Here is a 60,300-nt window from a genome sequence, read left to right as displayed (position 1 = left end):
TCCACTCACAGTAAGACAGTGAATCTTCAGTGCCTTTTGGATGAAAATAGTGAACACACACACATCTCTTCCTAGCCTGGCTGCTCGTAAACTAGTGCAAGGGAAGGGCCGTGCTACTCAGGAATGAGATTTTTGCCCCTGAGTGTAAATGCCAACTGATAACTGCCTGACACTAAAGGGTTTGTAGGGGACAGGGTGAGCAAAAGCTGTCTGGTTGGTGTACAGTCAGGCATGGTTTCCCAGGAGTGAGAGAGTGCTGGGCGCATGGCTGTCCTGCAGCCCAGGTAGGTGGTTGGGGGTTACTAACGAATCTCCATCATCTCTCCGTTGTCTGGATGTTAAATCTGGTTTGTTCTACACAATGTCAAATGCGACACCAGGATCAGTCCTGGAGACCAGCAGGTTCAGATGCTGAGCCCTGGAGCTGGTTGATGGCTGCAGAGGAGGACGTGGCGGCCTCTGTGGACTTTGGTGACTCCTCTTGCATGTATTGCTGTCATGTGCATGCGTGATGCAGCTGTGACACTGCTCTGTGATTGTTGGTGTTTCTGTTGTAAATTCAGAAAGAGCTTGTTGACCCTTTTTAACCTGTTGTTTTCAGAGTATCTATTTTGAATTAAAATTTGTTACATCACTGAAAATAGGACTGTTTAAATTCTTTTAACATTACAGCAATATGCTAACTCAGGAGGAATCTGAACAAAATCAGTATATCATGTGTCTGCAGGCACAGCCTAGAGGGGCTGATGATGGGGTCACAGGGAAGTGTGCTGGAGATTGCTGATGTGTCTATTAGTGGCCCCCCCAAGTGCCAGGAGGGAGGTGCCCAGGACAAGAATGATATGGGGGCCTTCACTGTGACTGCGCCCGACCACGTGGGGAGTCTTGGGTCTGTTGTGGTCTAAGCCTCAACCTCTGTGCTGGGTGGCCCAGCCACTGGGCCTCAGGGCAACAGTTCCCGTGTCTGCCCGAGTAGCCCAGAGTCCTGCTGAACTTGTGCTAATGAAGGGATGAACCTTTGAGGAAAACTGGGGGGCTTGGTTTACTTATTTTTGTTTTCAGAGCTTGAATTACAATCTCTTGCTGGTTGTTACACTACTAATTTTCTCAGACTAATATGAACCTTCTCTGCTAATTATGAAGGATGACTATGCAGCATATCTGCTAATTTAGGCTTCTGATTAGGTTTTCAGATATTTGGAGAGTAGATCACAGCTTTAGAATCATTTTAGTTTTTAATAATTTGAATTGTTAGTTGTCAGTTCAAAAGTCATTTTAGGTATGTGGAGGCCGAAGGATCCCAGTTGAAAGGAAAGCAAATTCCGTGTTGAACAGCTGAGTTCTGAGAGCGCTCTGCTTGTCTGACGGCAGAACCAGTGGGTCCTGGAGCTGCTGGGTGAACGATGCGGCCATAGGCCTGGCAGCTGAGCCATGTGCTGCCTCGGAGGTCCTCTAGGCACAGTGTGTGGGTGGTCAAGCTCAGTGACCCCCAGTTGTCTATGCAGTTGACTTAGTACTTGCAGTAAGAGAGCTCCCAAGTGCCCATCACAGCCAGGGTGGAGCCAACCCAAAGCCAGAACCAGACCTCAGTCTGGGTGTTCCTGGTGGGTGACCGGATCCCAACAGCTTGAGGCCCAGCACGATCTCCCACTGTGCGCATGAGTAGGATGAAGAAAATAACCTTGCCAGGGGGTAATGGAGATGAATTTTCCACAGGCTTTTTTTTTTTTTTTTAAAGATTTTATTATTACTGAAAAGCCGGATATACAGAGAGGAGGAGAGACAGAGAGGAAGATCTTCCATCCGATGTTTCACTCCCCAAGTGAGCCGCAACGGGCCGGTACGTGCCAAACCGATGCCGGGACCAGGAACCTCTTCCAGGTCTCCCACGCGGGTGCAGGGTCCCAAAGCTTTGGGCCGTCCTCTCCTGCTTTCCCAGGCCACAAGCAGGGAGCTGGATGGGAAGTGGAGCTGCCGGGATTAGAACCGGCGCCCATATGGGATCCCGGGGCTTTCAAGGCGAGGACTTTAGCCGCTAGACCACGCCGCTGGGCCCATTTTCCACAGGCTTTTACAGCTCTTGAGCCTCCTTGGTCCCACATGGGATTAGGGCAGCACTCAGAGAAGGAAGCAGTCCTTTCTGGAAGGAAAGCTCCAACAAGAACTGGAAATCAGGCATCAGAAGATTATAGGCCAGCAGCGAGAGACAAGGAGAGGACAGAGGGTTCATGGCAGGGAGTTGGGGAACACATCGTTGAAGCCAGGTGGATGGGCAGCCACAGAGAAACACATGGACTGAGGTTGTAAGGTCACACATTTGAGTACTAACCAGTTTGCACTGAGTGTTTTCCAGTTTGCTGTTGTTACAACCCATGATATGAAAAGCAATATAAAGTTAAGTAATTTACCATTTTCCTGAGCGTGAGACAGGGAAGCAAACAAGGCTAGTCCTGACTCTTCAGGTTTTAGTGGTTGGGCCCAGGGCAATGGTTCAACTGGCTAATCCTTTCCTTGCAAGTGCTGGGATCCCATGTTGGTGCCAGTTCATGTCCTGGCTGTTCCCTTCCAATCCAGCTCCCTGCTTATGGCCTGGGAAAGCAGTGGAATTGGATGGCCCAAAGCTTTGGGACCCTGTACTTGTGTGGGAGAGAAGCTCCTGGTTCCTGGCTTTGGACCAGCTCTGCCCTGGCCATTGTGGCCATTTGGGGAGTGAAGCAGCAAATGGAAGATCTTTCTGTATTTGCTTTCCTATCTGTAAATCTGCCTTTCCAAAAAAAAAAAAAAAGATAAATCTTAAAAAATAGAGAATCAAGATGGCGGAATAGGGTAAGGACATGTTTAAACAGATGGAGAAACATTAGCCTGTGTGAAGGAGAGAGGGCACATTCCAGGAAATAGGAGAGGACAGAACAACAGCAGAGGGGCACCTGGAGACTGACAGACATGGGAAAGCAGCAGACACAACGATGTGGTGCTGCAGTGACCAATATCCCAGTGGTGACGCACCATCAGCTGGAAATAAGAGTCCTATTTCTGGTGGGAAGGGATGCTTACCAGGAGCTCAGGAGGTGAACCCAGACAAAGATCTGCCCATTCTGCTGGTCTTTTTGATTTGACCAGGAACAGAGACAGAGTAGCAGATTCCAGATGGGCAGTGAGGGAACAGGGTGGATTTCACAGCCCAGTCCACCCCCTAGAGCCAGATCGGGCACCATTTTGTCTAGAGAGACAAAGGCTATGGGACAGGACTGAGCATGCACTGAGTTGGGAGTGAACTCATCTCTGGCTTGATGAACTGCAACAATGTGGCATCCTATAGCTTTCACCCAAGATAGGTCCAGGTAGTCCTCAGACCTGATGGCCAGCAGATCAAGAACTTTAGTAGTGGCACATTAGGCGCCCTAACTCTAACCAAGAAAAGACAGAAGACAGAACAGGTCAATCATTCATCTCAGCTATATGTTGGCAGCAAAATATGGGGCAAACGGAGACTTTATGATGGACCATATCAACCAGTGGACGACCTCATCGAGCAAAACTGGCAGCGATTCATAACTGGAGAACTATTAAAACCACTTGAGCAAATATCTCAGAGCATGTCCCACATCCGGGACTTGGGGTGGGTGGGAAACCGGGTGGGGCTTCTCCCTCAATATCCCCCTTTACCTCAGATACATGATGGAAAGAATATGGACATAATAGTCTTACCCACTTCCCTATACCCCCTGAACCTTTTTTTTTTTTTAACTGCAATTAACTAAAGATTGTCAACAATACAATAAAATAAAAAAAAAAAACTCTAGTAGTGGCACGTTAGGCATCATTTTGTACAGTGTGGCAAAGGCTTTGATACTGCAGGGATAACAGCTGCACATGTGCTGAGCTGGGAGTGAACACACTGAGATCAATGCATTGGACTGGTCCCACAGGGGAAAATAATACTGAATTTGGCATCATATGGGTCAAAATAGGTCCATGTGGTCCTCAGACCGAATAGCTAACAGGTTCTGGCAAGATAAGTACCACCAACAAACTTAGCTCTATAGGACAGCTGGTATCTCCCTAATCCTGGGACCTGCTCCAACCGAGAGTGGGAGAAAGGTTGCAGAGACAACGGTGCAGCCTCAGCACAGTATCACAGGAGTTGGAGAGTGGTGAGCCAGGAGCTGGGGCTATGGAGACCATGGTGGAATGCACAAGAACTCAGAGCTGGAACTTGCTGGAGGGAGTGGCACAAGTGACTGCAAACAAAGAACTCTATACCAATCACAATAAGTAAAATGGAATTGTTGATCTGTGAATGACACAGCTTAGAAACCTGCTCCAAGGAGAAGAATCTGCTAACCAGAAGCACAATGACCAAGAGTAAAAGAAGAGACAAAGGCACAATAAATATTACTGAAGACTCCTCTGCAAAGGAGCACAAGCCTTTGCCAACCTCAGAGTTCACTGAGGAATACATTGAGAAAATGGGCCATACAGAATTCAAAACATTGGTTATAAAGCTTCTTAACAATGAGAAGCATGTAATACAGGAGCTTAAGGAATTTAAGGAGTATGTCACACAGGAAATGAATCAAATGAAAGCTGATATATCAGAAAATAAGAATACAGTGGAGCAAACTAAAAGTACAGTGGAGAGTCTCCAGAATAGAATGAAGCAAGCAGAAGAAAGAATCTCAGAATTGGAAGATATTTCCTGTCACCAGGGGGAAACAAACAAAAAGCTGGAAGCAGAGTTGCGTCAAGCTAAAAAAAAGTATTCAAGGGCCCGGCGGCGTGGCCTAGCGGCTAAAGTCCTTGCCTTGAACGTGCTGGGATCCCATATGGGCGCTGTTTCTATTCCCGGCAGCTCCACTTCCCATCCAGCTCCCTGCTTGTGGCCTGGGAAAACAGTTGAGGACGGCCCAATGCATTGGGACCCTGCACCCGCGTGGGAGACCCGGAAGAGGTTCCAGGTTCCTGGCTTTGGATTGGCGCAACACCGGCCATTGCTGCTCACTTCGGGAGTGAATCATCAGACGGAAGATCTTCCTCTCTGTCTCTCCTCCTCTCTGTATATCTGACTTTGTAATAAAATAAATAAATCTTTAAAAAAAAAGGATTCAAGAATTGAAATAATTAAAAGGCCAAATATAAGTGTGATGGGAGTCCCAGAAGTGCAGAAAGAGAAGCTGGGTTAACAAATGTATTTAATGAAATAATAAGGAAAATTTTCCCTAATCTAGAGAAAGAATTGGGAAACAACATCCAGGAGGTCACAGGAATCCTAACAGTGTTGATCAAAAGCCATCTTCACCACGATACATGATAATCAAGCTTTCTTCAGTCAAACATAAGGCAAAGATCCTTCAGTGTGCCCACGAAAAAGATCAATTGACATATAAAGGAATGCCAATTAAATTCAAAGGAGACCTCTCACCGGAAACTATAGGCCAGGAAAGAATGGAGAGACATATTCCAGATTCTAAAAGCAAAAAACAGTCGGTCCAGGACATCATACCCAGCAAAGCTTTCCTTTGTCTTTGAAAATGAAATAAAATTCTTCCACAGGAAAACACAAACAAAAAAAGTTAAAAGTAGTTGCTTCTTCCAAACCTGCCCTACAAAGGATATTTAAAGATGTTTTCTTGACAGAGAAAAGGAATAGCACCCACCAAACCAAAGGCAAATGTGAAGAACATCCCAATAAAATAACAAGAGAAGACTAAGTCAATGAACAACCCATTGCTAAAATGACAGGACCAAATTACCACCTATTTATATTAACCCTGAATGTAAATGGCTTAAACCCATCTATTTGTTGCCTACAGGAGGCATGTCTTACTAACAAAGATCAGCGGAAACTATATAATGGATTTTTATTTTTTTAAATTTTCATCTCTTCAAAATACTTTCTCATTAAATTCTTCATTGACTCATAGATCATAAAGTAGCGTCATTTTCTTCAAGAAGATTTTTAATTTTCTTTTTCATTTCTTCAGTGACACATTAGTCATTCAGTAGCATGTTTTATAACTTTGTTATTTTTAATTCCTTTTTTTCCTTCCTGTTAGTGATTTTGTTTTGTGGCTTTTCATTTAAGGGGATGTACAGTAACTGTGTAATGGAGACTATCATATCCAGATGTGAGGATACAATGCAGTATGCATCTCTACTTCCAGATCAGAGTTGAGCTCCTAATGAAACTGTTAACTGTATCTTGACAATAGGATGCTGGACTCTCTGCCCACAATGATGGACATATGAGTGTTTATGAAGAACTATAATATAATAATAATAAAGGGGAACTCAGTGGGAGCAGGAGGGGGTCTTTGGGAGGGGGTAAGGGAAATCTCAGGGCCTATGGAACTGTATCATAAAATGATGATAATAATAAAAGTACAAATTAAATAATCATGGGATTATTTAAAAAACGATCTTAACAAAATAATGCAAGGCTTTAGAGGTCTTGTTGTTCTCTGAGGTAGTGTGTCTGGAGGTATCAGGTGCACAAAGGCAGTCCCGCAGTTCATGGGATCCTCAACTCATTCTTCACTTCCTGGCCTCCTGCCAAGGGATGAGAAGTAGAAGACATGGAAAATCTCGCTGCTCACGATAACAAAGAGAAAGGTGGCTGAGGATAATAAATGCAACCCACCCACACTCCCACCATCACACAGACATGTCTTAGTAGGATGCTAGCCCCGGTCACAAGCTGCAGAACAGCTTGGAAGCACTGCCAGGCAGCCCAGGCAGGCTTCATTACCACAAAGGATGTGTTTGGTCCTTGGAGGGATGGGCACTCCTGCTTACTGTCACTTTGGGAAAATGCAATCTTTAATTCTAGATAAAGTTCTGATTGTCAGCGTGGTCATGGGAAGAGCAAGTGTTTACATAGGAGACTAATGTGTTCAAGTGACAGTAAAACCAGCCACTGATTAATTCAGTGGGGATTATTTTTCTCACTGTGTTCCTTGCAAAACTGGACAGGACTTGTCTCACATCTGACTCCACTCAGTGTGTGATGTGGGCTTACCAGGTAGCTGCTCATTCTGACAGCATGGTTCAGAAAGCAGGGGAGGCCATGCCTGGCAGCTGGTACCACCACAACTTGAGCCCCACACCTCTACACCATGCGATGGAAGAGCCTCATCCTATGTGTGTCAGGTCTCTAAGGTGAGTTGAGGCTTGTCCGTGGGGAATGAGTGTGTTTGTGCTACAACATGGGGTGGTCCTGGAGGTATGTGTTTCGCGTGTATGAGATGGCATTCGTGCTCGTGTTTGATTGTGCTGTGCGCCTCTGAGAGGCGGGTTGGGGATGACTTTCCTCTGGTCGTAGCTTTTGGCTGTTCTTGACTGTTATCCCAGGCCACAAGCAGGGAGCTGGATGGGAAGTGGGGCTGCTGGGATTAGAACCGGTGCCCATATGGGATCCTGGTGCATTCAAGACGAGGCCTTTAGTCGCTCACTACCATGCCAGCCCCCACCTCCTCACTTTGTGGAGCTGCTCAACTTCTTTGCACAGGTTCCTCTTAAGAACGTGCCTCAGCATGGGCCCGGTGGCGTGGCCTAGCAGCTAAATCCTCACCTTGAACGCCCTGGGATCCCATATGGGCACCGGTTATAATTCCGGCAGCTCTACTTCCCATCCAGCTCCCTGCTTGTGGCCTGGGAAAGCAGTCGAGGACAGCCCAATGTATTGGGACCCTGCACCCGCATGGGAGACCCAGAAGCAGTTCCTGGCTCCTGGCTTCAGATCGGCATGCACTGGCCGTTGTGGCTCACTTGGGGAGTGAATCATCGGATGGAAGATCTTCCTCTCTGTCTCTCCTCCTCTCTGTATATCTGACTTTGTAATAAAATAAAGAAATCTTTAAAAAAAAAAAAGTGCCTCAGCTATGTGATTAGAAAACTGCACCAGAGAGCCAGAGGGTGCTGAAGCCCATGGGTGCTGCAGGCCAGGGGCTGACAGCGTTGCCCACTGTCTCACCACATACTCCTGGCCCGGTGATATGATTCAGGATAGCAACAGTGCATCTCAGTCTGAGCAGGTGGGGAGCACCCATCAACAAGAGGCAAGGAGAGGATAGAGTCATTTTGTGGGGGACACAGTCTTGAAGCCGTGTGAATGACCAGCCCATGGGTATGCATGGGGTTCAGGAGCCCACTTGTAACTGCCTCTTAAAGCTGAAGAGTTGGCCCTGCTTGTGGCCTGGGAAAGCATTCAAGGACGACCCAAAGCCTTGGGACTCTACACCTATGTTGGAGACCCAGAGGAAGCTCCTGGCTCTTGGCTCCTGGCTTTGGATCGGCACAGCTCCAGCCATTGCGGCTGCTTGGGGAGTGAACCAGCAGACGGAAGATCTTTCTGTCTGTATCTCCTTCTCTCTGTATATCTGCATTTCCAATTAAAAAAAAAAAATCTTACAATCTTACAAAAAAATCTTAGAAACAAAGCAAAAAAAAAAAAAAAAAGAAAGAAAAAGAAAAAGCTGAGGAGTTGGAAGTGAGTTCCATACAGGAGAATGTTGGGGGTCCTGTGGCTACCCTGGACCTCTGGCACACAGGGCAGAGGCCAGCTGCTGCTGGCTTGAACAGATTGGGGGCCAAGGGAGCAGCTGATGCCAGTAGAGACCAGTGAGGGTCGCCGTGGATCCTAGGGTCCAGCTCAGCTGAACTTCTGTTTGGAGTATCTTGGGTACCTTGGAAATGCCATACTCTGGCTCCTGCTTGACCCCTCCCCTCCACTTCCACACTTTCCTGGGTTGTTGCAATTTTTGGCCTTGTGCTGTCTGCAGCCAGGAACTGTCCGGTGTCTTAGGGTGAATGGGGGCAGCAGCCGTGGCCTGATGCATTTGAGGTTGTCGGACGTGGTCTGAGTGCTGGCTCTAAGGCGGGGAGGGGGTGTCTTAAACCACTGAGGAAGGGGCTGCAGTGGGCAGGGTGTGGTCCACACACTGTCCCTGCATTCTCACTACCTGCGCAGGCCAGGGCTTTCAACAAACATCCTCAATGTACTTGGGATGGCCACCACTGCCTCCTCTACTTTTCTGTATTTTGCATTTTCTGGAGTGTTCGTTTACTTAAATGTTGGTGCAAGGGGTTGCTGCTGGGCTGTGGGGTTTTAAATCAAGCACACACGGGCCTGGGAGACACTGCAGGCTGGTGCCAAGGCTCCCACCACAAGGCTGTGGCATGACCTGTCCTTGCAGCTTGGGATAAAACATGGATGTATGATTGTAAGCCCTGCTTGAGCATTAGGAAGGGGTGGGGTGAAGACGCACATATGCCACCAGGCCAGGGCAGGCACAGCCAGTGTGAGGAGTGCCGGGAGGTTCTGTGCAGAGAGGCCGGGCGAGTTTCAGGGCCCAGGGTCAGGTCTGCTAGGCCGAAAAGTGAATGAAGCTTCCCCTCTCTCCCTTTCAAACCTCAGCAGGCTCTAGCCAGCAGGGAGGAGCCTGAGCAAAGCCTGGAAGGGACGGGTGGTTGTTGTCAGCATGTCTGAAGCCAAGGACCTAGAGGAGTCCAGCAAGGGTGCTGCATGGGCAGGGAACAGGAGGTGCAGGACTGGCGAAGAGTGTGGAGGATTGGGTTAGGGTGGAGGGCACTGGTGTGTGTACACACAGGAGACTAAGAGGGCCAGGGAGGCTCCTGTCCCTGGTGCTGGAGTGGAAGTTGCATGCCAGTGTCCATGAGGGGCAGGGCCTAGGGAAGCCAGGTGCCAGGTCCCACCTGTGGTCAAGGGAGGGGAGAGCAGCAGGTGACCTGAAGGTGAGAATGCACTCCAGGACAATGGACACAGGCTGCCTGGGGTCCCCACATATGTGGTGGTGGGTGGAACCACAATAATTAAGCACTTGGCACTGAATGTGCTACTTCCATCATCTCAAAAACACCTCCCTGTGGGAGCAGCAGCCAGGAGATGCCACCTTTGTGAGGTCTGTGTGAACAGGCATGGTGGGCAGATGGAGTGGGTACAATGTGGCTTCCGATGACTGACAGGTCAGTGACAGCAGGGTGTGGCAAGATGAGGCCAACTGATGGCACACCGCAGACAGCTGGTGGCAACAGCGCAGTTGGGGCAGGGTCCGAGCCATGCCTGAGGTGAAGTGGTGGCCATCGGCCCACACCCTGGTCTGCAAATGGGTCAGGCAGTTACCAATTTCCACTTCTTCCAAAGCTGTCCAGGACCAACGGGAAACAAAATTACTTTTTCATGAGGTTATGAGGTTTCCCCAGTACAGGTTCGTCTGGAACAGGGGCCTGGCACATAGTTCAACGGCTAAATCCTCCCTGCTTGTGGCCTGGGAAAGCAGTGGAGCATGGCCCAAAGTCTTGGTATTGAGGTTTATTAACTGTAGAGATCTGTCCCCCCAAAACCAGATTACAGTGTCTGACTCCAAATCTCAAACATTGTCAGCAGCCTGAGAATGCTGCAGGTTGCAGACTCCCTGCTGGGATTAAAGACAAGCCTTGCCGGCCAAGTGTCTGGGGAGGTGCGAGGCGTCTTCATTATCTCCCTCTTCCTTTAGTGATTGAGGCCTAAACATACCTAAGTACAAACAAAGTTCTGTTGGATTCCTTTCCTAGTTAGATCTGTGTATTCACCACTTGATTCCTGTAACTCATGTTTACCTATCCGGCTGCTCGGAGCCTCTGATTGTTTCCCCTATTCCCTTGTGATCTATTGTTGTAGTTTGTGTACCATTGATCAGTAAACCTGTAACTTTTACCAACCTGCTTGTCCTGCAAAAAAACTGGTATAAGAAGCCCAGAAAAAGTCAATAAAGTGTGCACTGGTTCATCTCGCCTGGCACCCCCCATGTCCCAAAGGTCTTTTTGGCATACCCATCACACCTCGAGTCCCAGTCCCCACTAGAGGGATCACCAAGACTTGGGACCCTGTGCTCACGTGAGACACCCAGAAGGAGCTCCTGGCTTTGGATTGGTTCAGCTCTTGCCATTATGGCCATTTGGGAGTGAACCAGCAGATAGAAGATCTTTCTTTCCGTCTCTCCTCCTCTCTGTAAATCTGATCTGCCTTTCCAGTAAAAATAATGAAAAAAACAAACCAACAAAACCTTCCAAAACAATGGCTTTGATGGCTTGAACATGGATACCCCCACATGATGGCCATGGACATGGACATCCCCACGTGATGGCAGAGGGTGTGGACGTCCCCATGTGACGGCCGTGGTCATGGACATCCCCATGTGATGGCCATGGATGTGGACATCTCCATGCAATGGCCGTGGTCATGGACATCCCCGCATGATGGCCATGGATGTGGACATCTCCATGCAATGGCCGTGAGTGTGGACATCCCCGCATGATGGCCATGGATGTGGGCATCTCCATGCAATGGCCGTGGGTGTGGACATCCCCGCATGATGGCCATGGAGACCTGCATGATGACTGTAGGCGTGGACATCCCTGTGCAATGGCTATGGACATGGACACCCCTATCTGATGGCTGTGGTCCTGCTGCTTGCCTAAAAACTGTTCAGGGAAGACAAGCCAGTGGTTCCAACAGTGACTCCCAGAGCATGAGACTTCTTGAGTTCATCCCAGACCTGGACTGGGCAGGGTGGCTCCCAGCCTGTCTGAGCTTATGCTGAACTTGGCTTGTGCTCGACATGGCCAGCCCACCAGCACACACTGGGCAGCCCCCCCTCTGCACCAAATGGGCATCACCTGGGTTGTTGTGAAGCTTCAACAGCTGTACCCTTGTCCACATGCCACACAGTTGTCCCAGCCATCCCAAAGTAGTCGTCAGGACTGTGGGCATCCTGACTGAGAAGAGACCAAAGCCCATCAGGATGTGCTGACCAGTCCAGAAGTGAGTCTTCATTCCAATTGGCAAAACCCAAATACATTGTTGAAGATGACATTGCTTTTGTTGTGAGAAATGACAATGGCAAAACAGACTTCGGTAGAAAAGACCCATGTGTGGGGCTCCAACAGGCTCAGGGGATTTAGGCACAAGCTTCTGTTCCTGACTGTCCCTTGAAGCCTCCAACCCAGCTCCCCTGAGCCCCACCCGTGGCTTTCATATACACAGATACCGCAAGACCCAGGACACTCCTGCCAATAACCAGTAGGGTGCGCCAGAGCACCAGGAGCTGCACTTGCCTGTGCGGTTATAAAAAGTTTTCCCAGAGTTTATATGAAAGCTTTATTTGGTCCAAGTTTAGTTCTCAAAGTACAAAAGTAACATGTTCTCTCCGATGCTATATTCCAACAGAAACCGCACCATAAACATCTTGATTTGATCAGACAGGAATGCTTAAAATGACTAAATCTGTAAATGATTTTAGATCAAAGAGAAATTGCAATAAAGTTAATTTTTGTTAAAATAATTGAGTTCTACGTGGTTGTCAGCAGTGAGAGCTGGGGACTCTCACCAACTGTGTCGTGACCACAAATGGAACGGTGAAGCAGGATGTGATCACACGCTGCTCCCTGCAAATGAATGTCCACAGCATGGGGCAAATGCATGTCATGGGGCAGACATCATTTAGGGGGCCCCCACCTCCCCATTGGAGCCAGCCTGGCCTTGCTGCTGATCCCTGGGCTTTTGCTGCAGCCATGGCCGTGGCGGCCAGGGGAGTTGGCAGGCTCAGGCCACTGAGAGATCAACACATTTTTGGCTTTTTGACATGGTAATGTAAACAGTGTGAGACTCCCCTCCTGGGATGGCTTCACATCGCGCCTGCCAGTGCTCATCCACAGGAACTACTCACTGTCTGGTGCTGCTGGCCCTTTGGCCACACTGGCCTCGCCAGCAGGAGGCACCAGCTGACAACTGTGACCACGTTGCAGGTTCTCCGGCAGACAGGTAAAAAACATGGATTTTTTAAAAAGTGGCTTTAGAGCTTCAATTAAAAAAATGAATTATTAATGTTTAAAAATAAAATATTTCCTGCCCTGGGGCAGCACTGGGGGCTCACGCATGTGTGTGCTGAGTTCAGAGTAGGAGGGGGTGAAGTGTGCAATCACTGTAAATTGGCATAAAAATCTAGAACACTCCCACTCCCTGGCAGCCGTTCCTGCCACTTTCTGGGTGCAGGCACTGCTTCCCCATGCCCAGCTGAGCCTGTGTCTCAGTGTCCATCAGAGTCCACAGGGCTAGAGTGTGACCGCTGGCCCGTGCTCCTCGATCCCTCCTTGGGGGAAGGCCAGGCTGTGGCGGGGGTCGGCCTTTAGGGAGCTGAGCAGCTTGTGGATGCTTTCGCGGCCGGGGCTGCTCAGGGTCAGGTCCCGCTGCAGCCGGTACACCAGGCTGGCGCCATTGGCTCGGGGGAGGCTTCCTGGAGGGGGGCCCTGCGACTTGCGTGGGTGCTGAGGCTCCAGGGCCCCCTCAATGACGATGTCAGCCTCCTCATCACTCTCCATTTCGTCAGGGTGGAAGTTCTGCAGCAGGTGGGCAGGTGGTGGGCCGGGTGGGCCAGTGACAATGTCAGAGGGCTGGCCAGGGCTGCTGGCTGTGCGGCCACCACGCACCACATTGTTGCGCTGGTTGGCGGGCTTCACGGTAACAATGAGGTTGTGGCTGTTGGCGATCATCATGTCTGTGACTTGGTCCAGCGTCTTGCCAGCCACTTCGATGCCGTTGACCTCCAGGACCTCATCATTCACAGCCAGCAGCCCTGTGCTCTCTGCCAGTCCGCCGGGCACCATGCGGGAGATGAAGATGCCAGGGACCTTGTCCAGCCCATGTGGTGTCACCCGCACGCTGGTGCCGTCCCGGATATAGAAGCCCAGTGGCTTCTCACAGCCATGCCGATACAGCCGCACTCGGCGGTGCGTCTCGGGGAGGATGTCCACGTCGATGACGGAGGACACAGGCCGGAAGTCATGTGGTGAGCTGATGCGGAGCTGCGCCCGTCGGCGCAGGCCCTCATCCCGCAGTGACACCAGCGCCTTCCTCCTCCTGGGCAGTGAGCCAGGCCCGAAGCTGTCGTGGTCAGCCTCTTCTGAAACGGCAAAGGCAGGGTCGGGTGTATGCACATATGAAAGGTGTATGCCTGGCCTGGCGCAGCACCAACAACCCCCGTTTGTGCTGAACCTCGGGGCCATGTCCAGGTCCAGCACCCTGTCTGTGCTGAGTCCACATTTTAGATTCTTCACGAGCTTGGCCCCAGCGCCCTGCATTGCTGGCTACCGTGGACCAGGCAAAGCTGCTCTGACAGCACCCACCAGACACAGACCAGGATCCAGCACAGAACTCTCCATGGAGACCTCCAGACCAACATCTAAAACTGAGTCATAGGCAAAAGAACTGCAGTAAAGAACAGAGAACAAGGATGAGCCAAGTCGAGTTGCTCCGTAGGGCACTGAGTGAACCTGTGTTCCTTCCTTCTCTTTTACATGAAGGACATGCCCAGCTCTTCCTTTAGGTTGCATCCTTAATGTACATGTGGGACACCCACACTCTGGGGCTCTGGAGTCCACAAGGGAGGAACCCCCATACCCTGGGCCACTGAGTCCACATAGGAGACACCTCATGCCCAGGAGCCCCTGCCTCCACTTGGGAGTCTCCCTACACCCTGGGGCCCCTGTGTCCATGTGGGAGATCCAGGTGGAGCTCAGGCTCCTGTCCCTTTGGTCCTTGGCTGGTCAGTGCCTCCAGGGAAATTCAGCTAACCACAGGGTGAAGAGGATTAGCTTTCTCTGGGCTCAGGGTGCCAAGGCATAGCCTGATTGCTGTTTCTCAGCCAATGACTGTCCCCTAGATTATGGAGGGTGTCTGGGGGGAACCCCAGGCTTCCTGGAGGCAGTGTCATCTATGGCCCTGCGTCACTGAGACCCAAGGACAGCATCAGTATGCCGAGCCAGGGCACATGAAGGTCTGCAAGTGGGGACAGAGGTGGGTGGGCTGACCCCATGGACCAAAGGAAAATAAGGGTAGGTGTTTACGCAAAAGTGATCTAGGGCCTGGCGCCATGGCTCAGTGGCTAACTCCTTGTCTTGCATGCCTGGGATCCTGTATGGGTGCTGGTTCATGTCCCAGCTGCTCTACTTCCTTTCCAGCTCCTGCTTGTGGCCTGCGAGGGCAGTGGAGATCTGGAAGAAGCTCCTGGCTTCGGATTGGCTCAGTGCCAGCCATTGAGGACACTTGGGGAGCGAACCAGAGCATGGAAGATCTTTTTCTGCTTCTCCTTCTCTCTCTGTAAATCTGCCTTTCCAATAAAAATAAAGACATATTTTTAAAAAGTGACCTAACACCCTCTAGGTGGGAGTGAGGGTGGGGAGCAGGAGGAAGAGGGAAGGGAGAGTGAGCCTGTGGTCCCAGCTCCTTCAGCAGTGCACAAGAGAGTCCTGTGGGCTCCCAGCATACATGCGGTTTCTGTGGGCTCAGGGTGTGGCTTCTGCCTGTGCCCACACAGACGCCCTCCTCTCAGCAGCAGCCAGCACATGTGGACTTCATTAGTCAAAAATCTAAAGCAGCTTAAAATAAAGAGCATCCCAGAGTGCCCCATTCCTGAAATTCCAGCGTGGCTCACAGGAATAGGACGGTCTGCCCTGCTCCAGGTCAAGTACATGGCACCAAGCTGATTCTGGGTTAGATAGAGGCCTGCCTGCAAATCAAACCTCATGTTCCACACCCCCCCCCCCCGCAATTCCTGACCTTGCTCTTAAATCACCCCCAGCTTCTCAACATGCAGGGGAGAGGCAGAGGTTGTAGGCCAAGGGTACCCCAGAGAACCTTCCTCTAAATAACACCCTTTTATGACTTGCCCAATGGGGGGTTCACTGTGGGCATCCCTGGCTGCACTTGCTGTGTGTCCAGGAAACCCACAGGAGGGTATGAGAGAACACCTGGGATGGCTCCAGCTCCTGGAGCCTGCCCTGCACCAAGGGAGTATGGGAGCTGTCTGGGAACTTCGCCTTCCAGGAGTCCCACCTTCACAGTCCAGCTCCTATTGTCCCCAGCAAGGACACAGCTGAAACCCAGTGACCCACCTGGGGTGTGTAGTGGCTGCCTGTTGGTGGGGGGAGGAGGACAAGTCAGGAAGACATGAGACCCTGAGAGCAGCTGACAGGGGGTGGAGATGGGGCATTCCTGGGCCTGGGGAGAGGACATCCCGGGAGAGGACATCCCAGAAGAGGGTGGCCATCCTGCTCTTGGGGTGCATAATGGGGAGCTGAGGCCTCTACCAAGAGCAGTCGATGGGGTGGGGAAGAAACTTGAGACTCCCAGAGCTGATGGGGGAGGGCACACGAAACCCCAAGATAAGAGCAGCAGAGGTGGCTGTGGGAGGAACGTGGTGTGATTGTTTTGGGTGTCCAGGTCCCTGCTGCGTCCCCTCCTGTGTCTTCTTGAGCTGGACTTGGCAATAGCTCAAGCTCTTGTGCCTGGCCATACTTCCCTTCTCGGGGCGTTGGGGGTCATTTTCAACTCAGTCTGGAGGAGGGTGCAGGAGAATCCATCTGGGTGGGACAAGAACAAACACTGGTCGGGAGAACTGACCCCTTGCAGCAGCCACCCCCTAAACCTCCCTGGCACCCATGCTGGGGCTCACAGCAAGGGCCTGAGACAAGGGCAACCTGTCACTCATTCATTCTCAGGAGCAGGTGAGGCTGTGGAGGCCAGGAGGTGAGATCAACCTTTGGCAGCCAGCACTGCAGCAATACACCCCACTCACGTGTACTGCCAGCCCATACGTGTTCCAAACCCACGTGTGTTCCAAGCCACATGTGTTCCAAGTCCATGCGTGTTCCAAACCAGGCTGCCTGTTTTAAAGCTGGGGGCTGGAGGTGGGGAAGGAGCTGGCCTTTGGCTGGGGATGGGGCCCTGACACAGCAGTCACCTATGTAGGTGACCACAGGCACAACTGGAGGAGGGTTTGGTCTGCGTTTCTGGTCCTGAGGGGATGACATCCTAGAAGGGGGTGGCTACATCCTGCCCTTGGGGTGTACAGTGGGGAGCTGAGGCCTCCATTGAAGGTCCCTTTTCCACATGTCAGGAGCCTGACAATACAGGGTGTGGAGGGGCCTGGAGCCAGGACAACAGCACACAGCTAGGCGTGGGCCATTACCCAACAGCCAGCCACCACTAGATGGTGTAGCACAGACAGCCCTGGCACAGGGCTGGTGGGGGCCTGGCAGCCTCCCCAGCCCCAGGAAGGCCCCGCTGACCCCACATTCCAGGTGGTGATCTCCTCTCTGCTGCTTACTGGCAGGAGTGTCCCTGGCCGCCTTGGCATCAGAAACTGGAACGAGGCTTGTCTGTCTCCAGCCTGCCCTCTGGCTCCAGCTGCCACTGCTCCCCAGACTGCAAAGGCACAGATTCAGCAAAACCTGTCACAATGTTCTTTGTGTAATACAAAGTGCCTTCTGATTTTTGAGCAGTTTATAAATTATAAAACAGGAAAATGCAATAAACATATCACCAGTGGAAATTCTGAATACCCCAAGCAGGCACACACCCGGGCCACATGACTATTTCCCGTGGAAAACCAGGAGGGTTCCAACCTTGCCTCAGCTGTGTTGGACATGAAGATGTCTCGTCCCCAGCAAGGACAGGGGGCTGTCCTTCCTGCTTCCCCCAACCATAGCCGAGGCAGCAGAAAGAGAGGAGTCGACCAGGCAGGAAGTGACCATTTCCAGGGCTGCAAGTGCCAGGCCACACGGGGAGATCAGAGAATCACACAGATACCTGAATGTGGACGTGGTGTCCACTGCCTGATGGCCACAGGATGAGGCCCAGATGTGAGCAGGAATGAGGTACAACACATGGCCTGGCACATAAGATCTCTGAAGTCCTAATGCTGGGCAGAAGTGGACATGGCAGACCAGGCCTTGTGCCATTCATGGAGAGCAATGTCCACAGCATGCAGCTCTGTGGTCCCCAGAGGCTGGGGATGGGCGTAACCACAGACAGAGACAGGCGTCCTTGGGGACAACAAAACTTTGAACAAGCTACCAACATGGCAAGTAGACAGGGGCTCCTCCTGCTTCGGGCAGAAGGGACTCCAGATTCTGGGCACACGAGCTTCCTGCCACTACCACTCAAAAAGTTTCTCGAGGGGCTCTTCTCTGCCGGTGTCCACTCTCCCTTCTGCAATGAGACAGAAGTCCACTGCAACAGCCCCTGCCGCTGTCCGCAGGGCAGCCAGCAGCATAGTCTCACCTCATTCTGGCCAAACACAACCCTGTCTACGTCACAACAGGGTGAGGGCCTTGTGAGGGCAGGAGGCGGGGCAGTCCCCAGGGGACACGTGGACAGCTGATGGGGGTGCCACTCAGCATACCACCTGGGATCAGGCCCAGCAGCCCTGGCAGGTGACTGTGGTTAGACTGAGGACACATGGGACGCAGAGGCTGTGAGTTTGTGTCCAGAGCTCTGTCTACTAAGGCCCTGACCCTGGCTCATGACTGTGTGTGGCTGTGGTCCTGGCAATGCTGGCATCCATCCACTTCTGCTGCGTTAAGTGTCCTCTTAGAAGAAGAGACATCAAAAGCAACAGAACAAGAGGTGAAAGTCCCGCTCAGCACGAGAAGGCTTGGCTGGCATGTGCCTTAGGACTGTGGACAGCTGCAGTTGTTTGGCCACTGACCATAACTCTCTCTTCCTGAAGCAGTGTGCACTCCATAGTTCTGTCCTGGGGCCAGGGCTGTAGTACAGCAAGTGAAGCCACCATCCACGGTACCAGCATCCCATATGGGAATGGGTACATATCCTAGCTGCCCCACTTCTGATCCAGCTTGCTGCTAATGGCCTGGCGAAGCAGTGCAGAACGGCCTGATAGCTTGGGCCCCTGCATCCACTTGGGGGTCCTGCAGGAATCTTCTGGCTTCTGCCTAGTTCTTACTTAGCTCAGAGCTTTGGTCCCAGCAATGTCCATGTATCGTCCTTCTCAAACCCAGCCCTGGCTCCACAACCAGCTGTGACTCAGCCTGCACTCAGGAGACATGACAGTGGTTACCAAGAGCTCAGCTGTAATCAAAAAACCCAAAATAGCTGTGGGCAGACAGGCCACACTCAGGGCGGCCACCTGGCAATACACTGCCAGCTCCACCCACTACAGCACCCCTGGTCCCCTCAGGCCAGCTCCACCTATTGAACGAGGGGATTACAGAACCACTGCTTCCAAAAACAGGAACACTGCCAAAGGGTCAGCTCTCAGCACAGAGTGCAGTGTCAAACACCACACAATGGCCAATTTCTGAGTTGAGCATGCTGGAGCAACTACCAGATCATCACCAGGTCCCAGCACAAATGTCCTCTCCACGTCAACTAAATGGAATGCTGCCACCACTATCTGTTATTTGGTCTACCTCACTGCCCTCAGCACATTTCACTGTCCTCAGCACACCTCACTGTCCTCTGCCCACCTCACTGTCCTTTGTCTACCTGTCATGCTGCCCACCTCACTGTCACTCAGCCCGCTGTGCCCTCCAACTGTCACTTGTTTTCCCTGTCTCCCTCTTGGCAAATCCCATGGCAGCCTCTTACATCAGAGTTAATACCCCTGTGACACCTGGAGGAGGACTCAAGGAGTCGACCTTGGACAGGGTTTTGTTTCTTCTACAAGGTATGGGGACCAGGGACTTTTGCCCTTGGTCACCCATTGGTCCTCCAGGCAGATCCAGAGCTCAACCTCCGTCATTCTGGATGCCTCCTGCAACCCATAAGGAGGCAGCCAGCACTGACCCATACCTGCCATGGCTCTGGCCTGCATCACGGCCTTGAACATACACAGCCATTGCTGCCTGGGACAAGTCCCTGCTACAGAACTACCACATTGGGATGATGCTTGGCTCCAGGGCCCTATGGTGCCTTGGGATCCCCTGGCTCCACCAGAGGCAACTTGTCTCCTGGGCCATCTTCTGGAGAAGGATAGCCCCATTATTGGCCATGACCCCAGGCATCATCACACTGCTCCACGGAAACCACGTGTATCACCAAAAAGATAAAATTCCTGGGTGACATGGCCTTAGTAAAACTAGGGAGGACTGACGGGGGTGGAACACAGGAGCAGTGTGTGTGAGCAGGTGACCGCCAGGGAGCTATGTTCCTCAGAGGCTGACTCATGCTGTGCACTGCCAAGCACAACAGGAAGTCAACAATGGATCCCCATGCAGGATGGACATGTGGGGTGAACATACAGGGAGGACACATGGAGTGGATGGACACATTGGGGGTGTGCAGGGTGGGATGGGAGTGTGAGATGGACACGTGGAGTGGAATGTGATGTGGACTCCTGGGTGAATGTGTGGGGTGGAGATGCAGAGAGGACACATGGGTGGATGTGCAGGGTGAATACACAGGGTGGACGTGTGGGGTGAATGTAGGTGGTGGACATGTGGGTGGGTGTGGAGCAGGCAGCAGCTGTGACAACGCCCCTTCGTGTGGCTCATTCTCCAGCAGACGTGAACATGGGGAAAACAGGAAAAGAAGAGCTGAATGAGAGGAAACACCCTGGGAGGGGAAGCTCACAGTGGAAACTTGCGTCTCTGACCCCAGTCACCTGTCCCCACCCTGGGTGGCCAGGAGGGCTGTGTGAACCTGACCTGGCCCCATCAGCTCCAGCTGCAGTGTGGCCTCCTGGTCCTGACTCTGGAAGAACAATGAGTAGGGTGCATTGTACACTCTACCCAGTGTAGGCATTCTCTTTGCTCAGTGTAAACACACACCCCTCCCAGTGTAGACACACAGTTTTCCCAGTGTAGACACAACTTCCCCAGTGTAGACGCACAGTTCCCCTAGTGTAGACATATACCCCTCCCAGTATAGACAACATACCTCTCCCAGTGTATACACATACTTCTTCCAGGACAGACACACGCTCCTCCAGTGTAGATACACACTTCCCCCAGTTTAGACACACACCTCTCCCAGTGTAGATGACACACCTCTCATGCAGACACACACTCCTCCAGTGTAGACACACATTTCCCTCAGTATAGGAACACACTCCTCTCATTGAGAACCATACATGTCTGCCTTGTAAGACTAACACCTTCCAAAAGTTCTCATTATGTGCAAAGTTGGAACGGCACAACCAGGTTTCCTTTGAGAGCCAAATTGGAAAACTCTTGGTCAGAGTAACTTCTCTTTTTCAATTAAAGTTAATGAATTAATTGATGAATGAAGGAATGAGGCTGGGGTTGCTCTAGCTTCCAGTGCCTGGAGCCCAGTGGCAGGCTGGGGCAGAGATGAGAGCTGGACATGAGCTCAGTTCAGCCTATGGGTGGCAGGGACATGTGTCCCCGGCCATCATCACAGCTGTCCAAGCGTATGTGAGCAGGAGGCTGGGGTAGGTCTCAAGTCCTTGAACTCCAGTGTAGGCTGTGCACACCCTAAGTCACATCTTTGTTTCCAAAACCCTATTTACTCACTTTTTGGAGAGGTTCCCTTTCAACGGCTGCAATGGAGAGAGCTGGGCCAGAGCAGAGCCTACAGCTTCATCCAGGGCCCACTAGGGGATGGAGACATCATGGCACCAGTTTGACCCATCATGTCACCACTCAGTCCCTACCTGACTTAACAGCTGGCATACCTGCTCCACAGGGAATTTTCATATCGATATCGGCAGGTGCCCATGCAGCAGCTCCAATCCCCCAGCACAAGCCACATAGGGGCTGGTCCCAGACCTGTGCGTTAGACCCTGGAGTTAGCCTCCTCCACAACCCTGCCAGGGGTCCCCATGTGGTAAGTGGTCTATGAGGGCACGTGGACCTCGGGAGTAATGCTTGGCAGACAGGACAAGGAGATCCCTCCATGTGAGGTGATGGATATGTGGTGTGTTTGAGGAGACCATTTGGGGAAATCATGGGGCCAGGCTGCGATTTCATGGGAGATGGTCCCACCTGGCCAGTCCTCGGAGACCTGGGATGCCACTGTGGGCTGATGGCAGATGCAAGGGCAGGACACAGCTCAGCCCAGCCCTGGTCCATGGCTGTCCAGTGGAGCCACAAAGAGGAAGGGTCAGGCGGGGTGGAAAAACAGTCCATGATGTTGGAGGACAGGTCAGCATTTCAAGAATTGAAGGGGCAAGCAGATGTTAGGTTTTAAAATGCACTTAGAGTTCCTAAAGTTCTTACATTGCTATGCACAGCTAATTCCCGCAGTCAACTCCTCTTTTACCGTAACTGCTCAACTGCTAGCTCTTTTACTTTAAGCCAAAAGCACTAGATGTGATGAGATACTAGGAGGTCCTCTTAGTCCAACAGGGTAGGAATGGGAGCAGGCAGGGAGGGGGAGAAAACGAGAAGTGACACATCTGCCATGGTGGTAAGATGGGGGCTGCTCGGGCAGGGGAAGGGGCAGGATGGAGGATGGGAGATGGGCAGGAGAAGGGGCAGGGAAGGCGAATGGAAGGGATCCCTTACCATCTCTCTGCTGTGGTCTGACTTCAGTAGGGGTCATATACACTGGGGAGCAGAAAGGCAACCTTGTGAAAGGCGGTGACAGCGGAGGGCTCACCCAGCCTCATAATGGGGCTCCAGGGTGCAGCAGGTGTGCATGGGGAGGGGCCTAGGCACAGCATCTGGATGTCCACAGGCTCGCAACCACCACACTCGGCTCCAATAGCTTTCGGTCTCCTAAAAGGTTCCTTAAATTTTTTAAAATTTTATTTATATTGGAAAGTCAGATATACAGAGAGGAGGAGAGACAGAGAGGAAGATCTTCCGTCCATGGATTCACTCCCCAAGCGGCCACAACGGCTGGAGCTGAGCTGATCTGCAGCCAGGAGTCCAGAGCCTCTTATGGGTCTCCCATGAGGGGTGCAGGGTCCCAAGGCCCTGGGCCATCCTCGACTGCCTTCCCAGACCACAAGCAGGAAGCTGGATGGGAAGTAGGGCGGCCAGGATTACAACCGTGCCATACAGGATGCCGGCATGTGCAAGGTGAAGACTTTAGCTGCTAGGCCACCATGCCGAGCCCAAGGTTCTTTTTTTTAAGCATTTTTTTTCCCAGCGTGTAAGGCAGAGCAGTGATTTCCCCTTGCTGCTTCAGGTCCTTATACCCACAACAGCCAGGACTGGGCTGGCCCATAACAGGAGCCCAGAGTTTCCTTATGGGCGTCAGGGGCCAAGCACTAAAGCTGTCCCCTGCAGATGTCCCCCTTTACTTTGAATCTGAAGTGGAGATTTTGAGACAAGCAGGCTGTTTGGGAAGGGGGGGTAAGTGTCCTGGGGTCAGAGTAACATGCAGTGCCACAATGTGGCATCCTAGATGCATGCACCCCAAAACACTTGCCTGCAAACAGGACCCAGAATCATCAGTGCCCTGGAATGAAAAGTCATAACTGAATTAAAGGGCCAGGAGATCTATGGAACTTTGTTCTGGCATAAAAGCCCAGACACAAGCCCAGTGAACACCTGTCAGCTACTTTGCACCCACAGCACAGACGCTGCATCAGTCCCCAACACACACAGCAACAAATGCCACAGCACAGACTTCCCAAGGAGGCCACCTGGTCCCAGTTCCTGCACCACTTGCTGGCTTTGCCTCGCAGGGCATGGGGCATGACCCAGACTGGAGGCTCTGATGCCCAACAGCCTGTATGAGCACCTGCTGCTTGCAGACTCGTGGCCACGGCTTCCCAACACTTACTTAGGTCCATGGCCTCTCCTACCCCCACCACACCTTTCTTCTACCCCTGCTCGTGGCCATCTGCCTGCCCCTCCCCTAGGGCCTCTGCTGGGCTCTGGCCATGCCTCCTGGCCAAGCCCTAGTTCCTAGTCAAGCACGGATGCCTTCTCTGCCTGGCTCGGAGCGGGACCTGCTCTTTTTCCAGGAGGCTCCTGTGGGGCTGCAGGTTCCTGCAGAGTAGGAGACACGAGCTGGCCAAGCATTCCCAGGGCTGCCAGGAAGGGGCCCAGTTAACTGAGAGTGCCGTGATGACCCTAAGCAACGGCCTTGCCATGGAAGGCTCTCCCTTGTGTGATGTGAAGTCAGGGCTGTCAGCCCTGGGCATGAACATCCAGGTCAAAGAACAACAAAATCAGGACCACAAGCCAGGCCACCTCCACAAGACTGCTTGCCAAGGGGAAGTGACCCAGGCCACCTCCACAAGACTGCTTGCCAAGGGGAAGTGACCCAGGCCACCTCCACAAGACTGCTTGCCAAGGGGAAGTGACCCAGGGTGCTTGGGGTAGCCCCTGCACCAACGGCCTAGGACACCCATGCTGAGCCCCTCAGAGACCAGTGCATCCCACCCCACCATCCTTGGTGATATCTGACAAACACTGTGAGGGACTTTACCTTGCCACCCTAGATGCTTACCATACCACACCATACCCCACACGGATTATTCCACTGCTGCCTAGAAAGACAATCACAGGCATGCAGGTGTGGGGAGCTTCCACATGGGAGGCCTCAGCTTTCTGGACAACTCAGCACCAGCCTTGAGAAGCGAAGTGCCGGGAGACTGCATCACTTGCATTTGACTTGGTACCCCAGGCAGGGTGCAGGACCCCTTCCAGCCCAGCAACCCCCGGACACTCCCCTCTCCTTGCTTGAGTCTGATCCAGACCCTACCTCACACACAGCCTCTCTGCACTTGGACACTGGTTCTCCATTTTTCTTCACTCCATAGCTTCCGTTTAGGAGAGACCTGCATGAGAGCAGGCCCTGACCTGACTGCCACAGGCTTGGAGAGGGCCGTGTAAGGACTGTATGAGCACCTGGTGTATATGTCTGACAGAGCTGGACAGGAGCAGGCTGGCTCCAGGGTCCCCTCTCTGCAACTGGGGTGTAGTCCATTCAGGAAGTGAGGGATGCCTCCTCCTGAACCCTCCCTAGCCCACTCCAGGGGACAGGGAACACAACCCCATTACGTGGTGCCAGGAGGGCACTGCTTTTTTTTTTTTTTAATTTTTTAAATTAAATTTTTGGCAATCTTTACATAGTTAATTATGGTAAAAAGGTTCAGGGGCTATAGGGAAGTGGGTAAGACTATTATGTCCATATTCTTTCCTTCTTGTATCTGAGGTAAAGGGGGATATTGAGGGAGAAGCCCCACCCAGTTTCCCACCCACCCCAAGTCCCGGATGTGGGGCATGCTCTGAGATCCTTGCTCAAGTGGTTTTAGTAGTTCACCAGTTATGAATTGCTGCCAGTTTCGCCACTCCAAGCACAATGAGGTCGTTGAAGAATTCACCGATTGACATAGTCCATCTTAGAGTCTTCATTTGCCCAGTATTTCACTGCCAACATATAGCTGAGGTGGTTGATTGACTTGTTCTTTCTTCTGTCTTTTCTTGGCTAGGGTTCTGAGTCCAGCAGTTCGATTGGGGAGATCCCCAAAGAAACTCTGAGGTATTCCCAGACCAGATTCTTGTATGTTCTAGCAAGCACAGGGCCCGGCACAGTCCATCGCCACGGTCAGCTGGTGGTTGCAATTGCTGGGTTGGTTCTGGTTTCAATCCCGACTTCCACTGGAACCAATGGGTGCTGCAGTTCAGCCTGGTTCTGCCCAGCACATACTCGGCCCTCACATAAACCAGTGGGAGCTGCAGCCTAGTCAGAGTGACCCACAATAACCCCCACCAGGCCCGCCCCCTACCCTGGTTTGCCAGTATGTATAGCAGAATAGTCCAGTCTGTCCCACATCCCATTTGGCTCTTGTACTTGTCAATGGGTATTAAACCTTAGTTCCATCTAACCAGCTCAACTATCCAGCCCTCACGGATGTTGTTGAGTGCCTCTCTGTCTAGCCACCCCAGCCCGCATCCTAGTTTTCATGCCCTCCCATGGGAGTAGTAACCCAAGAGGGAGGAACCCACTATTTCCCTCCCAGGTTTTTCTCTCAATCCCGGTTTATGCACTCTTTGGGTGGTTCTGTGGTTTGACTTGACAGAATTAGCCCCCAGTGCTAGCTTCTGCCAGCTGATGCTGTGGCTAAGCCCAAACAACCCTCACCCACTCTAATTTTGTTTGTACCAGTAGGAATAATCAGCCCAGCCTGGCTTTTCCCTGATTTAGTCCACATGCGGCGCACAGGTGTTGTAGCCCTGCTTAGTCTGGTCTGTCCCCATCCCAGCCCACGCTCTCCAGTGGGAGTAGCTGTCCAGCAAGGGGACCAGCCCCTTAATCCCCCTGCTGGCTCTTCCCCTCCCTTCCTGGTTCTCATGTGTGCTGGTTGGGTGCTGCAGTCGGGCACTGCTTTTTGATTAAGATTTGTTTTAAAGGCAAATTCTGTGACACAAGCATTCTATACACCCCTTGCTATGGCTCAAGGTTACCACTGGCTTAAACGTGGAAAGAAATCTCCACACCGCACCTCACCTCCCACCAGATCCAGGCACCCATGAGCTTGTTAGTGTGGAAGCAGTGCACATGCATGTGTCAACCTCACACTACACGAATGCCCATGAACCTGTTGGCCTGGGAACCGTGCACACACATGTGTCATTCACAAAACATAGATGCCAATGAGCTTGTTGGTATGGGAGCTGTGCACATGTGTGTGTCAATCTCATACAACACAGACACCCATGAGCTTTGGAGCCAATTTACACACGTGTCATCTTCATATAACATCCTCATAGGGAGTCTCTGATCACACGCCCCTCACCTGTGACAGTACAAACAACTCAGCATCCATCCCACAGGCCAGACTCTGCTGGCCTCAAGCAGAGTGGGTGACCTTAGAGCCGAGGAAACCTCATGGGGACCCTCCAGAACAGAGCAGTCTGTATTGTCCCAGCAGATGACTGGGCTTCACTGTGGCATAGAGAGAGCAAATCCAGAAGCAGGAGTTGCCACACAATGAGTCTTCAGAGGTGCATTTTTACCCAGTGAAAAAGAAGCAACTAAGATGATGTACTAATACCCTGTTAAGCAGAGGGGTACCTGCGAGGAACAGACACTCCTCAACTGGACAGGAAACACTGCCATGCCTCAACTGATGAGAGAAGTTGATGGGCACACAGAAGTGCACAACCCCTTTGTAACAGTGGAGGGTTGGGGCGTGTGAATATAAATCTCATTGATTTTTTTAAAACGATTTATTTATTTTATTACAAAGTCAGATATACAGAGAGGAGAGACAGAAAGGAAAATCTTCCGCCCGATGATTCACTCCCCAAGTGAGCCGCAATGGCCGGTGCACGCTGATCTGAAGCCGGGAACCTGGAATCTCTTCCGGGTCTCCCACACGGGTGCAGTGTCCCAATGCATTGGGCCGTCCTCGACTGCTTTCCCAGGCCACAAGCAGGGAGCTGGATGGGAAGTGGAGCTGCTGGGATTAGAACCGGCGCCCATATGGGATCCCGGGCGTTTAAGGCGAGGACTTTAGCCGCTAGGCCACGCTGGGCCCTGATTTTTGTTTGAGAGACAGATAGGTTGTGAGAGATACATGCCTACAGCACCAGAGCTGGGCCAGACAGAGGTCAGGAGCCAAGATGTCCATCCGGGTCTCCCACATGGATGGCAGAGACCCTCACACTTGAGCCACTATTTGCTGCCTCCAGGGTGCATCAGCAGAGCTGGCTGGACAGCATGGCGAGCCAGGACTGGAACTGGACACTCTCATGTGTCCAAGCAGAGCAACTTCAGTGTCAGCAAGTGGGCTTCAGGTTCACTCCACAGACATCCATCCTGGCTGCGTGGTGTGTGTCTGCACATGCACACAGACAGACCTGTGCCACGTGCATGGGCCCATGTGGATGAGCCCATGTGAGACCCTACCTCAACCACCTATAACCACCCTGAGGGCCAGGCCATGGTGCAATGGGGCAGCCTGGGTTATGCTGTGAACATTATAAATACCGAAGATATTTTAAAGATAAGAGCTCAGAAGAGTTGAGTGACAGGACCGTCTGTGGCTTCAAAACACCAGGACTGAAGTATGAACACTCCACAGTTTGAGTATCTGACTGAGGGAAGAATGGACACATTTCAGTCAGCACAAGGTGTGTGCTAGGGACATCAGAGAACAATGTCATCCACCTCCCCCAGGGGCTGGCAGAGGGGCCATAGGACGGCTCCTGCCCCTCCCTACAAATCACAGGGTCCCTGCATTCCACCAAAGACCAGAGGGCCTCTGGACTGCCCCATACATACACCATGGGGCCCCTGGACTGCCCCACACATCATGGGTACCCTGGATTCTGCCACACACCATGGGGCCCCTGCCCTGTAAAGCATGCCGGGGAGCGGGCCTAGAGGATGGCCCTGCCCTCTCCTACTTTGCACAGCCTCTGGCTTTGTTCCTCCGCAGGGAGCCACCTCAGCACATTCTCTCCCCCAAACACTCCCACTGCAGGGCACTGTGGCTTCAGGAATCTTGCCTTCTCCACATTTCCACGGGGCAGCTGGGAAGTCTTTCTGCCACTGAAAGGGAAGCCATCCAAACACCCACACTTCTAGGCACCCCTGCTCTCAGCAGAAGCTCTACCCCCAGAGGGGTGAAGCTAGATCCTAGTTCTGTCCGCCCCAGCACAGGGATGGGAATGAGGCTGATTCAGCCTCTGGCAAAACCAAAACTGTAGACAGCCTCTGAGGCAAGAGACAAAAACAAGGACGGGAAACAAATGCAGGGGAAAGCTCAACACACAGCTTCCTGCTGGAGCTGAACCCCAACCTGGAACCAGTCCCACCCCAGCTGCACAGACTCCAGGAAGACCCAGTGGGTGATTCACACAGGCTGGATACTCAGAAACCCCACCACTGCCTGCAACCAACCCCAGCTCTGCTTGCATTGGGAAGTGCACCCGTAGCTGCTCCCTCCAGCAACTACCCTTCCTGCAATTTCTGAACAAAGCAAAGTGCTGTCAAGTTTGTCCCTTATTCTAGAATCCCTCTGAACACTCAGAATGCCAAGAGCAGCTATAGATGTGTGGAACTATGAAACATCCAGGGCCAGTGCTGTGGTGCAGTGGGTAAACTGTTGCCAGCAGCACCAGCATTCCACATGGGCACCAGTTTGAGTTCACTTGGGATTCAGTGCCTGGCTTATGGCCTGGGAAAGCAGTGGAGGATGGATCAAGTTCTTGGCACCCTGAACCCACATAGGAGACCTGGCTCCTGGCTTCAGCCTGGCTTAGCCCTGGCTTTTGTGGCTACAGAGGAGTGAACCAACAAATGTAAAATTCTAACTCTATCTCTCCCTTTCTCTCTGCAACTCTGACTTACAAATTAAAAATCTTTTTAAAAACATGAAACATTCATATTTGCTTCAAAAACAGGTAGTTCAAAGGACTCCAACTGAACTCAAAGTCTCCAAAAAGTCAGGGCTTATCCCTTCCTTCCGGGGGAAACCTTCACCAATTTCCATCCATCATCTGCGGTGGTGCCAACAATTTACCTTGTGGGTTGGTGGTGGAAAGTCAGTGTGTGTGCTTCCTGTCTGTGAGAGTCTAAGAAAGGCAGAGTTACAGGGAGAGGGAGAGGCAGAGGAAGTGAGACAGACTACCTATCTGCTGGTTCACTCCCCAAATGGCTGCAATAGCCAGGGCTCGAACAGGTTGGAACTTGGAGCTCCATCCAGGTCTTCCCGGGGTGTAGGGGCCCAAAGACTTATGCCATCTTCTGCTGCCTTCCAAAGCGCATTATCAGGGAGCTGGATGGAAGTAGAGCAGCTGGGACTAAAACTGGCACTCACATGGGATGCTGGCGTGGCAAGCGGCTTAACCTGCTACACTGTGATGCCAGCTGCACACCTCCTGTTTATCCTGCTAAAGCAGGAAAGTCGACGCCAGGGGCCCTGTCCTGGTGCAGGTCCTTTTCTGTTCCATGCCCAGACACTCCAGCACCCCTGAGCAGGTAGGGAAGTGGGGCCAAGACCTGGATACCCAGCACCTCCTCAGTGTGTCACCCAGATACACAGACCCAGTGACCACTTGGTTCTGAGAACTCCTGTTATCTACGTGAAGAGTTGGGCAGAATGACAGCTGTCACTCATCCAAGAAGTGCTGCTGCCCTGGACAGATGAGAACCGGGGCCTGGCTTACTGCTACCCCATGATCAGAAATACTACACAGCAGAGTGTGTGTGGTGTCTCAGCAGCTCTCAGCAGATCAGGATTCATCACAAAAAGCCAACCAAAGGCCGCATGACACTGGACCACATTTCCTATTGACCCTAATGACAACCCAAGGTGCTGTTATCCTACTGGAAAGCAATGGTCATTAGAACCAGGGGCTGAGCTGTGTCCCTGTCATAGAGGGAGGAGAGTCAGAAGGCTCCTGTGGGATAAGAGGGACTCAGAATATCAAGCTGCTGGGGGTCAGTGTCAAGGTTAGGGATCTGGAGGCAGAGGGAGGCAGTGCCAACTGAGCTGAGTGAGGCCATGAATAGAAAAGCACAGACTTCATCCAATTCAGCTGCACAGAAGCAACATCCCAGACCCCTCACTTCAGCTGTACACAACACACTAGACCTCTCATCTCAGCTGTCCGTGACACCTCAGCTATACATGACACCCCAGATCCCTCACCTCAGCCATACATGACACCCAGATCCCTCACCTCAGCCATACATGACACCCAGACCCCTCACCTCAGCCATACATGACACCCAGATCCCTCACCTCAGCCATACATGACACCCAGATCCCTCACCTCAGCCATACATGACACCCAGATCCCTCACCTCAGCCATACATGACACCCCAGGCCCCTCACCTCAGCCATACATGACACCCAGATCCCTCACCTCAGCCATACATGACACCCCAGAACCCTCACCTCAGCCATACACAACACACTAGACCTCTCAACTCAGCCATACATGACACCCCAGAACCCTCACCTCAGCCATACATGACACCCCAGACCCCTCACCTCAGCCATACATGACACCCAGACCCCTCACCTCAGCCATACATGAAACCCCAGAACCCTCACCTCAGCCATACAAGACACCCCAGACCCCTCACCTCAGCCATACATGACACCCAGACCCCTCACCTCAGCCATACATGACACCCCAGATCCCTCACCTCAGCCATACATGACACCCCAGAACCCTCACCTCAGCCATACAAGACACCCCAGACCCCTCACCTCAGCCATACACAACACCCCAGACCTCTCACCTCAGCCATACAAGACACCCCAGACCCCTCACCTCAGCCATACATGACATCCCAGACCTCTCACCTCAGCCATACAAGACACCCCAGGCCCCTCACCTCAGCCATACACAACACACTAGACCTCTCACCTCAGCCATACATTACAACCAAGACCCCTCATATCAGCTGTACACATCAACTTAGACTGCACAGAATCAATAGCAAGGGAGTGAGGGAGGGAGTGAGGGACACCCTGCTCAGTTGGCCCTCAGAGCCCATCTCTTGGCTGATAGGACATGGCCTGGTAACATGTGGTTTGCAGGTAGAGTTCATCCACCAAACATACCTATGGGCCACACCACAACTGGACAGATGCTGCAGCACCACAGGGAACCTGCAGTTGAGGAGTGAAGGAGATGGACATACAGACAGCCTAAACCTTCGTGATAGACAAGCACACAGGATCCTGAGAAGGAATGAACAATGGGACAGGGGGCACAGGTCAACAAGAAAGAGCAGTTTGAAATCAACCTTCTGAGGGGTGGTTCAGCCAAAACAAAGACTCAAGGGCCATGATGGGGCGGGGATAGCAGGTGGATGGCTGAGGGGACCCAAGGCCTCCACAATCCCATGGCAAAGGACAGTGCCTGTGGCTGTAGACAGCAAGGGGGGCTGTGTGAATCTGTCAGGACACTCAAACTCAGCAAGAACTGCAGGAACACAGTGTGTGGCCTCAGCAGGAAAACCCAGGAGTAGAAAGGGGACCTCAGAGAACCCCACAAGTGTGGTCAGCCTGTCCCTCCCATCACAGAAGAGATCAACAGCAGAGGGAACCATCTACAGAGCAGCCTCCAACTCACAACCCTCCCTCCCGCTCACTCTCCTCAGCTCTCTTCCCTCTTGTTTGCCTCCTTCAATCTTGCTATCCTGTCTGTTCCCTCTTTCCTCCCATCCCTTCATTCCCTCCACCATTCCCCATCCTCTGTCTTCCAGCAGGTCCTGGATGGCACAACAGTGAGTATGAGGCGGCTCACAGTGTCCTCTCCTTGGGTGGTCACTGTTCACATCGGGCATGGTGTGTGGGGGGTGTCTCCCAGGAAGGAAGATAGGCTCCATGAATCTGTTACAGAAATGCCTCTCCCACCTGCATGTAGTTGAGTGTTGTACAAGTGACCAGGTTTAGGCCCAGCATGATAGCCTAGTGGCTAAAGTCCTTGCCTTGCATGTGCCAAGATCCTATATGGGCGCTGGTTCTAATCCTGGTGGCCCTTCTTCCTATTTAGCTCCTTGCTTGTGGCGTAAGAGAGCAGTAGAGGATGGTCCAAAGCCTTGGGACCCTGCACCTGCATGGGAGACCCAGAAGAGGCTCCAGGCTCCAGGCTCCAGGCTTTGGATCGGCCCAGCTTCAGCCCTTTGTCCACTTGGGGAGTGAATCAGCAGACAGAAGATCTTCTTCTCTGTCTCTCCTTCTCTCTGTAAATCTGACTTTCCAATAAAAAAAAATAAGTCTTAAAAAAAAAAAAAAGAAGTGGCCAGGTTTACTGAGCTGGAGATGGGAACAGTGTGTGACTCAGTCAGCCCCTGAGTGAACAGCACAGGAAATCAGGAAAGGCTGGAGCCTGGGCTCCTGCCCACTTCTTTACCTGTGACCCGTGTCCTTATCACTGGTTATTTCACATCAGATGACCCCGTGGTGGCTCTGCAAGTTTGGTTTGCAAAGTCATGAGACCTGTCCTTCCACTGACATTCGCTACCATCCTCAGACGACAAGACCCACAGGTGGCAGCCTGCAGCCTTATCTGGGCTACTGATGAACACTGTCTCAGCGCTGAATTCATGTGTTTCTCTTCAAAGAAGCGAACACCAGGTAACAGTGCTGATCATCTAGTCACAGTACTGAATACCAAGTAACAGTACTGAACACACAGTCACAACACTGAATTTCTAGTCACAGCACTGAACCTTAATCTCAATATGGAAGGCACCAGGGTTATTCTATTTAGAACACCAAATGCATCAGCATTATTTTCTCTCATGATTGAAACTCAGATTTCAACACTAACTGAGGTACAAAGGCAGTTGAAGTATTTCAAACTTGCGAAATACTGTTGAGCAAACACATTTTGATCTCTGAAAATCCCTATTGCAGATTGGCAGTCATGCTCACAGCCCCCACGGCAGGCAGTACCTCGCTTCTGGATGAAGACTCGGAGCAAGGGGCTGGCACTTGAGACGGCCTTGCAGAAATTATCATCATTGTTGATGGGCAGCAGGTCCCCGTGGACATCTGCATAACCGATGGTCACCTCTGTGTTGGAGATGTGGTGGGTGTGCACGACCAGCTGGTAGAAGTCTTCAAACTTCCCAGGCTTGTGACGGTCCAAAGAGAACCTCCGGAATTCAGCCCCAAACTGTAAAGTGAGAAGCAGATAATTAAACAGAGACAGGTGGCCCTGGCAGTCCACTGGCTGTGTGGCTCCAGCACAGGGTCCAGCAGTGACCCAGGGCTGAGCAGGTTGTGTGAAGAAACCCCACACAAAAACCAGCAAGACCTTTGTGGTCTCTGAGTGGTATCTCCCACAGCCCCAGCTCAGACCTCTGAAAACTCAGCTGTGGGGAAGTCACAGTCAGTAAAACCTCCTGGCTTTGTCCCTCAAGGATTTTCCTTTCAAGTGAGCGAGGCAATGTCTCCATTTTCAGGTCTAATGACTACAGCTCAAAGACCCAGCAGCCTGGCCTCATCCATCCAAGGGAACCAGGTTGGGGACTGACCACTGGGTGAGACAGAGCTGCCCCCTCTGGAACTGTTGTTGGGGGTGCTGGGCAATCCCTGGTGAAGCCATGCTTGTTGTGCACACACAACGACAGTGTTTCTTCTTAGCTACTGACCCAAGGAGCACCAAATGGGGATGACAAAGGGTGATGGAGTCTCTTTCACACTCAGGTTTATAAGATTTTCAGAGGTAGGGCCCGGCGGCGTGGCCTAGCGGCTAAAGTCCTCGCCTTGAACGCCCCGGGATCCCATATGGGTGCCGGTTCTAATCCCAGCAGCTCCACTTCCCATCCAGCTCCCTGCTTGTGGCCTGGGAAAGCAGTTGAGGACGGCCCAATGCATGGGGACACTGCACCTGTGTGGGAGACCCGGAGGAGGTTCCAGGCTCCCGGCATCGGATCGGCGCGCACCGGCCATTGCGGCTCACTTGGGGAGTGAATCATCGGACGGAGGATCTTCCTCTCTGTCTCTCCTCTCTGTGTATATCTGGCTGTAATAAAATGAATAAATCTTAAAAAAAAAAAAAAAAGATTTTCAGAGGTAAATTCTGCAGTGAAAGCTGTGACTTTCCTCAGATGCTGTTACACAGAGACGGGAAAGGCCATGCCACACCCACCTCTAAAGTCTTCAAGAGCACTCAGTATGTCAGGAATCTAACAGTGGCAGAGAGTGCTGGTGAATTCCTGACTTTCACACTCAGTTCTTGGACACCTGGTCCTCCAAGGAGCCCTGGGTCAGCCCTGCCCTGACTACAGGGAGTAGACACCTCAGTTCTGCAGCTTCCATCTTAACTGCTCTGGACAACTACTCTGAGGACCCTGGCTAACACCTCAGTATTTTAGATACTGACCAACTTGAGCCATCAGAGAAATGCCATTGAATGTGGAGATGCCACATCACACTTGGGGGCATCAACAACAGCACCTGAGTTCTCACACTTTGGTGTGACACACAGCTGGGCAGCTAACATGTCACCCAAGGCCCACACCCCAGAGAAATAAAACAAAGATTGCACCACTCACATGAGCCAGAGAGTGAAAATAACCCAAGGTCCACCAACCAGCGAGGAGCAAACACCACACACAAAACCAAGCAGCGGTCACACAGAGGGATCCAGGCACAACTACACCCCAAGTGAAGGACATGAGACACCAGGACACTCCCAGAACACACAGGCTGGGGTAGCTGATGGGCACCACTTCTGTTTACTGCAGTGGCCAGCAGAGATAGCCCACATGGTCTCACACTTTGCAGATATAAACTGATCTCATGGTCAAAGGGAAAATTGGTCCCTGAAGCTGACAGGATACCATATTCAGAAACTCAGATGGTGTCAGCAGAGGCTCTGTTTATGTTCCTGGCAAACAGGAAACCCCAAGGGGTCTGAACTCAGGAAAGGCCACACCCCATCGCTGCTAGCCATCAGGGGTGGTACTGGATGTAAGAATGAGCTCGCCCCAGCTGGTACAGCGAGCTCTGCCAGTCCTGGTGGGCCCGATAGTGTGGACAGGGAAGGAGGGCAGAGGGCAGGCACTCGCAACGGGAACTTGCCTGCTCACACCCATCTCCACCCTGACCCCTGCTGTCTTCTTGTCTGAGGCTGAGCTGTGTGGGAGCAGCACTGTGAGTTCACAGGATCCTGACAGTCCATGTCTCAAGGGTCGGTTGTCACCAAGACCACAGTTATAGCATTCAGATAAGACATGAACATCACTCTTTGGCCTCCTGGCTCAGATACAGTGCGGTAAGACATTAACATGTCAATGTTCTTTGAGATATCTAACTCACCCTAACTTTACAACAATCTCATCTGTGTGGAAACATTTGTGTCTCAGGGCAAGGAATGCTCAGGAGGACATAAGCAAAACTGCTTTCTGTGTAAAACACACATCCAGACTCCACAGCCTGCTGGAGACACTCAGAGCCCAATCCAGGAAGTTCTCAGTCAATCTCATCATGTGCAGCTCTCTCATCGTTGGCACTCACAGCCCACTTTGGGTACGCAGGCAGGCCAAGCCTAGTCAGCTGTCTCCATATCTTCATGTGAATGAGTGCTTCCAGTTAGAAGTGCCCTGTGAGCCCTAACAATGGCTCAAAGAGGGGAAGGACTTGCCCAAGGCCACACAGCATCTCATGCTGTCCTGGTCCAGGACCGTCAGTGAATGGTCTCAAAGTCCACAGGCTGGGACTGAGTTCCATTCACTCAGACATCTCAGAACAGGCCTTCTCTTGAGGGGGGATCCAAGATGCTGGACAGAGAACTGTCACACCAGGTATGCTGCTCTGGGATGAGAACCGAAAGGAATTTGAATTTGCAGCATTCCTAGGGACTCCGCGGGACCACAGGAGAGGATGATGGCTGCTACCTGCCACCTGGCAACCTTGAGGAAGGAAGACACCAGGTGTCCCTCTACTCACCAGGTAAGCCGAGAGGGAGTTCCAATCACCAACAGGAATCAATGGACCTCGGAAAGCACACTAAGATTACCCACAGACCTCACTCCTGGGATCTAGTCACCCACAGACCACACTTCTGGGATCTAGATCACCCACACACCATACTCCTGGGATCTAGTCACCCACAAACCATACTCCTGGGATCTAGTCACCCACAGACCACACTCCTGGACTAAGATCACCCACAGACCACACTTCTGGGATCTAGATCACCCACAGACCATACTCCTGGGATCTAGTCACCCACAGACCACACTCCTGGACTAAGATCACCCACAGACCACACTTCTGGGATCTAGATCACCCACAGACCACACTCCTGGGATCTAGTACCTAAATCACCCACAGACCACACTCCTGGACTAAGATCACCCATAGACCACACTTCTGGGATCTAGGTCACCCACAGACCATACTCCTGGGATCTAGTCACCCACAAACCACACTCCTGGGATCTAGTACCTAAATCACCCACAGACCACACTTCTGGCTGTGATCATCCACAGAACACACTCCTAGTACCTAGTCACCCACAGATCACACTCCCCACAAACATAAGCAGACTCAATCCAAAAATTCTTCTCCCAGGCATACTGTAATTAAATTGTGAAATGGCAAGGACAAGGAGAAAATCCTGAAGACACTGATAATGTCAGGAAAACCAATTAGATTAATATCAGATTTGTCAGAAGAAATCCTAACATGCCAGAAGAGAATTAGATGATAGCTTCATGGTCTTTTAAAAAAAGAAACACTTAACCACTTCCAACTAAGAATATTATATCCAGGAGAAGTAGTGTTTTCCAGTTATGCAAAAGCTGAGAGAATTATTGCAACCTGACCAGCCTCACAGAATTCCAAAGGGCATCTGCGTTAGAAGCAAGCATGACACGACCCCAAGTTCACCAACAGAGCAGGTAGAATTACTATCCAGTCAACAATATGATAGGTCTTAGTTCTTCCTTGTCAGTACTGGCCCTGAATGAGAATGGACTAAAAAGACTCAGGCTGGCTGACTGGATAAAGAACCCTAACCTCACTCTATGCTGCTTACAGGAAACTCACTTCATAAATCACAACTTATCTACAGTCTAAAAGTGAAAGGCTGGAAGAATACACACCAGACAAATGGAAAGCAAAAGTGAGCACATGTAGCTATCCTGGTATCAGATAAACAGACTTTAAGTTAAAAACTAAAAAAGATGAAGGACATGGCATTTTGACAAAAGGTTAAATTCAGGAAGAAGATAGAGCAATCAAAAATATGCATACATACAAGACCACTGGGCATGCACAGCAAATACTGTTAGAGCCAAAAGGAGAGATGAACTCCAATACAGTCACGGTGGTGACACCAACACCCCACTCTCATTCAGGCATAGGTCAGACAGAAAATCAAGACAGACTACAGTTGACACACCACTGAACAAACAGAACTGACAGACATTCACCTGCAGAACATCCCATCCTCTCATCAGCACGGGCAGCATTTCCAGCACGGACCACATATAAGCCACAAATCAAGTCTCAGCAAATGTAGGAAGACTGAGACTGCATCATGTATCTTTCAGCTAATTAAGGAATAAAACCAGAAATCAACAAGAGCAACACAACACTCATAAATATTTGGAAATTAAAATGTTAGTGAATGATTAATGGACCACTGAAGAAGTAAAAAAAAAAAAGCAAACAAAAATCTTTCTTAAATGAAAACAATATATTAAAACCTGTGGGATATAACACAAAGCAGTATTGAAGGAAGTTTACACATCAAGCACTTACATGAAAAACAGATCTAATGCTGCATCTTGAAGAGAAGACAATCCAAATCCAAAGTTGTAAGAGGTGAGAAACAGTAGGGGTCAGTGCAAAAATGAACAAAACTGCAACTAAAAATACAAAGAGGGCAAAATAAAAAGTTGTGTTTTTTTAAATATTGTTTTTTAAAAAATCCTCTGGCCAGAATAACAAAGATAAGATGAAGGAAAGCTCAAGAATATGAAATTAAAGATGAAAAACAAGAAATTATAACCAGTCATTACTAAGGATAAGAAACTTGCATGAAGAACCATCTGCTTATCAACCAGAAAGCTTCAAAGGAATCGATAAATCCTGCGTTCATTTTGTACACCAACACCAGATCAACAGGATGAGGATAACCTGCACAGACCCACAGCAAGTAGGGAGCTGGAGATGGTACCCAGTCTCCCACCACCTGAGGGATCCCACAGACACAGCAAGGGGAAGCAGCTCCCACACTCCTCAGACCACTCCAAAACACAAAGCAGGATGGAACTCTACAAACTCAACGGAACCAGCATCAACATCCCTCTGACACCAAAACAGGACAAGAAAACCGCAGAGCTAGATCCCTAGTGAGCATCGACGCAGATTCCCAACCAGGTACTAAGAAACTGAATCCAAGATACATCAAAGAGATACTACAGCTTGGTCAAGTGGGATCTAGCCCAGAAACGCCAGAGCAGTCCAACATTCACAAACCAATAAACATTAAAATCGCATCAAAAGAAGGAGCAAAGCCCATATGGTCATCTCAATAGATGCAGAGAAGGCATCTGATAAAGCTCAATGCACCTTCATGATGAAAGTCTCCATGTGCCAGGTTAAGATTTATTTATTTATTTATTTATTTATTTATTTATTTATTTATTTATTTATTTATTTATTTATGTTAGAGGCACAGTGACACAGAGAGGGAAGACCGTGTGGGGTTGGGGGAGAGATAGACAGGCGGGAGAGAAAGGGAGAGTTGGGGGAGGGAGGGAAGGGAAAAAGAGGGGACAGAGACACAGAGAGGGGTAGGGGGAGAGATGGAGAGAGGAAGGAAAGACATAAAGAGGAAGAGGGAGAAAATAGAGACAGAGGGAGAGATAGAGAGAGGGAGAAGGAGGCTAAGAAAAAAGGGATAGAGATAGAGGGGGGAGAAAGGAGGAAAGATGGAAGCAGGAAGTAGGAGAGAGAGGGAGAGGGTGGTGGAGGGAGGGAGGGAGGGAGGGAGGGAGGGAGGGAGAGAGAGAGAGAGAGAGAGAGAGAGAGATAGAGAGAGAGAGGAGAAAGACAGAGGCTGAGGGCCCTTATCAGAGCGGGGCACTTGGCAGCATGCTGTGGAGGGCCTCTGGATGACATGTCAGGACACAGCTAGAACCAGCCACAGACCTGTGAGTCAAGACAGGGTGGAGCCTGCCCCCTCCAGAGCCTGTCCACCCACCACAATCCAGGGTGATGATGGGGCAGTTGCTGGCACCTGTAGAACTGCCCAGGCAAGCAGGAAACTGCCTGGTAACTGCTTGGCCAGAACCACCTGCACCTGTGGGCCCCTGAGCATACGTGCCCCACACGTTGGCCTTTGCTTGGCTCATGTGTGCACTCTGCTCCATGGACCAGTGCCATCCAGGAAGGGCTGGGGCTAGGCTGGAGGACACCAAGACCTGTGCAGACAATTTCCCCAAAGCACAGCTGTGCCCATGCCCACTCTCACCTTCCAAGCCAGATTCAGAACCCACATGTGACCCACACCTGGTCAATGAAGGGGCTGAGGTTAAATGTAGTGGAGATTCAGAGCAAAAAGCTCAAAGGTGACAGTGAGAACCCCAAAGTAGGCTAAGGGTTCCTGTGAGAGGGGACCCAGCAACAGGTCCATGTCCCAGGGACAGAATGAAGCCAACGGAGTCTGAGAGCATGGACCCTGTGTTGAGGGGGAGACAGAGGAGGGCAGGGAGGAGAGGGGCAACTCTGGGTGACGTAAAGAGGAGAAGCTCTTCTCATGAGAACTCGCAGTGCAGACAGAAGGGTGGACACATACACGGAGCAAAGCTGTGAATAGCTAGGCCCCAAGAAGAGGCTCTGGGCTCCAACTGCGACATCAGCTGCCCAGCTCTGGACAACATGCAGACTCCTCCCCGTGGAACTGCTCCACTGTGCAAGACTAGGCTGCCAGGAGCTAACATGGGTAACACAGGTGACATAACTGCAGGTCCTGGTTGCACACAAAGCTGTCAGGAGTTGATATGGGTGACACAGATGCAGGTCCTGGGTGCACATGGAGTAACTGGTGAAAGACCCCAGAGGTTCACAGCATCTCAGGATTGCTGCCCTGGTCATTGAGCTCCTCAGAGACCCAGGGTGGCGCACAAGTGACAAGGGGATGGCAGCTCTTCTGCTGCATGGACTGGGGATGCATGGGCTGTGGCTCAGAGTGTACATCCCAATTCCTGAGCAGGAGCTGTTGCTCTGAGATCCATCCCCTTCCCTTGTCGCAAGCAGCTGTTGTCTCTGTTTATGGTTCCATGAGAAAAGCTGTGCTGTGTGTGGGATCACACCCACAGCAACCGAACCAGTGTCCACTAAGTGGCCTGTGTGTGCTGGATGAAGGTTAAAACTTCTCTATGCACTCTTGCCCCAACCCCAACTCCTCTGACAGATTGAATATACACACACAGCATCCCCTGACAGATCTCACACAGACAGACAGATACACACACACACACACAGCATCCCCTGACAGATCTCACACAGACAGACACACACACACAGCCTCCCGACAGATCTCACACAGACACACACACAGTCTCACACAGACACACACAGAGCCTCTCCTGACAGATCTCTCTCTCATACACACAGCATCTCCTGACTACACACACACAAACACACTGCTTCCCTAGACAGACCACACATATATGGTTATGCATGGTCCATACCAGTGCTCAGAGCAGGACCCCGGCCCCAAGCTGGGTGTCACAGGATGCATGTGAGTATGTAGGAAGTAGTCCAGCCCTGAACCAGGGCCCAGAACACGAACACAGGCCATAACCCCAGACCAGAGAGGTCACAGAGTACAGGATGATGTGTCATGGAGTCTGTGACTTCAGACCTGGCTTTGCCATAACAAGATCACAGCCTCCCTCAGCCTCAGAGTCAGCATTTCCACAGCAAGGATGCCACCAGGTGTCAGAGCACTGGCCATGGCCAGACCCACAGGTGGCACCCAAGAACCAGGCCCACATCCAGCACCCCAAGAAACAGCCCACAAATAGCACCCCAAGATCTGGGCCGATAGCTGGTACCCCAAAGACAAAAAAAAAAAAAAAACAAAACAAATCATCATGGCTACTTCGTCTCTTCCCCAGGTGCCAAGTCTGCTGACAGCTCCTTCCTCCAGAGCAGGACAGGATGGGTCCCCAGAGGATACACCCCAAGGACAACCTCAGGAGAGGCCCACAATGACACGACTCACCCATCAAGCGGCAGGTGCCAGCCTGGACCCAGCTGTGACATGGTCACTGACACTTGGCATAGCTGCCTAGGCCACAGTAGTTGAAGAATGATTTGAGTTCACACTGGGCACCATTCAGGAGGACTTTCTCATGGCACTGCTTGGTGTCCTTCCAGGTACTCAAGTGACACAGGACCTGACACCAGGGGACGTCGTGATGGGGACTTGGCTGGCCCACACAGGCTCCCAGTGACAGGAGACTTAACACAGCATCATCGTGCTTCCTGTCATCCCTGCACTAGGATGGGAACAGATGGGCCTGAGGTCACCTTGGGCCATGGGGGGCAGGTCCTACAGCACTCACCTCCTGATGGATCACAGTACGGGCACAAAGACTATACTCAGACTACCCCCAGGAAGGGACAGAGGGCAGGACTCGGTGTGGGGGCAACATTTCAGGCCCCTGAAGTGGTGGGAAATGGCAAACCATAAACTGACTATCTGCTCTTAATGCTTCTCTCCCACAGTCCCGAGCCACGGGCCATGAGGGTTCTTGCTCAGTGGCTGTGTTCCCAATAAGAGGCTACCTGAGGGGATTTCTGGCACCTGCATGAGCACCACCCAGCCCACTGTAGAAACAAACACAGATGGCCTGTGAATATGGAATGGGTAGCTGTGACAAGAAGGAAGGGAACGGGCTTCAATGATGGGACAGGTGAGTATGCAGGAATCCCGACTGCCCAGCCAGAAACCACTTGGCCCTGGTACTCTGCAAAAGCCTGTCTGGGGAGGGTGTTGTGCATATCAGATTAAGCCACTGCATCAGAGCTCCAGTACAAGTTCGGCTATTTGGCTTCCAGACATCCCTCTGCAAAAGGGCCTGGGAAGCAGCAGACAACAGTTCAAGAACTTGAGTCCCTGCCAGCTATGTGGAAGATGTGGACAGAGTTCCAGGCTCCTGGAACTCTGTATCTTGGTCCAGCCCTGACTGCTGTGGTCCTTCAGGAAGTTAAATAGTAGACAGGAGTAGGTATCTCTCTCCTTCTCTGCCTTTCAAACAAATAATTTTTTTCAGACATTGAAATTTTATTTGTGAACAAGTGAACATGAAAAGAAGAAGGAAGGGGAAAGCACCTCCTGGGAGGGATCAGGAAAATTGAGGATGTCCAGAAAGGAGAGAGACCGCAAATATTTTGAGGCAAAGACGTCAAAAACCTTTTTCTCTCTCAAGTAAAATGATACACATGCACCACAAACACAGCACATACCTTCTGTTAAAGAACAGAAAGTGGAGTACCACCCTCTAAGACTTTCCTGCCATGAGCACAGGAGGCATTGGCTGGACAGACACACTGATAGACACATGGAGGGATAGAAGGATGGATGGAAGGAAACATGGAGGGATGGATGGATGGAAGGATGCATGTATGTATGGAAGGATGGGTGGATGGGTGGATGGGTAGATGGATGGATAGATGGATGGATAGAAAGATACATGAAGGGATGAGGGATAAAATGAGGAAGGACAGATGGATAGAAGAATGAATATGGATGGGTGGATGGACAATGGATGGATGCATTGGGAGTGATATATGATGGCTGGACAATGGATGAGACAGACATGAGGCAGTGACTTGGGAGCAGAGCAGATGAGACCGGGGCATGGTGAGAGAAAAGACAACTGAGGTTGCAGCTATGTACCCTGGTACAGCACCATAACTCACTGGACAGATTTCAGAGCACCTGAGGGAAGCAGGCCACCCCGGAAGAGGAAGTGTAGGTCTAACATGCCTTACTAGGCAGGACACAGTGCTGGGGATGAGCACAAAGGAAATCGGGAGAATCAACTGCAGAAAAATCAACACGAGAGACAGACTCTGCCCACATCCACAGTATTCTCCAAACACTGGCAATGGTCAGAGGCAGGAGCCAGGAACTCAATCCAGGTTTCCCACAGTGGTGGAGCTAAGCACCGGAGGTATCGCCAATGCTGCCTAGAGGGTGCATCTGCAGGAAACCAAAGTCAGGAGCCAAATCCAGGAGTGAACCTGGGTATTCCAAAGCCCATCCCTGAAACATTGTCCTAATTTACAAAGATTTTTGGTTTGTTAGCTCATCAAGTCCCTCCACCCTCCTCCTCGGACACCAATACATGTTATTTTCTCAGGCAGGGACAAGGCCACTGGACCTCAGACACTGCAGGAATTATGCTGCTGGTCCATCAAGTGAAAGGGTATGCCAAAACATTCATAAAAATTTAAATAAATTTATCCTGCTGCAAGAACCATGGAAGAGATCTTTTGTTCTCTGACTCTCAAATTTAAATTTAAAAGCTCATGGAAAATATACAATAAAAAATCATGCATGGATTTTAATTTATGTAAATTAAAATCTATCTTTTATTTACATTTTATATAAGCTTTTCTGGGAATTAAAAAAAAAAAAGATTTATTTATTTGCGGTCCAGTGCAGTAGCCTAGTGGCTAAAATCCCTGCCCTTGCATGTGCCGGGATCCCATATGGGAGCTGGTTTCTAATCCTGGAAGTCCCACTTTCCATCCAGCTCCCTGCTTGTGACCTGGGAAAGCAGTAAAGGACGGCCCAAGGCCGTGGGACCCTGCACCTGTGTGGGAGACCTGGAAGTGGCTCCAGGCTCCTGGCTTCGGATTGGCGCAGCTCCAGTTGTCAGAGCTGCCTGGGGAGTAAATTGGCAGATGGAAGATCTTCCTCTCTGTCTCTCCTCTTCTCTGTATATCTGACTTTCTAATAAAACAAACAAATAAACAAACACAATTTATTTATTTGAGAGGCAAAGTTATAAAGACAGTTCTCCCATCCTCTGGTTTATTCCCTGAAAGTCCACAACTGCTAGGCTCAGGCCCAGCTGAAGCCAGGAGCTTCATTTCCCAAGGGCCTAAATACGTGGTCCACGATCTGCTGCTTTTCCCAAGCCACTGGCAGGAGCTGGATGGGAAGTTGAGCGCCTGGGGCTGGATACCACATAAGAGATACCAGTGTCACAGGTCTTCATAAACTTTTTTTCTTAATTTATTTATTTTATTAAGTTAAAAGGGCAGAGAGGGGCCTGGGACAAGATAAACAGACAGTGCCCACACACTTGTTTGGTCCCCAAATATCTGCAATGGCTAGCGCTAGGCCCAACTGAAGCTGGAAACCAGTAACTCAATTCAGGTCTCCCACATAGGTGGTGGGGACCCAACTACTTCAGCCATCACTGCTGCTTCCCAAAGTACACCTAGTATAAAGCTAGAATTGGGAATAGAGCAGGACTCAAATCCAGGCACTCCAACATAGGGTACAAATGTTCCAAGAGGCCTAACCACTACTCCAAGTACCCACCCTTTCACTGATTTCAAAGTCCTCATATGTTGGTTGTTATGTAAATGACTCATGGCTTGGCTGTTACAGAAATGAAGTCTCATTGGTTGACTGCTATGTAAATGACATCTCATCGGCTGGTTGTTAGGTAAGCGACATTTCATTAGTTGGTTGTTGGATAAATAAGAAATGCTTCAGTATGCACCCCATGCACAGGGGGCAGTGTCCAGCTCTGTTCACCCTCTCTACCCCAGCCTGCCAGGAGCAACCATACAGCAGGACTTGACCCTGTGTTGGGTGAAGACCCTGGGGGCACGTGGGGACCCAGGTGAGACGTGGTCAGATCCAGGTGGGGGCTGATGTGTACATCTGCAAGCACAGCACTGCCACAGCTCCCATCTTGGGGTCATGCCAGGAGCCCATGGCTGTCCTGAGAAGACCCATCATGGGAGAGGTGGATGTTCCACCCACTGCACTCATTCTGGATGTAACCCACGGACATTTGCGCTTCTGATACCAAAAGTGGTCCCATTTCCAATCTCAACGCCGGGTCCAGTATTTGAGATGCCACAGCCCTCAGGAAAGAGTTAATCTTCTGGCTATCTTAGGTGTGGGAAGTGGGGGAGTGGGGGAGAGCTATGGGGTAGAGGAGTCTGCCAATCATAAAGCCACAAGGGGAGGGCAGCCTTCCAGGAGGCACCCAGCAGCATCAGGCATATTGACACTCCCACCAGGGTGTCCCTGATAAGGCTTCCCCAGCTGCGAGTCAAAGAACCTGTTTAGACACAGACATGCACAAAGTAAAACAAGACCAGAACCCTAAAAGGGTGTAGCTGGCACATTCAAGTGAGTCAGCCATGTCCAGGCAGTTCTCAACTGGCCCATGGGAGGCAAGTCCCCTGACATCCAATGGGGACGCCCGGCCCACACTCCAGCCTGGCAGCTGCCTCATTCATACCAGGCAGAAGGGTGTGTCCTCTCAGGGCCAGGAAAGCCAACAACCAGCTTCACCAGTGATACGATCACAGGGTCCTGAGGAGATGTGCTGACTTAGAAAGTTGCAGAGTGGTCTCCCCTAAGCCTCCAGCCATCCACAGCAGGACCCAAGCAGCCAACACATCCTCAGGCAGGCCACCTCCATGCTCCTTACATACTGGCCCTTCTGGAGGGCCATGCTACTCCAGGGACATGAGGGTGTCCTCGGCACCCTTGGAGGACATGCAGCTCCCACAACTCAGTAGAAAGAGTACCAACAGGAGGAAGGGTGCAGGACAACAGTGGTCAGTCAGAAGCAGATGAGCCAACAGAATTCAGGTCATAAGAAACACACTTTACAGGGCCTGTGCGATGGCACAATTGGTCAGTCCTTTGCCTGCAAATGCCAGGACCTTTTCCAGCTGTTCCACTTCCCAACCAGTTCCCTGCCTGTAGCCTGGGAAGCAATGGAAGATGGTGCAAAGCCTTAGGATCCTGCACCCATGTGAGAGACCTGGAAGAGACTCCTGGCTCCTGCCTTTGGATCGGCTCAGCTCCAGCCATTGCAGCTACTTAGGGGGTAAACCAGCAGGTGAAAGGTCTTTTTCTCTGTCTCTCCTCTCTGTAAATCTCTTTCCAATAAAAATACATAAATCCTAAAAAAAAGGAAAACACATTATAACAGTGGGATACCAGTACTCTTGCTCCGCTAGGAAGAATTGTACAGTGGCCAATGCTCAGAGAGGGAGAAAGAGACGGGCAGGAAATGGTGTCCGTCATCTGGGAGAAAACTCAGTAGCCTGAAAACCATGTGTGCTGCTCCTCTGCTACAATCTGTCCTAAACAAACAGCAAGTTCCATATCAGTTTACAGAACCCACAACCCACACACTTAATGTATGTATGTTCCTTTCTTGATCCTTAGATCAAGCCTATAATACATATACCACAAAGTTGCTTACAGTGAAAAATAACGAGAAGGGAGCTGGTGACATAATAACGGCTGGACAGACATGTCTCATTATATAGCCATTTCACAAAAATGGCTTTTCTAAACACATCATGGATGGAACACACCACTGAGTTGGAAGGAGGGATCAGACTGCAACGAGTGTGCCCATGGGACACCAATTCTACGAAACGTCACCTGGACACAGGGTCACATGGCCACAGATAACACTCAGCGAAACCCCTGCATGACAGGAACAGCCAGGGCTCTGGCTTCTCCATGTGTGGCTGCGGTCCACGAGTTTCTCACAGTGACTGTGTGCCTTAACGTTGGGAGAGTCTCACTTAAATAAGGAAGCACAGGGGATAAAAGCCTTCAGGGGCACTGTTGTCCTCACGTGGCCAGCAAGCTTTGGGTAGTGCTCCCACATTCCCCCTGCATAGGGAGCCTCGCCTGGCGTGGTCAGTGGGATGGAAACAGTATAACCCAGAGTAAATTCTTGGCACCTCTGATGCAGGGTCTGCAGGTCAAGGGCTCAGGCCACAGAAAAGCGGGTCATCAACACCCAGGTCAGGAAGAACCCAAGATGAGGACACACCTGCCCAGTGTTACCTGCCAGAGGACAACAGGCTCCTGGGTGTCCTTGGACAGGGCAACAGGCAACACTGGGTACTGAGAGTCATTCCCGAGCACACATGGCCCAGTTTACTCTGTCCTGTGCACACGTGGCCCAGCTTACTCCATCCCATCTTCTGAGATGAAAACTCATCTCCAATCAGTCTGTCCTAAGCATGTTTCCACCAAAGCACTGGCCTTCCTGTTCCCTAGCCCCCTCAGGTGCCCTGGGCATTCACTCCTTTCCCTCCTATGCATCCTTTAACTTGCTCTCCTGGCAGACCTGGAAGAAGGAGACACTGAGGTGCATGGTGAGAGACTGGAGCAATGAAAGTGCACACAGAACACAGGAGCTGCTGGAATCAGGCATGACCTTCTGTAGAGGGGAAGAGGTAAACTGTAGGGAGGGTCACCCAGGGGAGGTGCCACCGCTCCTGCACACACATCTGATCCTGTCCTACACAGAATAAGACACTGGTGACTGCATGGCTATGGCTGTGGCAGAGGCTTAAGGACAAAGACAGCCTAATTCTTAACACCCAAACCGCTGACACAGGCAGGCCACTTGGGAGGTGAGTGTAAGAGGAGTAAGGCTAAGCTTGAGCTGAGTGACTGAGCGTGAAAAGTTAAACTCCAGGTGACAGGAAGCAGGCTAAAGCCCAAACCGCACATCATCTCCCCTTCCCCCCAGCCCAGCTATGGCTGGGGTGACAATCGCTGACACTACAGTTGTGGACTCCATGGTAACAGGGAGTGTGCTGGGTCATGTGTGCACAGGAAGGAGTGTGCTGGGCCACGTGTGCACAGGAGGGAGAGCTGGGCCACGTGTGCACAGGAGGGAGAGCTGGGCCATGTGTGCACAGGAGGGAGAGCTGGGCCATGTGTGCACAGGACAGAGTGTGCTGGGCCATGTGTGCACAGGACAGAGTGTGCTGGGCCATGTGTGCACAGGACAGAGTGTGCCGGGCCATGTGTGCACAGGACAGAGTGTGCCGGGCCACGTGTGCACAGGAGGGAGAGCTGGGCCATGTGTGCACAGGAGGGAGAGCTGGGCCATGTGTGCACAGGACAGAGTGTGCTGAGTTACATGTGTGCACAGGACAGAGTGTGCTGGGCCATGTGTGCACAGGACAGAGTGCGCTGGGCCATGTGTGTACAGGACAGAGTGTGCTGGGCCATGTGTGCACAGGACAGAGTGTGCTGGGTCACGTGCGCACAAGAAGAAGTGAGCTAGGCCATGTGTGCACAGGACAGAGTGTGCTGGGCCATGTGCGCACAAGAAGAAGTGAGCTAGGCCATGTGTACATAGGAGAGTGAGGTGGGCCATGTGTGCACAGGAGGGAGTGTGCTTGGCCACAGGTGTGCAAGAAGAGAGCTGGGCCATGTGTATACAGCAGAGAGAGCTGAGCCATGTATGCACAGGAGGGAGAGCTGGGCCATGTGTACACAGGAGGGAGTATACTGAGCCATGTGTGCACAGGAGGGAGTGAGCTGGGTTACATGTGCACAGGAGCAGAGCTGGGCCACGTGTGTACAGTATGCACAAGAGAGTGAGCTGGGCCACGTGTGCACAGGAAGAAGTGCTTTCAGGACCATCTGTACAGTGGCACTGTAGGGCAGGGGCCACGGCCAACCCAGCAAGCCCAGGGTGGTGTGTCCTCTCCAAGGGCTCTCAGGGTCCCTGAAAACTCTGACCCTATCACTCAGTTCCAAGTCAGCGCCTGCTGCACCCAAACCTGAGCCCACACCAGGTCGGTTGAGCCAAGCTGGAGTGGGCAGGAGGCAGCAGTCCAAGGAGAGGCCAATTCCTCTGTCCACCACCCGAACTGCAGAGAGGCCTGGAGTGGCAAACTGGTTTTCCAGATTAGACTCCATGTTGCAAGGCCCTGATAGTTGGAGGGTACTTGTTGATAGGGGAGCACAGCATCTTAAACTAGAGTTTCAGAAAATACTGTGTGCCCCGAGATCTTGGAGATTCCGAGACTCCAGATACTTGGAAACACCACACCGATCCAGCCACGGGAGACATGCCCAGGACACCTTGCGTGCGGAGGTACAGGGCCTGGCCTGTATTCTCAGCTCCCTCCTCCCCTTATGACCACAAGCTTCCTAGAACGTGGTAGCATGGGGGGAGGACAATGGGCCGATGCCCCCCCAATCCCGCAGAGGTCAGCAAAGATTGAGGAGTCGTTTCAACGTGCAACGACCGCCCGCACTGAGGGGGAAGTGCCAGATCCCCCAGCCAATTACCCCATGTGCGGTGCAAGTTCAGACTCGCTGGCTGCCTGCAGGCAGGAGGCAGCAGGCGCAGCAAGAGACTGCGCCGTGGGCGCGCCCAGGACATTGGAGACGGGTGTGTGACGGGGGCGCGCCCAGGAGGCTGGGCCTAGGTGGGAGGCGCGACAGCGGGTGGGAGTTCCAGGGCCGGGGGCGCGCCTGAGGCTTGGTGGTCTGGGCAAGGGGCGAGCCTGAACTGGGGGAACCTGAGTCGGGGACACACTCAAGGGGCCTGAGACGCGTCCAGGTCCAGCGCCGGGCTGGGGATGGAGGTCGGTGCCAGGAGCCCAGGCGAGGGCCAGCGGCCACTCTCCACCCCGCGGGGACCAAGGCTTCTTGGAGCTAAGGAGGCAGCTCGGCCAGGACCCTTCCCCAGCCCAGTCCCCAGAGCCCCCCGACCCCCGCACGGTACCAAATGCGAGTAGCCCGAGGGCCCCAACTCGCCCCGGAAACACCGCCCCCCAACGTGCACCGCGCCCGGTCGCCGAACAAAGACTGGCCGCTGGGAGCGGGTCCCGAGCCTGCAGAATCACCACGGCCCTTGGTCCCGAGCCCAGGTTCCGACGTTGGCGCCTCCTGCCTTTCAGGGGCGCTGGCTGGGGGCGCTCGCGGGGCGCGCGGGGCTTACCTTGCTCTTGACTTCGACTGCGCCGCAGTCTGGGAAGCGCAGCGTCTGGGACCGGTGGAAACTCCGGTTCATGGTTCCGGCCCCAGGTCTTCTGGACTTGGCCCTCGCTCCTTGGAGGCTGCAGGAAGAGTCCCGCGGGCGGGACTGCCACCGGCCCGCGCGCCCTCTGCCACCGGGCGTCTCAGCTTGCAGCTGCCCTGAGCGGGGCTGGCCGCGCGCCTCGGGGACTCCAGGGCCGCGCGCTAGGGAACGCCGGCGCGCGCCGCCCGCCTCCCCGCGCCCCGCCCCGCCCCGAACCCGGGGCCCCGCCCCGCGTCCGGGAGACCCCGCCCCGTGCCCGCGCCGGCGAGGTCCCGGGAACGTCGCTATGCTTGCCTTGGCAGCGCGGCACGGGATGGTGTTGACTTTCCGTGGTCTCGCGCGCCTAGGGGCGCGAGTCCACTCGTGAGAAAGCTGGTCCCGTGGGGACTTCGAGGTCCGCGCAGTGCGGGAAGGGTATCCTGGGGGGCGGCTCGGAGGGAAAGGGCTCGCAGTATGACAATGGCGCGTGCCGCAAGCTGGTGGCAGCTTCACTGCAGAAGGGATCTGGAGGTGGAGTGGACGCAAGGGGTTAGTCTGGCCGCTCGGCCGATATTCCCGCTTGAGTCCGATAAAACTGTGACCCATATCTGCAACTTGCCTTTACAGTGAGAGTTGGTTTCTAATGCTGTACGTGCAAAATGTGATTTATAGCCATTTTATCGTCTACTTCAGACATTTCTGATTTTTCTAACACCATGTTTTGTGGCAGCATTTATTTCTTTAAAGAAGTAAGAGTGGAGTCTTGTGGACTGCTGAAGCCTTTAACACAGGGCACCAAATCAAAATCCCCAAAGTTCAGTTTCCATTGAACTTAGCTGAGTGTCCACCCTGCTGTGTGCCAGGGCTAGTCCAGGAACCATGGCCAAGCAGTGGAGCTGGGATCCCTGCCCATGAGAAGGCCAGCACAGGCAGAGTTCAGAAGGAGGCCTTGGTGAAGTTGGTGAGACAGCTTAGAGACAGCGGGGGACTTCCAAGGGAGAATGGCCCAACTAGCTGTACACCAGCAGTTGGGCTTCCAGCTTGACAAGCCTTGGACTTAGCCTACTGCAAGCTGTCCAGGTACAGCAGGGGACCCTCTCATTTAGGAGAGATGCTCAGAACTACCCAGGAGCGAGTTCCAACCCCCATATCCAAGGATGAATGACAGGGTGCAGGAGGGGCTGTAGGGTGCTGGGAAGGCTGCTCTTGCTAAGGCCTCTGGGGTTAGGGCATTTATTCAATGCCCAAAGCCCACACCATCACCTGGGGCTTGTTGCCAACAGTGCTTTCAGACCCCAGAGTCTGCACTTGAACAGGATATTAGGGGATGGCATCACAGAGAAAGCTGGTGGGTGCCACTGCCTTGGCAGAGTCGGTGATGTCACAGGGAAGATTGTCAGGTGCTTTTTTAGTTGAATCAGTGGTGTCACAGGGAGGGCTGCCATGTGCTGCTGGCTTAGCTGAATCAGCTGCTACCCTTCATTTTGTGCTGACATTGGGCATGTGGAAGCAGCAGAAAGGGCCCGGAAGCCAGCTGGATGCAGGAGACGCCTGTGGCCAACCAACACAGGAAGAGGGATCTTTAGAGCTCAAAGGTGGGTTGCAGATCCTTCCGTTGGAAAGTGTTTCCCAGCCCAGCAACAGGAGGGAAGAACTCTCCCTGGTTCTGGCCTGACAGCCATCTCAGGACACCTGTGGATTGCAGGAGCACAGCCACAGTCCCAGCCCCCAGCCTGCTGACCACCTGCTCGGACGGTGAAACCACAAGCTACAATTCTCAGCGTCTGTAACTGTGAAGAGAAGTGATGGTACTCCCACAATCTGCAAAAGCATACGGGGACCCATTCAACCATGTGCCTGTGGGGTGGGCACATGGCCAAGAGGGGTGAGAGGATGCCAGACTGACGGCTCCATCCTAGTGTCTCACAGCAGAGAAACCCAGAGACAGAGGTTGGGGTGCCCTTCTGTCATTAGATGGAAAACAGCTGCTCATTGCCACAGCGGCCCTGTGTCTCCTGGGCACAGACCTGGTGTCTGAGGCTTGACACAGATACATGCTGAAACAAAATGTGAAACAGAGGTTATCAGTGAAAGCTGGTTTCCAGAATTCTTGCTGCTGACCCTACTCCTGAGTCACCTTGTTCCAGACTCCACCAAAAGCTCGACTGAGCACAGGCAGCTGTAATTCCACAATTATAGAGAATGAGGTCATAGGGTTGTGAGTTGCAAAGCTAGGATTTGAGTGGATCCTGAGGCCTTGCCGGGGGACTCCTGTCTACCAAAACAAAAAAAAAATGGAGAAAGTGGGGTAATAGGAGGAAGAAACAGAGTTAGGAATGGTACTCTGTATAGCCTCCAGTGAACGGCTATGTTAGGCCAAGCTAATAGCATACCACCAACTTTCAAATCAAGGCTGCAAGCTCAGCCAGCATCACTTGGGAGCAGGTAGGGGCCCTCACTCCCAGGATGAAGGCACAGAATGAAAATAGCCCTTGTTTCTTTCTTTGCCTTCTTTGTAGCTAATATCCACTGGCTGCAGGTGTACCCCTGAGGGCAGCCTTCATGCCGTGCATGGCTGTGCAGAACTGAAGTCTGAGTGAGTGGAGAGGGGATAGTGAAGAGCAAGGTCACACTCTTCCCATCCAAGCCCGATGCCAACCAGGTCATTGTTCCCATGGCCCAGCCTCCCACTGCTCCTCTGGCTCAGCAGCTGCTTCCGCCTTTTCCCTCAGTTTTCCTTTAGTTCTTGAATTCATGGCCTGTTAGAGACTTGCCGAGAACTATTTTTGGTTCAAGTTGGAGTAACTTTGCCCAAGGGCATTAGCTGTGCAACTATCAGTTGACAGGATATAGGTTGTCACAGGAAGCCACAATATCCACAAGAACTCAGGTATAGGAAGGCTATGGCTGTGGCTTCAGCAGGGGTGAGGTCAGGTGTTCCAGGTGCTCAGTAGCGTCTAGGCTGGGTCTAGGCTACACATGCCCACTCAGGTATCACCTGCACCTGACGAAGGATACAGGCTAGATGAGCTTTGGTGTGAGGCAATGGGTGAGAACCCGCTACATACAGGGAAGGCACCTGTGGCTACTACTGTGACCAGGGCCAGGCCCCACCTCTCCACCAGGCCCTCCGTCAGGGGAAGGATTAGAGATGAAAGACCAGGAGAAAAGGAAACAGGCTAAGCGTCCCCGGGTGCATGGGGCAAGGGCTTCTTGGACCCTTGGAGGGCTACATGGAGTGTGAACGTGGGACTTCAGCCATGTGGAGTGAGCAGGTAGCATGTGGATGTGCATGGAGCAGGAATTCTAGGCCTGTACCATATCCCAGATGTGTTGGAGGTGAAAGAACCGGCCCCCATCTTTCCTCCTTACCTCCAGGTTGGATAGACCCTGAGACCCAATCAGCCATGATTTATATTTATTTATATATTTATTTGAAAGATTTGTTTATTTCCACTGGAAAGGCAGATTACAGGCAGATGAAGAGATAGAAAGATCTTCCATCCACTGGTTTACTCCCCAAGTGGCCATAATGGAGCTGAGCTGAGCTGATCCAAAACCAGGAGTCAGGAGACTCACTCCAACATGGGGTTCAGGTTCCTAAGGCTCTGGGTCATTCTGCATGGCTCTCCCAGGCCACAAGCCCGGAGCTGGATGGGAAGCAGAGTAGCCAGAACATGAACCAGCATCCATATGGGATGCCAGCACTTGGAGGTGCAGGATGAGCTAGTTGAGACATTGTGCTGGCCCCACAGTCACAATTTCTAACATGAAGTGCAAGACTGAGACTTGGTTGTAGCTTCATGGTCCTGAACAGGAACTGGTGCCCTCAGACAACAGAGGTCTGGCTGCTTTTGTTCCTGTTCTCTGCATCTGGAGATAAAGGCGGGAATGTTGGCTATGAAGCCAACAAGTAAACAACTGGCCTGCTGTGTCCTGCAGTTCCTCAACACATCAAAGACAAGACATGGCAAGGAACATGACCGCATGTCACACAGCTTGCTATGAGGGCCCCTGTCGGTGTGTGTGCACAAAGTGAACTGTCTGAAACACTCTCAGGATCACAGTCCATGTCACATAGCCTGCTCTGAGAGCACCTGCAAGTGCAGATTGCAACCATTGAAACAGATCCTATTCTGATTCACAGCTCTTGTGAGGAGACTTACGTGTGAAAGTCCCTAAGAGAGTGTTTCTTATTGTTTTTAGATATATCTATTTTTTATCTATTTAAAAGTTCTGGTTACAAGGAGAGATCTTCCATTTGCTGTTTCATTCCTCAAATGGCCTCAATGGCCAGAGCCAGGTTAGACCAAAGTCAGGAACGAGGAGCTTTGTCTGGGTCTTCCACATGGGTGCAGGGGCCCAAGCACTCGAGCCATCTTGCATGTTCTCAAGCCATGAGCAGGGAGCTGGATCAGAAACATAACAATTGGCACAAGAACTCATGCCAACGTGAGATACTGGTATCACAGGCTACAGAGACTATTTGTTTTAAGATTATTTGTGTATTTGAAAGGTAGAGTTATTCCAATATCTGAGTCACGGCACCAAATGTTAGTTATTTAAAAAGATTGGAGAGTGCTCTAGTCCATACGATATTACTATATTATTACGATATTATTACGCGTAGCTAATTCCCACAACCTGGTTCTTTACCGTGAGCTGAAACACACCAGACTCAACGAGGTATCTTAGGAGGTTTATTCCAACGGGGCAGGAACAGGGTAGAAGGGAAGGGGAAGGGGAGGGGGGAAGGGAGGCCGGAGGAAGACGGGAGAGCAAGGGAGAGCAAAGAAGAGCAAAAGAGAGAAGAGAGAGAGAGAGAGACAGAGACCAGAGAAGGAGGGATAAGAGAGGGATAACAGAGGGGTAAGAGAGGGGTAAGAGCAGGGTAAGAGCAGGGTAAGAGAGGGAGGGATAAGAGAGTGAGCCGCACCTGGGGGGCCTTTTTGTCGGCCAGGTGTAGGGGGTGGGGATTGGGAGGGATTGAGGCCAGGCCCCCAGGGGATTGGTGCCTGCAGGTGAATGCCTAGGGATGATTGGCGAGTGGGCAGAGTTGGGGAGGGGGCTGGAAGATTGGGAGGTGGGATTCAGGTGGAGTGCCAGGTTACATCCGATTGGTGGATAGCTAGCCCGGCGCGAACTTCATGAGCTGTGAGGAAGAAGGAATGGCGCGCCGGGTCCAGGGAAGGATATTGGAATAACTCCTTACATTCCTCCCTTTTGTTATATATAAAGGAAGAGGGGCATTGTTCTCTGGCTTCTAGGAGCTGGTCTCTCTTGGCAGTGGTTGCAGCCTGGTGGGAAGAATGGGAGATGGAGGGACGCTTCTAGTACTGCAAAAGAAACTGGTTAATGGTTTGATTAAAAAATTTTACATTTCAGTGGCTGGGAATGGAGGAAAGAGTTATTAAGAGTCCTTATTGAAAAGCTGGCTTGAATTGATTTTCTCTTAGCCAGGCCTTCTTGTACTCGATTCTTCATTACTCCTGAATGGTCAGCATAGACAGGGTAGCTTCACCAGGAACCAGAGACCCTGACTACCCATCATCCTATCTAACTCCTCACATTTCCAAACAGAGGAGTGAACAGGGATAAAGGGACGAATACCACTCGAGCTTCTTCGAGCTGAAAGGGGGCGTTGTTGAGTAACTGCAGGAGTAGGGGGTTCTAGAGGTTCCTGGTAGAAGTAGAAGTCATCAGATGTCTGAAGTACTGCCTGGCACTTGAAGGTTTCTCTTTCTTGAAGTCTAGATAACAAAATAAATCATAATTATAATCTTTCCCAACCTAGCAGGTCATGAGTTCAGTTAGAAACCCAGTTGGAATACTTGGGCTTTTCAAGCTTAGATATAAAAGAATTGTCAGGTTTCAAACTTTGTCAGAGTAAACATTAGTTTAAAATGATGGACTAGATTTATAACTACTTCAAATCCCAAATTTTGAAACATACCCAATGGAACACATGAAACCTTTTTGGTCGTATGAAATTGTTATCTGAAACAATGAAAAGATTAGTGTATGGCATCAGAATAGAAACCTATCACAAGACAGGTAAATACAAGCTAACTCCTTGAGTAACCTTAACAATTATTGCATTTGATGTTTATAGTAACTTTGAATTTCACTAGGAAGCAGGCAAGTGCTAGATTTAACAATTATACTTTACCAATTGTTGCAAGCCCTAAGAGTTTCAGGAAGACATAGCCTGGAACATAAAGCACAGTACTTAATACATTCTGTTACAGGACTACTAGTCACATTGTAGATGGCACAATATTTAAACTAGTTTTCATGTACAATAACCCAGCAGTTTATAGTATTCCAACAAGATTTTACAGAAGTTTATATACTTTAAGGCAGAAGGAAGCAATCTACTAACTTATAGGCTAACAAGTCATGTACTAGCAATTGAACACAAGAATCTTAGGTAGATGAGCTGAGAAATCCCAAATAACTTGACAAATCATGAGCAAGACATGAAGTCTGCCTTAGGGCAGTGAGGGTATCCTACCTCAGTGAAGTCTAGCAAAAACTGAAGAGGGAGATGGCAAACATGTCTATTAGGAGCCTGGTCATTGAGGCAGGCTGAACAATTACAGGTTAACTAAGTTTTCCCTAGGAATGCTTCTTTTCTGAGCTTCTAGATTAATCTGTCACCTAAGCTAATCTGGGGCTCCTGAGAGACCCTGATGGTAACTGTAAGAGAGGGAAGAAGCCAAAGCTAGCTAGGACAGAGAAGGCAGTGTCCAGATGGAAATTTACAGTTTCCCTTCCACTGTGAGAACCACCTGGGGCTCTTGGGTGCTGTTCCGAGCTGTCACCGAAGTCCGTTGATGGCCTTGAGCCTGTGCAGGTTCCTGGGCTGCTTCAGTCCCATGTGGGAGATCCAATGGGAAATGACTGACCTGAAGTACTTGGCCTTCAGGGACAGTCATATATCCAATGACCTCCTTGGTAGTTTGGACATGGCCCTGGGCGTCCTTTCTGATGATCCTTGGCGAAGTGTCTGTTGCTTCTGCAATGAAGAGCACTTGGGAGGCCTCCGGGGGTCTCACTGGAAACCAGAAGCACACACCTCTCTCATCCTGCTCTGCCATGGGATCCCCTCCTGGTCTCTGATGTAAAATACCATAGTGACCCCTTTAAGAGGTTATCAGGGTACGTTCAGGTCCCATTTGTAAGTTTCTAAAGTTTTTTCCTAATGTCAGAGCAGTTAAGAGTCTGCTATCTATACATCACGTATTCTCTACATAGAATCTAATGGAATATACTCAAAGTCATTCCTCAAGCATTTTAGGAAGCTGGAGGATTACTCTGTGGCCCTAATCTCAAGGAATTATTTAAACCAAAATTAAAAGTATCCTTCCCTGGACCCGGCGCGCCATTCCTTCTTCCTCACAGCTCATGAAGTTCGCGCCGGGCTAGCTATCCACCAATCGGATGTAACCTGGCACTCCACCTGAATCCCACCTCCCAATCTTCCAGCCCCCTCCCCAACTCTGCCCACTCGCCAATCATCCCTAGGCATTCACCTGCAGGCACCAATCCCCTGGGGGCCTGGCCTCAATCCCTCCCAATCCCCACCCCCTACACCTGGCCGACAAAAAGGCCCCCCAGGTGCGGCTCGCTCTCTGGTCTCTCCGCTCTCTCTCTTACCCTGCTCTTACCCCTCTTACCCTGCTCTTATCCCGCTCTTACCCCTCTTACCCCTCTCTTATGCCTCTCTTACCCCGCTCTTATCCCTCTCTTCTCTCTCTCTCCCCTTCCCCCTTTTCTCCTCCTGATTTTCACCACCTCTACCCATTCCTGCCCCGTTGGAATAAACCTCCTAAGATACCTCGTTGAGTCTGGTGTGTTTCAGCTCACGGTAAAGAACCAGGTTGTGGGAATTACCTGCACGTAATAATATCGTAATAATATCATAATATCGTGTGGACTAGAACTCTCTCAATCTTTTTAAATAACTAACAGTTACAGAGAAAGAGAGGGAGAAATAAAGACTGATATTCCATCCACTGGTTCAGTATCCAAATGGCTGCAGCAACTAAAGTCTGGTCACTGTAGCTAGGAGCCAGGAGCTTCTTCGGGTTCTCATACACGGGTGCACTCGGACCATTCTCCACTGCTTTCCCAGTGCTGTAGACCTGACCTTACTAAACAACTGGCCTGGAGATGGCTTTTTTTTTTTCATTATCTTAAATGAAGTTTACATGGTTGATCAGGGTTAGGGAGAAGTGGGTGTGATCATTGTTTTCACAACACAGAGCACTAACCACTGTACGATCACGGCCGTGACCATTGTTTTCAAACTTTTTATTTCTTCTTCCCATTTCTGGGAGGAGATGGGAAATAAGGGGAGAAGCTGTACCCAGCCTCTCAATCACCCTAGCATCCAGGGCTGGGGAATGGCCACCCAATATCAATCCACAAGAAGAATGAGACTCGCTAGTGAACAACGTCCTGCACAGGAGATGGCCATGAACACCAGGCAGGGTGCTGCCACCACAGCTGCTCTCCCCATTGCTTGCATTCCCTCTACAGTGTGTGTGTGTGTGTGTGTGTGTGTGTGTGTACAGAACAAGAGCAAGACAGCAAGAAAGAGAATGCTAGAGAGATTTCTTCCATCCATTGGTTCACTCTGCAGCCAGGACAATGCCAGGCCAAAGCAGGAGCCAGAAACTCTACCCTGATCTCCCACATGAGTGTCAGGGACCCAAGCACTTGGGCTTTTCTCTGGCACATTATCTGGGAGTTGGATCAAGTGTGGAGAACCCAGGACTCCCATGTGGGATGTCAATGCCACAAATAGCAGCTTAATCCAGTGTGCCACAACTCCAGCCTACACACATTTGGTTTTTGCAAGGTGGAAGGTCATTCATGTATCTGTAAACAGTGCCCTTGCTGAGGGGTAGCTTCTATTCATGGTCTAGTACCTTCTTGATGGGAGGCATGGCTCCTGTGATATTTGAAGAGTCCAGGTCACCTGGCCTGCCTGTTGTAATTCACAAGGAGAATGCTTGTGCCACATGTGGGTCTCAAGTTCAAGGGAACCTCCGAGAGGCTGTGAATGGGCACTGGGATGCATGTTGACCTAAGGATGGGATCACAGCACAATCACCAGCTTGGGTAACCTTGGGTCAACCCAGCTCCCTGTAATTACCCAGAGGTTAGGACAACATCCTGGCCCCTTTTACAACATATCTGGTTCTTGTGAGTAGTAATCACAAATCCTGATGAGCAGATGATGGAAACACCACCTCTTGGCAATTCTAAGCTCTAAAATGAGGCTTCTTGGTGAACTTTGGGGTATCTTCTCAAGCACCTTAAAACTTGATAAGCCCCAAATAAATGTAATTTTGTTCATGACTAGGTCAATTTTATTTCCTGCATACATTTCTAAGTGTTAGTCAGCAGGAGCCAAGTGATGTTCCCTGCCCCAACCCCCCGCCCTGTCCCCTGCACCGTCTGATGACTCCCAGGATCTCTCGTCAGGAGCTGGAATGCACATCTAAGTCCTCCAGAATTGGATTGAGATCTGAAATTTTGGACACTTCTTTTTTTTGTTGTTGGACACTTCTTGTAAACATTTCTCACTCTCAGCAAAACTGTGTGTATCTTTGCTGATAGATGGAGGGTTCCTTTTTCAAATCAGTCTTTGCCAAGGCCAATCGGGTGTTAGGTTCTGTTCTGTTTGGTACACTGTGGATAAACACAGCTGAGCTCACGGTGACATCTTGTGGTCACTCTCCTCTATCACAATGGGACTTTGGGTGACCAAAACAGGTGAGTACCAGGAGGTGTCACTCCTTCCAACCCCTTCGGGGGTATTCTAGGCATCTAAAACCTCACGGCAATGTTGGGGTTCACAGCTTGTGTGTCTCCAAATAGTCATATCCTATTCCTGGGTCAGAACACTCTTGGCTCCTCCTTGTCCGACTGGTCATTTTGCATTTTGAACCTTCTTACGTCACACAGGGTAAGTTTTGTTCTTGATACATGTAAGGGAGTGGCTGTAAACCTTGTTAGTATT

General features: G+C 51.3%; 1 protein-coding gene across 1 annotated transcript; it reads right to left on the bottom strand.

Annotated features, from left to right (window-relative positions):
• Window positions 1–12,463: 12,463 nt before the first annotated feature.
• Window positions 12,464–50,371, bottom strand: PARD6G (par-6 family cell polarity regulator gamma). Its single transcript, XM_004579410.2, has 3 exons — window positions 50,208–50,371; window positions 33,148–33,370; window positions 12,464–13,958 (listed from the first exon to the last, which is right to left on the bottom strand). Exons 1-3 carry the CDS (start codon window positions 50,277–50,279, stop codon window positions 13,111–13,113), a joined length of 1,143 nt encoding a protein of 380 aa, XP_004579467.2. The 5' UTR covers window positions 50,280–50,371; the 3' UTR covers window positions 12,464–13,110.
• Between the last annotated feature and the right edge of the window lie 9,929 nt (window positions 50,372–60,300).

This window comes from Ochotona princeps, unplaced genomic scaffold (assembly GCF_030435755.1).
Source record: "Ochotona princeps isolate mOchPri1 unplaced genomic scaffold, mOchPri1.hap1 HAP1_SCAFFOLD_129, whole genome shotgun sequence".
NCBI classification, from domain to species: domain Eukaryota; kingdom Metazoa; phylum Chordata; class Mammalia; order Lagomorpha; family Ochotonidae; genus Ochotona; species Ochotona princeps.
The sequence above is the reverse complement of the archived record's forward strand: the minus strand, read 5'-3'. Positions and strand labels throughout refer to the sequence as shown.

What these genes read in the sequence shown, in the direction of transcription:
- PARD6G (XM_004579410.2), bottom strand. Translation starts at nt 50,279, where the DNA reads ATGAACCGGAGTTTCCACCGGTCCCAGACGCTGCGCTTCCCAGACTGC. An exon ending in CAGTCGAAGTCAAGAGCAAG is followed by an intron (nt 33,371 to 50,207) that starts GTAAGCCCCGCG and finishes CTCACTTTACAG; the next exon opens with TTTGGGGCTGAATTCCGGAG. An exon ending in AGTCTTCATCCAGAAGCGAG is followed by an intron (nt 13,959 to 33,147) that starts GTACTGCCTGCC and finishes TTGCCGTTTCAG; the next exon opens with AAGAGGCTGACCACGACAGC.